Source organism: Durio zibethinus, chromosome 18, assembly GCF_047325235.1.
Source record: "Durio zibethinus cultivar Kanyao isolate XHJ-2024 chromosome 18, ASM4732523v1, whole genome shotgun sequence".
Taxonomy (NCBI): Eukaryota; Viridiplantae; Streptophyta; class Magnoliopsida; order Malvales; family Malvaceae; genus Durio; species Durio zibethinus.
In genome coordinates, this window is record NC_143179.1 from 928,723 (window position 1) to 1,000,811 (window position 72,089).

At 28.6% G+C, this 72,089-nt stretch overlaps 4 protein-coding genes across 14 annotated transcripts; 1 reads left to right on the forward strand and 3 right to left on the reverse strand.

Moving 5' to 3' along the window:
- Nucleotides 1-3,164: 3,164 nt before the first annotated feature.
- On the reverse strand, nucleotides 3,165-9,983 carry LOC111298882 (E3 ubiquitin-protein ligase DA2L-like). 8 transcript variants are annotated; one of them, XM_022893617.2, is made up of 11 exons: nucleotides 9,890-9,983; nucleotides 9,645-9,706; nucleotides 9,007-9,500; nucleotides 8,722-8,773; nucleotides 8,595-8,640; nucleotides 8,416-8,497; nucleotides 8,161-8,305; nucleotides 7,962-8,052; nucleotides 7,604-7,738; nucleotides 6,766-6,832; nucleotides 3,165-3,970 (listed from the first exon to the last, which is right to left on the reverse strand). In XM_022893617.2, exons 3-11 carry the CDS (start codon nucleotides 9,196-9,198, stop codon nucleotides 3,374-3,376), a joined length of 1,407 nt encoding a protein of 468 aa, XP_022749352.2. In that variant the 5' UTR covers nucleotides 9,199-9,500; nucleotides 9,645-9,706; nucleotides 9,890-9,983; the 3' UTR covers nucleotides 3,165-3,373. The 8 variants fall into 8 exon arrangements, with proteins under 8 accessions (XP_022749352.2, XP_022749349.2, XP_089603044.1 ...); XM_022893614.2 differs by having other exon boundaries at nucleotides 8,595-8,649; XM_089746918.1 differs by lacking the exon at nucleotides 7,604-7,738.
- Nucleotides 9,984-12,754: 2,771 nt separating this feature from the next.
- On the reverse strand, nucleotides 12,755-19,031 carry LOC111298884 (polyadenylate-binding protein-interacting protein 9-like). Of its 3 annotated transcripts, none has more exons than XR_016329564.1 (10): nucleotides 18,451-19,017; nucleotides 17,723-17,833; nucleotides 17,582-17,626; nucleotides 17,052-17,124; nucleotides 16,846-16,958; nucleotides 16,645-16,704; nucleotides 16,445-16,492; nucleotides 14,051-16,337; nucleotides 13,133-13,194; nucleotides 12,755-13,049 (listed from the first exon to the last, which is right to left on the reverse strand). XR_016329564.1 is itself a non-coding variant. In XM_022893620.2 (10 exons), the coding sequence occupies exons 1-10, from the start codon at nucleotides 18,649-18,651 to the stop codon at nucleotides 12,992-12,994; spliced, it is 840 nt and encodes a 279-aa protein (XP_022749355.2). In that variant the 5' UTR covers nucleotides 18,652-19,031; the 3' UTR covers nucleotides 12,755-12,991. The 3 variants fall into 3 exon arrangements, 2 of the variants coding, with proteins under 2 accessions (XP_022749355.2, XP_022749356.2); XM_022893620.2 differs by having other exon boundaries at nucleotides 16,269-16,337; nucleotides 18,451-19,031; XM_022893621.2 differs by lacking the exons at nucleotides 17,582-17,626; nucleotides 17,723-17,833 and having other exon boundaries at nucleotides 16,269-16,337; nucleotides 18,451-18,704.
- Nucleotides 19,032-24,399: 5,368 nt separating this feature from the next.
- On the reverse strand, nucleotides 24,400-30,628 carry LOC111298885 (ethylene receptor). 2 transcript variants are annotated; one of them, XM_022893623.2, is made up of 7 exons: nucleotides 30,485-30,628; nucleotides 28,221-28,891; nucleotides 26,955-27,323; nucleotides 26,598-26,864; nucleotides 26,364-26,491; nucleotides 26,026-26,226; nucleotides 24,400-25,093 (listed from the first exon to the last, which is right to left on the reverse strand). In XM_022893623.2, exons 2-7 carry the CDS (start codon nucleotides 28,863-28,865, stop codon nucleotides 24,736-24,738), a joined length of 1,968 nt encoding a protein of 655 aa, XP_022749358.2. In that variant the 5' UTR covers nucleotides 28,866-28,891; nucleotides 30,485-30,628; the 3' UTR covers nucleotides 24,400-24,735. The 2 variants fall into 2 exon arrangements, with proteins under 2 accessions (XP_022749358.2, XP_022749357.2); XM_022893622.2 differs by having other exon boundaries at nucleotides 28,221-29,164.
- A 38,415-nt stretch (nucleotides 30,629-69,043) lies between these two features.
- On the forward strand, nucleotides 69,044-71,937 carry LOC111300218 (9-cis-epoxycarotenoid dioxygenase NCED2, chloroplastic-like). The gene has a single exon (XM_022895858.2). It carries the CDS (start codon nucleotides 69,581-69,583, stop codon nucleotides 71,423-71,425), a length of 1,845 nt encoding a protein of 614 aa, XP_022751593.1. The 5' UTR covers nucleotides 69,044-69,580; the 3' UTR covers nucleotides 71,426-71,937.
- Nucleotides 71,938-72,089: the final 152 nt, after the last annotated feature.

Sequence of the window (72,089 nt, forward strand, 5' to 3'; positions counted from 1 at the left end):
ATTGAGTCAAATGCGAATCCTCTTTACCTAAAACGCTATCATTTTTGTCTTTTTTTTCAGCATTATAAAAGGTCAAAATTTTTTTATCTCATTTTTCCTACTGTCTTCTCTCTCTATTCTCTCTCTCCCTCTTAGATACTCTCTCACCCCTTAAAAAAATCTAGTTTTCAATTGTTGGTCGTTATACGCTGCTGTTGAAAGTGTCAAAAAAATTTTTAAAAATTACCAAATACTCATTTCGCCTCCCTAAACCCAAATATGGCTTTTATTTTTCAAAAAAAAAAAAATCCTAATCGATGTAGATCAAGCCTCAAACTTTCAGTCAAAAATGACCCCATTTTTGTGTCATTTTGTTTTTGGCACTGAGATCCCTACTACTAGGTATTTTTTTTGTGTTTGTGTTGTTTGGTTTTTCGTTGTTTTTTTTTTTGGAAGATTTTTTTTTCTTTTCTTTTCTGGTAGAGTTTTTTTGTTTTTTTACAATCTTTCTTCTTTGCTTTTTTGGTTTTTTTTTAGCAAGGTTTTTTTTTTGGCTTTTTTAGTGGTTTTTTGTAAGTTTTTTTTTTTTGTTTTCTTTTTTTTCTAGATTGTTTGGCAAAGTCTTTTTTTATCTTTTTTTTTTGTGTTTTATGAAGCTCCATTTATAAGGCTTAAACGTAAGATAAGCTCTCACGTTTCTGGCCACAATCCTTATTGCCAAGGACGATGGTGGCAATTAGAAGGTTAGCAGGGTATGTTCGATGAGCAAGGGGTTAGAGTGTGGGTAGGTGACTCAGGGGAATGGTGTCATGCACGACATTCACTGACAAACCCTAATTTTTACCCTTTTTTATTAATTAACTATTATTATATTATTTAATAAATAAAAATTAAAATAGGCCAAATAAAAAAGGCCTTCACATGGGTCGTGTCTCGAGCCTAGGATAAAAAAATCAAAATCGGGTCTCAACCCAAGAATTTGATAAAACTCTATAAATTTAAAATTACAGTCCAATTCGATCTACTCGAACAAATTTAAAATTTACAATTATTATTTTGTACTCTATCATTTATATTCAATAAAAATAAAAATTTAAATAAAATTATATTTGTAAATTGATGTCAATGTAAGTTTATAGCTATTTAAAATTTTAACAAAAATAAAAATCAAGAGTTCTAGTTCTTACCCCAATGATGTCACGTCTCCTTCCTTTACCAAACAATATGGCAACAATTAATTAAGAGAAAGTAATATTTTGATGGTTTAACCCACTATACTTTGCAAATAGCCAATAATATATTTCAAGTAACCTATGACTATTACTCTCCTACTCACCAATGCTTTACAAGGAATCTGTGCCCCTGATTAAATATAGCCTCGTACTTAGAACAATTATAGTATTTTCTTTTTTTTTAATGCTAAGAGATTTTTAGATTTTGTTGAATACTTTTTTTTATTAATTTAAATAGAGTTATTTATGTCAAATTTAATAAATTTATAAAAAAAAAAATTTACATCTCTTAGTAAATTCAAACTTGAGGACGCCAAGAATGTAACAAAATAAGCACAATATTTGCTTCCCTTGAATGGTTTATATTTTGAAAAATTATTAAATATATTAATAATAAATTTTTAATTTTATGAAAGAAATTAAAAGGATAACATATATTCTTTAGTGTATATTTTAAAAAAATAATTTTAAAAAATAAAACATGCCTCACTTTATTAACCTGATTTATAAAATTAAAAAATTTTATTAACAATATATCAAATAATTTCTTTTAAAAATTTTATACAAAAAAGAAAAAGTAAAGGTTATGGTTGACAATTCCGAGAGTTAATGTAATTCTAGAGATCACGCTAATTTCGAAAAATTAGACTCAATAATAAATGCATGTATTATCTTATTTAAAAAGTTGAATTTGAATCGTTTTTCGGCTCATACCACCAAAAAAAAAAAAAAAAAACAGCTCATTGACAGAGCTCGCTATGTGCATCAGGCGGCTCCATATGTGTTCATCCAAATGTTAAGAGAAAATATGGACTGCGGAAGCAGGAGGCATCTCAAATCTTATTTATGGTCCCAAAAAACAAAAAAACCCAGAGAGAGTCAACACTTTGAAAACATATTTCGATAAGGCCCAATTTTGCCTGGGGATATAATGTGCCAGATTTTTGGGCCTCCCTACCAAACAGGTCCTGCGTCTCAATAACGTGCTTGGCAAGAGTGAGAAAAGAAAAAAAACGGACAGCATTTCAAATCGGCTAAGCAAAAGAGGAGCTAGTTTATCTTGAGCATTAGAATTAGAAATCGATCTCTTCTTACCAACTTTTTATCCTTCCAACTAGACCTACTAATTTGTGTATCTATATTATATTCATACCATGTTAAACACATAAAATATAAAAAATAATTATACCTAATTTGTATCGACACACAATCACAGAACAAACATATTTTTATTGCTTTTGTTAAATTCATATATAATTTGACCTAAAATTTTATACAATGCCTCTTTCATGTTTCTTTTTATATTATTTTCATATCGTGCTTAAAGTTGTCTGAATCTACTTCCGACCACGACAAGCATAACCTTAAACTTTGCATGCAACTCAAACCTTGCACAAGCTTCCTAGAAGAGGACATGAACAACATCCTCAAAGCACAAGTCCCTCTTTAGCGTAGAGGGAATAAAGAAGGTGGGGGGTTTATCCCTCTTTCGCGCACTCGGCAATAGGGGCAAGAAAACAAAGCTCAAATTTGGCACTCAATCAAAATATAGATTAATCTATAAATATTGGTATCTAGTTTCGCTCATGGTCCAAAGATTGTGATGCCAGGTCAGATAAGACTGCAAAAAAAACATTTACCGACTCGGTAAATTTGCCTTCAATAGGTTGTGCTTAAACAGTTCCAGCAACCAATGGCGAGAATGATTGCTTACATCATATACCAAAGGTAATACAGCAATTAGAATAATACATAATCTGCAGAAGAGTCTTTGAACAATTTTTTTTTTCACCGACTGACAACTTCATTTTTACAAAGGCTTCTTTTCATTTGACACATGCAAGCTAAATAATACTCTACTAAAGAAAGCATCATAATATGGTTCTGTTTTTAAGATATGAACATGCTAACCAATGAAAACAATCTAGCAAAAGGGTTCCAAAACATTATGAATAGGATAAATAAACAAACTTTAATTTCAAAGAATAATCTGTTTACTTTTTTAACATCAATATATGGAGTGATAATAGTATGAGGAAGAGAAAGGATTATCCCTACCTGACCTTTAAACTAGTTGCATGGAGCTACTTGTGCACATTGTCCCAGTTCGAGAATCAGCTAGCTAACAAACGTGGTCAGCATCATCAGTTCGAGAAAGACAATTACTGGTAGCGTGGCCATAAAACTCCAGGGCCATTTGTCATACCGCTAGCTTCAGCCAGAGATACAGCCATAGCCAGCATCATCTGCTCCTCATAACTTTCTGGAACAATGGATCCAGGGACATTATGAAAGCTGCCCCTTACTTCATCTTGTTGTGGTATTGTAGAGATCCCACCAGCATCTTCTGTCACGTCAGAGCTTGCAAAGCTAGTCACTGCTTCAGCCAACTCTGATCCATGATCTATGCCCCATTCCCCTTCATCTCTTGCTGGTGTCATCCCACCATTAGCTGGCATGTCAACTGGACTCTTTGCAGGAGGATAGTTCTCAGCAACTCGATCCAGTGAATCATAAAACCTGCTACAGCCGGGAAGCATATTGAATGCTAGCATATTTCCATTATGGTTGAGAGAAGATTCTCCACCCATCTGCTGACGCTCAGCAAGGGCAGCTATTGCACAAGCAAGACTGCCAGAAGGAGATGATGATGAACCAGCCACTGTGCCCATGTCTGGTGAGATATAGCAATCTCCTGAAACATATTGTACTGAAGAAGCAGCATCTCCATAGTTAAAATTTCTCTGTCTGCTGTTCTCCTGTATCAGTCCAATTCAAAGAATCCATGGTCAGATGGACCAAATTTATGAACATGAAATTAATTAAAGTCTGTATGTAATATAGTCAGGTTAAATGGAGATTCTATAGAAATAAAATTTTATAATTACAACAATTTACAAGCTTTCCTCAATTTTTTTGCTTTTCCTATTAACTGAATTCACATGAAATTCTTGCCATCCATGGCATGCTACAGCAATAGACACTTGAATGCCATAAGAAAAACAAAGTTTTCTGTCCATCATCTCAAACTGAAAAAAGTGTCTAACCTAATAACTACAGGCAATACAACATGGATGAGAGAGACAAGCAACTTATTTACGTCTGCAAACAAGAACATGTAAAACAAACATAGCCAGATAGAACTGAAATCACAAAGAAGGCATACAAAATCTAAGAGCAAATACCAGATGGGAACTCTAAGAGCATGTTACAGCAGATAGTACCTCAAATTCAGAATTCAAAAGATGGACCTCTCCAAAAACAAAACAAACAAATTGGAAATTTAAAATTATTAGCCAGACCACAAATGGAGCCATCAAATTAAGGAACAGCCAGGATTTCCTCCCACAATTAAGTAATCCATCTAGAACATCATTCACAAACTCCATATATGAGAAAAGAACGTTTATTCTACCCGCAAAGTACTTTTCAAATTGTGCTAAATATTATCCATTGGGCGAACAGAATTTTGAATGAAAATTTACTCCCAAAAAGACTCTGCTACTAGTTTATATCTTAACAAAAAAAAAAATTCTAATCAGATCCTTGATCTTTACATAGAAAACAAAACTTCTCTAAACCAACAATCAGCTAACGCCATTGCCACACTACTTTAATTCCTCTGTTATGATAGGTATAAACAATCAAGATGTTTTTTGCTTTTATGCATCTAACTTAACCACAAAGTAAGTATCAATGACGGCGAACTTGTAAACAACACAAACCAAATGCCAAAAATGCCTTCTCAATGTGTTTGCAACATTTAACTTTACCAACTTATATTTCAATCATCTTTATATGCCTAATATATGCCCTAGATCAAGAAACAAGATTAAGCAAAGAAAAGAGCCAAAATAAGCCAGTAAATATAATTAGTTGCTGAAGATGAAGGCTTTGGATGGCAAAATTAATGAATGATTTATTCTTGGCAAAGTAATCTTGGGTAAGCAATGCCAATCAGAGACTATATTTGTTTCTAAGGCTATGATGAGGCAAAATCAGAAAGAAACTTGTCAACTACTCAGTGAAAACAACTAATAATGTACTAACAGCAAGGGCATATGCTAAGCTAGTCTAGAAATCAGTCTTCGAAGGAAACAAAATGAGAATACAAGGATAGAAAATTGTCAGCTACTTATTCGCATGCTAATTGACAAAAATATAGCAGTATTTCTAGGTCAAAATAAAAACAAATCCTAGAACATAATATTGTACAGGTCCAACTATATCATGCAAAAAGAATCATGAATATAAATTTCTACCAAAAGGGCTGCTGGGTAATGGAACCAACAACAGAGATAAACGAAGTAAGGGATGCTAGAAGAGTTTTACAACCATTTCTTCCCTTCAACTGCCATCTTGAAATAGAATGCTAGTAATTGAAGCTTCACTGGATTCTTATGGAACATTGGTATTATAGATTTTAGTAAATGCAATCCCAACTGCCTTGCACAACACATACATATAGACATCTTCCTCCTATGTACATAGAATTATTACCTTGCTCATCAAAATAGCACACATTCCTTATTCTACTACTAATAACATTGTAACTTAAAAAGAAAAAATGAAAAAAAAAAAAAAGTTGAATCATAATAATTTATGAGTTATAATTTGATAATCAAGCAAACTTAAACAGATAAACTAGTCTGCTAAGCCAAGGTCCATTAACAACCAAATAAAAACTACTCATCAACTAAATTTTTATTACTAACTCAAATTCATAATAGTGATTTGGCATATAGTTTGAAAAATAATTAAGATCAACTGCAAGAATCCTTACCACTGATATGCCAAACTACAGCACATAGAAGGGTTATATGAGTCACTTAAAATGGTACCCCCTGCAGTATTTCTGATTCAACATCGAGTAGGCCCACAAATAAGATAGGTCTTCAGGAGTTACTTTAACCTTCTAAGTAAAACAATTTTATGAGATTTCAAACATGAATAGAGCAGAATTCCATAAGCTCATGTTCTTACAGGGACTCACAAAAGAGAAGAAACAAATTTCGAAAAGAACTTCCATCAAGAACCTTCCTTTCATACACTTAGTAATAGTTATTCCAAATGAGATGGTATAATATAAGATTATTTCCCACATCATCCTATAATCCAATGAGGAAAATGATATATATAAACACACCTATGGGATACTATTTGCTTAGCCAAGATAACTACGTTCGATCTAGTTTGTCCTCATAAAAGTACATGAAGATATTGAAGTTCCAATAAAAGAAACCGGATTTGTAAGGCTTCGGTCAACATGGATGCATATAGATTATTCACCATTATCAGTTACTTAATAGGGCTAATAAATTACACCTTCACACAACACAATTATGTAAAAACAATCAAAAGATCAAACATATTAATATGTGAAAAAGAGCCTCTTTCTTTAACAACTAAAAAAAAAAAAAAACCTTTCAAGGAAAGAATACCAATATTAAAAAGTACATTTGAACTGACAAGTTTTCTTACAGCAGCTCAATGCTTAAACTCCGAAATTAGTTTCATACATAAATCTCATCAAATTTAAACAAAAAAAAAAAACCTGAATTGACTGCCAAATTGCTTCCATGACCATTATTTCCTCAAGATCTATGTCAAACTCATCATCCCTGCAATTTAAGCATTTCATACAAGATAGAGAAAGAATATTCAATCAGATTCTTTCTGGAACATAAACTAAAAAATGTAAAACGTTGTTTAGGCCTAAGAAAGAGATTAGTACTTGTGCACTAGTAAACAAAATATTGTCTCATTTTTTTCATGACAAAGCAAATAAGAAAGTTCACCACAATGAAATGTACCCAACTTGATATCTTTCTTTTTGCCATAACTCTTTCATAGAAAACAGGATTTTAATTAACAAACTTTGAATGGTTGGCATCATACTTTTAAATCAACAGAAGCATTTGGTGCATCTGCTGACCTCGACTGCTAATGTACTATAATTATTTTTATAGATAAAGGAACTTTCAGTAAACAACAAAGAAGGATTTACATCACTCTTTGCACCTAGTCAAGAAAGTTCATAGTAAGATTAAGGTCTTCTTTCATAGTTTTTGTCCATAGAAATACCTCTCATGGCGAGAGTATCTTCCATTAAATCTCATGTCCTCATGAAGGAATTTGTTGGTCTCCTATTTACATGTCAAAACCACATTTCATCGGTTTCTGCCATTCTGTCCCGACAGGTGTAACCCTCATTCCTTTAAACGCTCATCCATAATCCCATCTTTCCTTCTATGCCACACATGTAATGCAATAATTTGATCTCAAAAGCACTTATGAATGGTGAAATATTTGCCATTTGTCCTCAACCATGTGTTAAACAAGAGACAGCATCAGTGTTGAGCCAGTAACTACTAACAATCATTGCAACATACCTTTCAACTATGAAATTCACCTCCAAATCCACTTTCAGATTACCTCCTTTAGCCCTTCTTTTACCATGCCATTTCAACTCCCCAGCAAATATCACAGTCACAGCTGTGATGGAGTACCATTTGCATGAAACTTTTCTGAACAAATCTAGCATAAACATACTTTTTACTCTTACCTCACTACAACTTGAAATGAAGACACTAAGACCAATCTTACAACAGGAGTTCTGAGATTTGAATACAAATTAGAAAAATTAACGGCGATACAAACTAGCAACTATTCTCTATGCTCTTTTTTATTCTTAAGTTTTAAACTGTAAATTCCATCCAAGGAAGAAGAGCTACCAAAAACTGTGCCTACCTGTTTGCCCTCGAATGTGGGGGTTGTCGAATGATTGAGGAAGCCTGCAAATCTTGAGAAGAAACTATTTCCGCCTCACCAGAGGAACAAGCTGCAAATAACAAGAGAAATATGAGGGAAAAAAGTTCAAGATAGAACACTTTCAAAGAAAATGAAGAATCAATATATAAGGAAAAACAGAATCACAATAAACTGATACCTGCAACTGAACTGTATCGAGCTTCCCCTGGTGCAACACCAGTACTTGAAAAACTCAAATCTTGTCTTTTCTGCATTCTCTCTTCTTCATCCTGAAGTTCCTGCTGCCTCATTCTAATTTGTGCTTCTATAACTCGTTGTTCTTCCTGCCAAATTTAAATAGAAAAAACAAATATTAAATTCATTTTTTATCTAGTGGAAATCATAGGATTTACACCCTTTTTTTGTTTGTTTCAGAAAGAGGGGATGGTCTTACAATTTGCTCTATCCCTTTTTCCTCCTTTGTTTTCACACCTCGATACTCCACAGCATAGCTTGAAGTTTTGCAGAAAGGACACCTCAAAATGTCAAGGAATGCAAGCATTGGAATAAAGTAAATTGACAACTAATCAAATTGAAATGCTGTACAGTTAATTTCATTATTGTGAAGGATACTGGGTAGGACGGGTTGAATTAGGATTCCTCATCTGCAGAAAACACTCTGGTGCAACTAAATGTGTCAAAATTTTATGCAATTAGCAATATTACTAAGTATCAGTCAGAAAATTCACGGATAGTTTACCTGTGCAAATACTTTTCATGCAACATCTTGATCTGTTGAGGCTAGGATAATACTAAAATACAATTGAAAAAAAAAATCATATTGAGGTAATAAGAAGGCTTTACATTCAACCACGACAAATTTTAAAAGATAATTACATATGAACATTCAACAAATAGCCAGTAAACAAGTGCACAGGGTAGGCTTCCAAATATGCAGTGCTGATAAGGCAAAAGGACAAAAGAGTATGAAATCTACAGTTGGACGGTAAAACATAACAAGAAAGCCAATGAAGTAAATACAAACCAAAAAGCAAATTGGGCATTCTTCAAGATCACAACAGCAATCTTCATCACCGGGATAACATGGAGCAAGCTTAGACTCAAGTATCAGCTTTCTTAGCTTCTTAATATCCACATCTTTATGAACATACGACCCCTGTGGGCGCGTATACCTCTCGTCCACAACTTGCCTTCTCCTTCCCAACTTATTACCCATAAAAAAATCTTGAATCTGTGTTCCGAAAATCGTTCTCTTTCCTTCTTCTTAATTCTTTTTCTCCTTCAACTTGCTATTTGATTATTCTTCAAATTCTCCAAATTCAAAACCAACCAAAACAACTACACATTTGGTTTTGATTATTTGGTTTACTAAAAATAGCAGACATTATAAACAAATAATCGCGTAGCATCTAAAACACTAATTCGTAGTTTTACAACATAATCAAAGTCACACCGGCAAAACTGAATTCTAATTCAACTTGAAAATAGTTTAGTTTACAAACTTATGCCCCAAGAGTCCTGCAAATGCAACAAAAAAAATGCTCAAAATTAAACATAGAAATTAAAAGTAATAGTTAAAAAAGTGCTTCCGAAATGTGAATTCACAAACCAAAATTTCATTCAAAAACCCTAACTTTTGGATTCCTGAAAGAAATTATTTACCAAGTCTAATTTTCACAGCTGAATTGGTCACAGTGTATTCCTTTTAAGAGACATTGCCATACCTATAATTGAAGCAAAAAAAAATTAAGACTGAAAAGCCAACCATAGCCATTTGGAAAAACAGATTATTTCTATAAGAAAAAACACAAAGCTGAAAAAAATAAAAGCCTTCGAACATTAAAAAATAAAAATCGAAAAGAACTTTACTAAATTAAAGGTAATTTGAGAGATGTGAAGAGACTGACCTTGAAATCCTGAAAGGGAATTGAGAAGTGAAATTAGAAAAGAGAAAGAAAGGGAATACAGAGAATGACAGATTTTTGCTATGCCAACGAGAACAGAAACACAATCAGAACTCTCTCTCAGAAAAAGAGAGAAATTTTTCTTTTTTCTTTTTTTTTTCTAATTTATTTAAACTATTTGCTTTTTTTTTTTTAAAACAAATTTTGGACGGAAACATTTGGTTAGATAGTAAGACAAAGAAAATGAGAATATGGAAAATACTTTTTTATTAGATTATTTTTTAATAAAAACTTTATAAATAATCAGATAATTTTACAGTAGAATCGTTCAATATTTTTTTAATATTAATGTTTATTGTCATATGTAATTAACATGAAATTTTTTTATTAATTTATAAATAAGCATATAATTGTATATTTTGTAAATAATTCAAACGAATAAATTACATATTTTTATATAAAATTTTCCCACTTGTAAAATACATTAATTAATATAGATTTATTATTTTTAATATTGACTTAAAATTAGAATTTTTTAAGTTTAAAATTCAATATAAATTTTATTTTTTATTATAAAAAACTTTTAAGTACTTTAAAATTTTATTATTGTTTTTAAAATAATAAAAATAAACATAATAATTCATATATTTATTTTATATTAAATAAATATAAAACACAAAATTTATTATATTACAATTCATGTTAATATTTCAAATATAAAACATAATTTTTAAGTTTATCGAATAAATAAATATTTTTTGTTAAATCATATTACTTTTATTTTTTTAATTATTTTCATAATGTATTATTATATCATTATATCTAAATAAAATAATAATATTATAGATTTTGATTTGTATTTTAAAAAAAGGTGCGAGGATGAAAGGGATTCTAAATAAAGAAAAGTTATTAAATATATTAATAATAAAATATTTTAATTATACAAATGAAATTAACATAACAATACATATCTTTTAATATATATTTTTAAAATAATTTAAAAAATAAAAATATATATCAATTTATTATCCCCCCTTGTTAAATTTGAAAACATCATTAATTATTTCTTATTAAGAAAAGGTTAGAGTAATAGATCAGAAAAGAATCAATCATCACCTCCCCAACAATGAGATTTACATCCACAAGCAAATCAACAAATAAAATCTGCCGAAAGCAAGAAGGATGGCCCATAAAAAATAAAATTAAAAATGAAAATGGATGATTTTGTTGAGATTTGCCAGAGGCCGGTGGACCATAGTTGGTTCCACCAAAATCTCTTGCTCGTGTCGTAGGTTAGCTTCTACGTACAAAATTCAAAGCTTTATCCACTTATGCATTCTTCAGAGATTCAATACAATTATACAAATAAAAAAAAAATTGTTGATTAATTAGGATTGGCATGTGGTTCACCCAATTGGTTATGGATGGTGGAACCATCACTCTCATGGCTCATTTCTTTGCCTAATGTAATCTAATCTTATTAACCTTTCATAGAAAATAACCCTTTCATATATTTTCTTTCTCGGGAATAACCGTTTCAAACCATTTCTTGTTGTTTAATATCCCTCCATTAATTAGGCTGCATAAATTACTCACATAAAAAAGAACTAATATTCATACACATAATCAATAAAAAAATAATCCTCGTGAAAGTAAATGCATTGGATTAATGTAAAAACAAAAGTTCTAAAACTTTGAGATTTTAAATTAAAATTTTATTATGTATATGTATACTTGATTAATTTGATATTGAATTGTCTTCAACTACTTGATTTAATAGTCAAGACAATCTTAAAGAAGACATCAAGGTTGAAGTTCAAACCTCAACCTTCTTCCTCTCCCTTAATGTAAAGCTTTGTCCCTTTGAATGATCAAAAAAAATTTTTAATATTGAATTTGTTTAATTAGATTTTAATTTATTAATTATTTTATTTATTTAATTATTTAAAAAATTCTTATATATGGGTAAAATATTTTAGTATAATGTATGAAAAGACGCTAATTTGAAACATCATTTCCCAAACTATTCATGTTTTTAAACTTATTTTCAAATTGAGTAAATTCCACAAACATAACTACCTTATTGTTAAAGACTTAAAGCCAAATTAAACTTGGCCTATGATGTTTCAAAACTAATATGTAACTATCCTGGTCGTTTTATGCTAATACCACTAGCTTTTTGCTCTTTTCCAAATAATTTTTTAAAATTTTTTCTCTTTCGCTTGTTTTCCTTTTGTTCTATTTCCGTCTTCAATATTCGGATCACTTATCTTGTATTAAGCATCTATCTCCATTCAAAAACATCCAAGATGTTTGTAAATCTTTAAACCAAAAATCACAAAACCCACATCCATATCAATTTTCAAACTAATATTTGAAAATCTCAAAAAAAAAAAAAAAAAAAAAAAAACTTGAATTTGAAAAAGGTTTGAAAAGGCTGCTACAATCTCATTAATGGTTTTCAAGGTATCCCTATTGATTTTGGTATCTCCATTGGTGGCCCCTTGGTTATCTAGTGGGATGAAGCAAAAGAAGTAAATAAGAAAGAGGAAAAAGGGAGAGGGAGACGAGTGTTTTGCATTGGGTAATTTGGGAATTGAACAAGGAAAAAAAATGTTTTGAAGAATAACGGAAAAGTTAGCGGTGTTAGCATAAAAAATAATAAAACAAATTTCAGAATAGTTAAGTGTAAATTTTGAAGGAGATTGATCTGGTGTCCTTCCTAAAGGCATTAGACTTACACCAGATTTCTAGCTATTATAACTTGGAAAATGAGAAAAACCTGATGGGAATGGGATGGTACTAAATTTTGGTTCCTCACTCAGCATGTGCATGCTTATAACCACCATTTGAAATATATATGGAAACTAGCAGAAAAGACACTCAAGATGACATTATTGTCAAAACAAAGGGATAGAATAAGGTAAAAAATTCTCAACGTCAAGCTTCAATCCGAAGCATGGCCATGATGTCTTCAGTCGAAGATAAAAAGCAACTGTTGCGACAGAAAAGATGGAAATAATGAAATAAAAGAAAGTTTCACCATCCCTTCATTGGGAAGTCACCTAATTCCATCCATGGATTTTAAAAGGCTTGGTTGATCAGTTAATGCAATGTTGGACGGGTAACTCGCGGTCTCACAGGTGTCTTTGAAGGACTTACCCTGAAAGTTAAGAATTTAAATATAGCAGCATTAGTTTATTAGATGACAAGCATGAAATTTAGAGCAAGAATTTGGGGACACACCTGATGGGCTGGGTTCCTAGCACCATCCCACTGCAATTCAGTGCAATTATGGCACATTCCGCCTGTCAACAATGGGGGAAACTATCAATCAGAGTCAAGGCACAAAACATTCCGCAGGAAAAACTATTACTTTGGAAACTAGTAAAAGTATTAGGCTATATGTTTCATTAACTCATCAACTGTCATTAAATCTTTTTGGAGATCATATATGTAAAAATGCATGCACAAAGGTGTCATGCTTTTGAATGATGATGATTGATTTGGTGTGTGCACATGCATGTACAGCTGATTTAATGCAAAAGTGGATGGATGGTTACTTATCATAGCAAAAACAAGCTGTAATGTGGCAAAAGAATTCCATGGTAAACAAGCAATCAAACAAACAGACAGTGATCATACAACCTGTTCCACTAACATCTATGAAAATGATCTGCAATATTTTAATGAATGAAGAAATAAGTCATTCAACTTGCATGATCATACGTCCTTTACAAGCAAAAGGAAAGAAAATACTTGTTGGGATATATATATATACATATATATACATATATATATGTATATATATATATATATATATACACATATATATGATTTTTTGGGATACATATATATATATATATATATATATATATATCCAAGGTGTATAGTTTTGTTCATAACTGCTTAGTAAATACTATCGACAATTTCTAAGATTTCAAAAAACGACAAAGGAATATAAAATCAAAGGAAAATCAAGGAAGATAGAAATTTTTCTTCCATTTAGCTGGTCTGGAAAAAGTAAAACAGGTCTAAGAAAAGCATTAATTGAGCAAACCTACTATCAGATGTCTCACAATTACATACTAAAGAAGTGGGATGGAGATTACACATGGAAAAGCTAAATTATAAAGAATGTAACCTCAGTTTAGACCCATTTACCATTATGGCTGCAGACTTGCTTACAAGAAAATTGGCTTTCACATGCAAGCAAACCAAGAGAAGAGAAAAAAATTGTAAATAAATAGGAAGGTATAGACTAAAATAAGTTAATTCCAGAATTAAGTCAAACACCTTTTATTGATATAAGAGAATACATCTAGAAATATTCGAATCACTAACCTAAATTCATTTGAACAAGAGACTCAAAGCAAAAAAGTTTTGAAATAAAAAACTTCTGTGTTGAGCTCAAAGCTGCTAAATTTGGCATTTAGGGTATAAAAATAACCCATGTTTCCTTACTTGTGTGAATCATGCCTATAGTTTACATTATGTGATCAATTCGAACTCTCTAATGCAAAATGCAGATATACTTTCATGGGCAATGCACAATAATTTCATAAATGACTTATTAAATTTAGCCACTTGAATCTTCACCTTTGATTTAGATCCTACAACGAGCATATGGCTATCATGATCATCACACATGTTAGGCTCAAAGCTGTGGTAGCAAAGATCTTTAAGGCCAAACGAGGGTCCAAAGTATATAGGTTAATATATTAATCAATCCAATAATACCTATTGTCCCATTCTAAATGCAAATTGCTAAAAATAAATCCTCAGGAAAATAAAGAAGCATCGGTAATGGATATTGGCTAATGGAGAAGTAAACATCATTCTCAAACAATTATGGTAAATCAATAACAAAGATTATTTGATTTATTTTTGGTTCCCTATTACATTAAAATGGCTTCTCCTCCGATTTCGCTTGCTGCTTGTAACATGACTAAGCAATCCCAAAACCATAAGTGCACCAAAAATAATAACATATCATATCCTATATCTTATACCACTCCAATCAGTCAATAGTGGTTCAACGCATGACATCAGTTGCCAAAATCTACAAAAAGATCCCTGAAATGCTTTTACATAAGAGAGTGAAGACCCAATTTCCAGTTTACATACAATAATGGCAAACACTCAAGAGGTGTTGTTAGTCGAAAACAGTCACATGACCATCCAACAAAGCAAAATATAGAAACCACAGAACCTCTTGACGTAAAAAGTAATACAACTATTACTACTGCAATATTTTTTTGGTACTGAGACCTAAGCATCTAATCTTCTTGATATCATTACTAATTCTCAGTGCCTACTGCCAACAGACAAAAGGATTAAGTCCCCAGTCACATTTTCCCAAAAAAAAATAATAATAATAAATAGATCATAAATTGATAGACTACTAGGTTACTCTTTATCTTTCACAGCATAGGCTAAGAAGGTTAGCAGTGAAGTCAGGTCCACGTGAAACAAGGCTTGAAGCAAATGTTACTGCAGAGTGTGCTCAATCTCAGGATTTTGTAAAATAAACTCTAATTTATTAATTAGAAAGCTGCAGTCAAGATTATTGTTTCTCAAAGCCACAGTCTAAATACTATCATCACACCATGAACTCGAAGGCTAAAAATGTGAAGTAAACCCTGTTTATCTGCATGCAAAAGATTGCCATCTCTTTTCCCCAACTAGTGTATTACAGCCAATATATAAGACCATAAAAGAAGTAACTTGAAAAAGAATCCTATCCTGCACAATGAGAGGAAAAAAAGATCCTTTGAAAGGACCAGGTAAGGTCAAATGGTCAAGACAAGCCTTAACACATTTTATTGGTATAAATTTTTGTAATTTGCTAATACTATTACTAAACATGCTTTCATATGATCGACGGCAGCAACAAGACATTATCTAAGAAGAACTCGTGTTTTAGTAGACTTCATTTAATCTACTAATCATCTATATATTTAATGTAAATTTGTTGAAGATATAAGGTGAAGTTTTCACTCAAAGAAGCTCACTGATAGCAGGAACATTTGCCAAGAATTTGCAGAATGGGCAGAAACTGTTTTGAGAGAGAGAGAAAGAAAAAACTACGAAAGAATTACAAATATGTTCAAAAACTAGGAAGAAATTACGAATGAAGGCTGATTTTAGTCAAACATATCACGTAATTTAAAGTATACAAGGAAAATTTGCAGTGGCTACATTTGCACAAATAGTTTTCAAAAAGATGCTGATGGCATATTATAAATAATTTAACAACATGAAAAATATACTGATTAGAATCAGAGTTAGAAACATAGTGTCCAAAGCATCATAAATGTAATCTCAAAATAATTTTGAATCCAAAGCCTTTTCAACATCAATTCCAAAAATACGAACTTACCATGGCAAATTCAACAAAAGCAATACGGGTTGAATGTACACGATCCCCTAAGAGCCTCAACCGAGTGACCTGAGAATTAAAAGAAAAAGATGTCAACTTTCATAAAGACTCCACCTTTAATCTTATTGTCAAAAACAATTAGAAAAGGGCGTTCATAGTATTGATACCATACTAACCTCACCACAGGCTGATTCAAAGAAACTCCTCACTTCAGCTTGAGAAACCTTCAATCAAAGTGAAAATGCTTGTGAGAATTTGATCAACTAAGTTACATTAATAATGTACAAACTAGTGGAAGAGATGATGACCAATTATTGCAGTCAAAAAAAGTCTAGAAGAATACTCAAACATTCATGTGAACAAAGACAAGGGTTACCTTCTTGTCAATATTTGTACAATAAACTGTCCTGGTGCACAGTTCCCTTTCATCTTCTGACTGTAATTTAGTTATTATAATTATCAACAGTGAGGCCAGAAAGAAAAATATACAGCAAAACTCCAAAAGTTATTTAGTACTGGTGAAACCGCATAGGATAAAGTGAAGACAAATAAGAGCCAGAAAGTTATTCATCCATACTCTAGGGAGAAATGTAGGGTTCACAGGAAGAATGGCAGTTTTTGAAGGCAAGACCCTAACTGGATAAAACCCTAGCATTGTCCCACCAAGGTTCAAAGCAGCTCTTGCACCTTCTGTGAAAGCAAAGTTCATATATGTAATATGTGAATAAATGTACATCAATTTATACAAGAAAAATTAAAGTTTAGTCCACAGCAGCTGCTTACCTTCATCTGCGAATTCCACAAATGCAAAGCGAAGAATTGAATGCGGGTCACCACAAACTCGGCAATCAACAACCTTCAAAAATAATAATTCCCAAACCACCTCAGAAATGTCATATATACAGTAATCTGTCACATAAGCTATCAAGTAGAAATCAATCCTGTCAAGTAGTATCAACCAAAGCCACAACATCCTTTTTTTCTCAAGGAGAAAGGAGGTACTAAACCCTCAAAATCAAATTTGAAAGTTCTTTTAGCATTTTAAGGGAGCTCTAAATGAAGAACCAAAAAATGAAATAAAGAACCCTGCTTTAATAAGATAAAAAAATGGAAAACTCAGAGTCTTTTGCACATATCATAGAGAGAGAGAGAGAGAGAAGAAGCTCTAAAGACAGAAATGATAAAACTAGAACATTGTCATAAATTATTCTACACATCTTATGCAAGAAGGAAAGAAATTGTGCAAGACGCAGCATTAGCCAGGAGCAAGCAAAATTGCAACAAAAGCTTTAAAGCCAGCTTTTTTGACTTACTTGTCCATAGCTACTAAATAAGGCAGCAAGTTGCTCTTCAGTAATCTAAAACAAAGAAAGAAACAATTTTCACAAGTGACTTCTCCAAATTAGAATGAAACAAAAATAAAAATCACTAAATGGTGCCGTCGTTAAACTTACAGTAAGATCAATATCTGAAACATATACTGTTCGCCTAATACTATCATCTCTTTGAGCTTGAAAAGCTCTACCATTAAGCCTTCTTCTACCCTGGTTGTAGTTATTTCTTCTCTGAAAAAAACAACTATAACCATTTACCAAATGTAACCAAAGGGAATAAAAGGATCAAATACAAGACCCTCACGTGTCAAAATTCAGCATAACCTTATACCATATATGACAAGCAGAGGAAGAAAAGCCGACTCCAATTGCATCAACGTTCCAACAAGCAATCAAATTAATAATAAGGCAATAATTAGGCCGACTAAAGCCCATAAAATCATAAATGCCAGCAAAACATAACACTTTTATCAATCCAAAGAGGAAAAATCGGAAACCAGTTCAAAAGGCAGAATTCAATAATCAACGACACAGGAATCAAATTGCCACTTTGAACCCATTAGGATTATAAAACAAAGCACACCCTAAAACCCCAATTTATCTATGTAATCAAAACCATAGCCATCAATAACCCCCTAAAACCTCACAAAAAAAAAAAAAAGAACCGTTTTCCCACAAGACAAAAACAACCCAAAAAAAAAAAAAAACTAAAAGAAAAAAATAGCAAACACCCATAAATCAAAACATTAAGGTAAACAAAAATGCAATTAAAAAATGTAAATGATCAGAAAAAAAACCCTTCTGTTGGGGTAATTCTCATTCCCAACTGATTTCTTATTAATAGGCACCTGATTAAAATTATTATTATTGGTCTGATAAGATGATGGGAAAAATTCTTTGGCCAAAGGATTCAACTTTGTTAACATATCAACCAGCTTCTGCACATTGAATTCCTTTGATTCTGATTTAGCTGTTTCCACCACCAAATTGCTGTTGTCATTAGCAGCAGCAGCAACTGCCTCACCTGCCTTGTCAACAAGCGCAGCCATAGAATCAAAACCCCAAACCCCCCCCCCCCCAAACAGAAGAAAAAAATGATCAGAAGAAAAGAGAACTTGCTTTTGTAAATTTATTCTCTGTATTTCTTCTTTCTTACTACAGAGCAAGAAAGTTAAGAGTTTAGAGAAATCGTTTTTTTTTTTTTACTATTGATGCCTAATGATAGATACCCATTTGGGAAAAAAAATTTTCTAGAAATGGAAATAAAGTGAAAATGCAGATTGGGTTTCCCTTCTTTCTTTAGGGTTTTGGAGGAACTTATATAAATAATCAAAGAAAGAGGGGAAAAAAAAGGGTGAGAAATGGAGGAAGGAACAACATCATTTTTTTTTTTTTTGGGTTTTTTATTTTCTTTCTCATTAGAAAAAGTGAGGGACGTTAAAAATAGGGAAGGGAAGGACCGCTATAACGTAAGGATGACTTAAGACTTTTTTTTTTTAATGCCCAAATGAATCGGGAAATTTTTACTTAAATAATTGCAAAGAAACCGTGAATTTTTTATTGTACAAATTAAGATTATGAATTTTTATTATATTATAATTATATTTATTAAATATTAAAATTGAATGAATAATATTCAATTAATAGAATTTTAAAATATTTATCATTTCATTCATCAAATGGATTTAAATAATTATTTTTTATAAATTAAATTATCTAATATAATAATTTCAATAAAAAATTAAATATTTTATGTCAAATTTTAATTATAATAAAATAAAAATTTATAACTTTAATTTCATTGAATAAAAACTTGAATTGCGTAAAACTTTAGAGTTTATTTATTTATATATATTTTTTCATTTTTTTTTTATAAATACAATGGGAGGATGGATGTGGCGTATCATCATCCATACCATGTAACCGCTATTTTTTGAGTTTGTTGGGATTGCAAATCCCTATAATTTCATTATTTTTCTCATTTTTCCTTTTTTTATAATTTTATTTCTCAATTTTTACTATTTCTTAACTTTTTTATTTTTTTATTGTATTTAATCAAACCATCTTAATTTCTTATTAATTATATGAATTATTATTATAATAAATAGGATAAATTACATCACTCTATAATTAAGAACAGACAAATTTGTCTTTATGGCTTAATAAAAGAAAATTTATTTGATATGGACTCAATAAAATTTTAGTGAAGTTTTTAACTTCATGAACGAAATTAAAAATTTAATATATTTAATTTTTGAATTTTTTCGTTAATTTGAAAGCTAATTTTGTTTATATTTTTTCTTTATTTATTATTTTTTTAAGACTCTTTCAATGCTATATATCATTTTTATGTTGACTAAAAAATTATTAACAAAAAAAAATTTACAAGATGATAAAGTGTTAATATTTAAATCTCAAAAAGTAAATTTATTTGAATTTTTTTTATAATTTACCCTTATAAATATTGATAATGACATTTAAAAATGGACGAAAGATGTTTTTAATTATTTGAAATAATTGCAATATAACAACACCTTTTAAAAAAAAAATTCTAATCAACAATATTAACATATTTATTTAGTTGTGCCAAATATTGTTTATGTTTTATAAATAGTTGTTGTGCCAAAATTCCTAAATTCATCTCAAGTAAACTATTGCAACATTTAAATTTTTTAGGTGTATGTTATCCATCAAAGAAATTACATGCTAGGATAATTTAATATTTAATACTCGATCATGTTGATTAATTTGATTAATTATAGTATTTAAAATGTTTTTAAAGTGTTATGTATTTATAATAATTTTTATGTTATAATAAATTTAATAATTTTAAAATCTTTTTTAATTGTTTTTCTTGTATTTTAGTGCTTGGTGCCATGATGAGAAGAATAATTAAAATAGTTTAAAAAACCAAAATGTTGATGTGTTTGTCTTATTAGAATATCTCAATACATAAAAAAGAACATTGAGCAATAAGAATACAATAAAATAAAATAAATCACTATTAATTTAAAATAGAATGAGAGGATTCGTACGTAAATGATAAATATTATGTTTGTTTGGATAGATTAAAAGAGATTTAAATAGTTTATATAAATATGGTTCATATATGTATATATTTGTTTAGATTGAAAATATCTTATAAAAATTAGAAGAAAATGAGAGAATACATGAGTTTTAATTGTTGAGTAGTTGATTAAAATTATATGTTTGTAACTCTCTACGATTAGTAGATTTTTTTTTTCATTTATGGACATTGGTCGGTTAGATTGAATTATGCTAAATTGCTATTTTTTGTATAATTAATTGATTGTTTTATTATACTTCTACTTGCTTGATTGTTTTCTTATACTTTTGCTTGCTTGATTATTTAATTAATTTTTGGCCTTCAACCAAAATAAAAATTATCGTGATTCTAACAATTAATATTAGAGCTATGTTTTAAGGCTTGTGAATGGTATTCCTATCAACCGGTATCTGGGTTATGTTCCAAGTAGTTATGGATAGAATACCTAACAATTAGCATCAGAGAGAAAGTTCAAAGTGTGAGAAGAGATAAACCTAAAGAAACTCGATTTAAAAGAAGAGTTTGAGTTCATATTATGAGAGATCGATTTGCGAGAAGCGTAAAAATATACAAAAAGATTGTTACGAAACTTTTATTGCGTATAAAGCCAAGCATGTTAGCATGGAATGATGATTTAATGGAATCTGAGTCAAAGAGAATACTGTTGAGAATAATGACTTTTATTTCATAAAAAATTTGTTTAACATTTTTTTATAGTAGAAAAATATTATTTAATGAAAAAAAAAACTTGCAAGAGAAAAATTCTAGCATGGAATGATGATTTAATAAAATTTGAGTTAATGAGAAAATTGTTAAAAATAGTAACTCAAATTTCATAAGAGATTTGTTTGATTTTTTTTTTAATTGGCTAGATTTTACTTGATTGATAAAAAAAAATTACAAGAGAAAAATTTTAGGAAGAAATGAATTCTTGATGGATAAGTGAGTAGACTTATAAATAGTGAAAGCCTTTATAGGTTAAGTACGAGAGAAAAATATAAAAAAGTTGTATAATTTTTTTTTATAAATACACTACAAAATTAGAAAAGTTTGAAAAAGTCTTTATGGGTATCTATTGAAGGTTTACAGTAGACACGAAGAGAATGAAATAATTCACATACGCATAATAAATGTTATTTTTATTTGGATGGACTATAAAAAATTGATATAATTCCCATAGGCATGGGTGTGCATAAATGTATATTTGTTTAAATTAAAAATATTTTATAAAATTATAAGATAATAAGAAGATCTATGTGTATTGGTTATTGAATGATTAATTGAGATTGTATGTTTATAAATTTTTAAAACTAGTGAATCTTTTTTTTTTATTTGTTGATTTAAATTAATTAAGTTAAATCATATTAAATTATTATCTCTCGTATAATTAATTAATTATTTAATTATATTTTAGTGATTGAATTATTTAATTGATTTAAAATTTTTTGACTTAACAACTAGAATCAAAACTATCGTGATTTTAACAATTTATATCAAAATTATATTTGAAATTTGTTAATAATATTCATTCAACTCACATGGTGAGACTTAAATTTAAGACTATAAAAGTTTTAAAAACTTACTCTTACTCATTAACATAAAATTTCTATTATTATAATTTAAAAAAATTATTATTTAATGACATGCATACATGCATTCCACGTGATTTGATACTAATTTATTGATTTAATATGATAAAACTTTTGGTAGTTAGAGGGCTAGAATTGGGACTTTGATGGGGCGCCAAACATAATGAAAGAATTGCTGACATTAAGAATCATCTGTCTTTTTCCTTAGGCTCGCTTTTCATTCGCAACGTTTTTTTTTTTAATTACTACTACTTTATATATTGCTTTAGGTTTGTTTTTTTTTTTTTTTAGGATGTAAAAGAGGGGTAATGTCCTTAAAATGAGAAGATGACGGGATCAAGCCTATATAATTTTCAACTCATCTCTTAATAATTAAGTTAAAAAAAAAATTCTTTAAGTATAATGTTAAAATCTACTGTATAATTTTTATTATATTTTGCACAGCCCAAGGGCGTTAGTTAGAAATTTATTATATATATTTTCTATAGGATTACCACTATTTATTTAGGCTTGGCTTAACTGTCGATTGTAGCCGAGGTTCAGATCTTTCTTCCTTTTCATTGGACTTTCATATTTTTATATATTTTAAAATTTGCCAAGTTTAATTTCATTTTTAAACTTTTTTGTGCATATATGCTTATGTCAAGTGCATTTTTAATTTTATTTTAGAGTTTTTTTTACAAAGATCAAACTTTTATCTTTAACAATTTGATTAACTCGTATAGATTCATCCTATATATATTTTTATAGTTTCAAGTTTTATTATTTTTGAATTTTGTTTAATTTTATACTAAATTTGTTTAGTTAAAATTTAATTTTTTTGATTAATTAATTAATTTGATTATTTAATGATGTAATATTTAATTATAATTATAATTTTTTTACATATAATTTAAAAATATAAATAAAAATTTTAAAAAAGTATTATTCGCTCCAAAAAGAAAAAAAATCCAATTTGGTTAGAATTTCTCGCAAGTCAATTTTGAACCTAACTTACTTCCCTGCCATTGTATATGTGGATAGAGTTTGGACCCAAAAACTAATTTCAGTTCATAAATTAAGGATGTATATGATATATAAAATTATAATAAGATAAAATAAAATTATATTATAAATAAAATTATATTAAATAATTTTATTTATTTTATGTTTGACATATATAAATATTAAAATAAGGTAATTTATTTATTAGTCAATTATTTTTTTTTACAGTTTATATAATTTAAATTATTGATATAATTTTTAAAGATATAATAAAATATATAAATTTAATTTCATAAATTAAAAACAATTTTTTGTACTAAAAAGATTAAATTATCTTGTATCAAGAGGATAATTAATTCTCTTTATAACTTTATTTTTTAAAATAAAAATAAAATATAATATAAAACAATTATCATCTTATCTTATTAATTATCTTATATACCAAATATGAACTAAAATTATTGTTCTCACCATTTTTACTCAACAATTATAGTTAAGCTATTACGTCGTAATCATTTCTTAAATTTAGATAGAGACGTGATGCACATTTTCAACGAAGATGGTAAGTTGAAACATGAATATATATATATATATATATATATATATTATATGTGTGGAATCACTTACATAAATATAATTTTTATATTTTTTATATTATTAAATTAAAATTAAATTTATAAATTATTTTTAAAAAACATTTTATAATTTTATAATTTTGATCTAAAGATTTTAAAAAATATAAAAATTATATTAGTGTAAATGAATCATTTCTCTTTATATATTGAGTACAATATATTTTTTTTACATAGAAAATTGTAATTTAACAATAAAAAATTATAGATATTAAAATTTAAAATTTAAATTATTAGATATTAATTTTTAAAAATAATTATATAAATTAATTAAATTTAAATTTAAATTTTAATACATGAGCATTTTACTTTAATTTTTTTAAGGAAAATTGAAGCATGAATATATTCATTTTGTTTAATTTCTTCATTCGTTGCAATAAAAGGTCGTAGAAATGACACTGAAAATGTATTCTTTTAGCATTTGCTTTCGTTTACAATTTTCAATTCTTTTTTTTTTTTCTTTTTTTGCCTCCATTATTGCGTCCGAAATCATTTGAGAATTTTTTTTTTTTTTAAATGAAAGAATTTTTATGTATAAAAACATAGATAAAAGGGCCAATAAATACAAGAAGGAAATGTAAAATCAGCTGCAGATCCGAACTGCAGGTACAACAAGCGTAGCTGTTGACAACTACTTGCAGAACTTTCTATAAATCTGTCGTTTGTTGCACAAAGAAAACACAAAAATTCTTTTGGCACACCTTGTTATTTGCCTTGCAGCAACTGCTCCATTTTTTTCCTTGTAGTTCTCTGATTTTGCAAGGTATGTGCGCAGACTACACCATCCAGAGAATTTCTTTCGTCTCCTTCGTTTTATTCATTTTCCCCATCACATGGTCAGTCACCCAACAATCTTCGTGTTTATATTGCCTCGAAAAGAACTTGGTGCTCCAGAAGATCGGATAAAACACTTCTCATTTTATCAAGTGAAACAGGCTTCAACACAATACCATCCATACCAACCTTCATGCAGTTCTCATTAATCACCTTGTCTGTATTCCCAGTGAGTGCCACTATTAACGGCCTTTCATGGTGTTTTGTAAATTTCTCATGTATGCGCATGGCAGTTTCATAACCATCTATACCGGGAACACAAACATCAATAAGAACAACCTTGTGCTCATGAGAAACCACGCGCAAACACTCATCACTCGAGCTTACCATTGTAACATCACACCCTAGATGCACCAGAAGTCCCTTAGTCACCATCCTGCTAACCCTGCATTACCCCATAAAATTCAATCCTCATTCACATGGCATGCAGGAAAAAATTAACCGAAAATAGGATAAAAGAAAATCCAGAAAAAGCTTTACTTACCAATTACCAAAACTACATTATGTAAAGTGTTCATAAAATTGGATTGAAGCATACCACAAAAAAAACTGACTCTAAATCATTAATAGATACAGACAAAACTCCAATTACAAGGTTCATTCTACTTCTCCATCATACATATAAGCCGATCATCATATAAGTTTTATACAACGAATGGTCTCATGAAAATGTTAATAGAGTCTACACGTGCAGCCAAACAGTTATACCACAATGTGGTTAGCAGAAAAATGAGCATGAGAGTTCAACCTCAACTGTTAACAAAAGTTTTGTGACACGGAATTGCATACCAATATTCCCATGTTGCTCTATATTAGGCATATAGTCATATCTTAGGACATCTTCTATCTTGAGGACCGTACAAAACTTGGATTTAAAGTGTAGAGCAAAAGGCATCCCTCACTCATGAGATTCAATATTCTTAGAATTATTCTACCTCATTCTAAAATATTCGTAATCACTGACTACTCATTCTAAAACATGCCATCCGATTTACAGTAACAATTTTATCAGATTGCTGATATAAACTTTTTCATCATTATAAATCTACTTGTTAGTTAGTTTTAAATATTTTCATGCTTGTTCTCACATGAAGACCATAGAGCATCATATGCAATCATAACAATACAATGCAGAACTACAGATATTCAATATTGTGAATCTACAATTCATGCATAGAATAAGCATACAGGAAAAGAATTTGTAACTAAACAAGTAAGAAGCAAGAGTACCAGATAGAACTTATTATCTGTAACTAGAAATATGGTTTGGAAACATATTGATTAAATTAGGATTAAAATGAACGCAATTGAACTGACCCATTCTCATCCATAACCAGAACTTTTAGCCCCGGAAAAGCTATCTGGCTGTGAATAGTTGTTGACATTCTAGGCATGATGGGAAGTTTAGATTCATTCAAGCAACCGGGGATACCGAGTTTTACAATGAAGATAGCAGTACATCCCTTACCAAGACCTTCACTCTCAATCCAAATATGTCCCTCCATTAGATTTACAAACCTGATCACATAATAAAAATGGTAAAACTTAGGACAGCTAAAAATTCAAAACACCAGTAGAGAAGTTGGTCCAAAGCAGCCTCTGAAGCCAACTCACTACAACCATAGATAAGATGGTAAGTACACAGAAAAAAGTACCTCTTACAAATTGCAAGGCCTAGTCCACTGCCACCAGAATTCCGTGTTGCAGTTGATTGAGTTTGTGCAAATTTGGTAAATAACTTGTGAATATCTTGGGGGCTAATCCCTGATCCTGAATCTTTCACCTACACCAAAAGCACAGAAGGATACACATTACCAACCTCTAACATAAGGTGATAGGCTGATAGCAGACTAAGGCCGAAAAATACAACTGGCAAGAATGGAGCCAACCTGTACACGCAAATAAAAGTGATTATCACTTGGCACAGGGTAAAATTCAGGGGCTCGAGAATCTCTCAGTGATTCTGATTTTGCAACAAAAGCAGTGATTGAAATGCTGCCCTCCATTGAAAATTTCACAGCATTACTGACAACATTTAAAATTGTTTGCATCAGGCGCTTCTCATCACCAATGGCATATTCTGGCAAGTCTGGAGCCAAATTTAATGAAACATGAAGCCTTTTAACAGATGCAACAGGCTCGATCAAGTTAAGGACCTACAACACAATAAATGGACGTCACTAAAATAACAAACCACCAGCAGCACTTTAGAAATTTCCAAAAGTCACAGGAAAATGGAATTCTACCTCTCTGAATACAGCATAAAGGTTAAAAGTTTCAAGTTCCAGTTGAAGGCTGCCATCTTCCAAACTTGAAAGATCCAATACATCATTTATTAGAGTAGCGAGAAGGTTACTACTCTTAAGAATCGTTTCAACCATCAGACGCTGTTCAGGTGTCAACTCTGTTTCCTGCAGCAAAGAAGATAGAGCAATAATCACATGCATTGGGGTTCTCATCTCATGATTCATTACAGCCAAGAAATCATTTCGAGCACGGATTGCTGTCTCTGCTTCTCTTCTAGCTAGATCAAGTGCAACATTCTGCTCCATAAGAAGTTCCCTAGCCCTCATTGACTCTTCTAAAATTGCAGCATGTGAGAGAGCAACAGCCACCTGAGTTCATTACGCAAATATACAAATAATTGCTTTTAGCAAAATAGATATCTGGAACATAAGCAGCAATCTGAGAGGGACGAACTTATCTACAGCAAGTGTCTATAAGAAAAAGAAAAACAGAATGCAGCAACAATAGGTAGGATATAATGGAAAGAGACAGAGCAGAGCGTTAGGAAGAAAATATAGATGAAGAATAGAGTGTAGAAAGAATCTCTGATTTTAAATTCCAAAATTAAATCTAACATCTGATAATCACAATAACAAGTATTTATGGTTGCAGACTAAATCCAAAACAGAAAAGCACACCCATAACAAAACTTCAAAATATCTCTCCTACAATAAATGCATGTAAATCTTTTGACAGAGGCTCTTCATTGCTGCACAGCATTTTCTTATTTGATATTGTCTTTCCTCCCTTTACAGTAAACCAATCAATTTGAAGTCATTTTGAGACACTGTACAAATAACTAAAACCCTGAAAAAAATTTACAGTAACAAATTTCAACCCAGCTCTCCAAATTCCATAAATGACTAGTGCAACAACAGTGTCAAAGGATATGCACAATTGATAGCAATATTCCCCTGAGTCAGTAGAAAACCTAGACTTCTGGCAAACCGGAAACAAAATTACAGAAGAAAAGGGAAAGCTTTATCAACTATAAAAAAATTCTCGAGACTAATCAATGTAGTTATTATTTATTACCTCAAGTCAATTACAGTAGGTCATCAGAAAGATTATAATCGAACTCAGAATACTATTAATGAACATGCACAAACAACTTAAGTCAGTTTAATGTTTACCAGACAAAAAAGTATTTAAAAGCACAAAAAATTGGGAAGGGTGCTAACAAATTATTTAACACATGGTTAAGAAGCAAAGAGAGCAATTTTTACCTGATCAGCAACCACTTCAACAAGCTCCAACTCGTAGACATGCCATTGCCTGGCACTATCTGCAGGGAGCATCAAAACCGTCAAAGCATATCTTTTTGTTGAAAGTTCAGGCCAATCATTGATTTGGAAATTAGAGAGATGCAGGAGTGGGACACGAACAGCAACCACCTCTCCAGGCACATACTTCCCTGCAGGCCGTAGTCTTGCCACTGGACAATTTGGGGATATTTTTACTGCATGACTGCTACTAAATACTTGATTGATCACAGGAAGATGGATTGGTACAGTATACCCAACTGGATTCTGTTGATGAAGAGTGTAGGAAAGTTGCAGCTCTAATCCAGTACGTGTTGGCATCCACAAGGCACACTCTTCTAATGCCAAAGTTCGACCCAATTCAACAAGAGTGGTTTGTAGTATTGTATGTCTATCCAACGTGCTTCTGATCTCATGAGTAAGCATCCTAACATGTCGACCTGTTTCTTCTTGTGTACGAATCAAACCCATTTCTCTATCAAGCTCTGCAGCCTTATTCTTCAAAAACAATTCTCTAGTTTGTACGCTCAATAGATCAGGAATAATATGTACAAGCATCAAGGCAGTTGCACATGATACCGCAGCAGTCAAAACCTTTGCAGTGGTCATTACTATTGCCACAGTTCTTGAATGCACTGTAAAAGTCCACAAGTTAATAAGATGTGTTGCTCCACAAAGTACTATAAAGGCACCGAACTGCACAAGGACCCATCTATATGGAAACACAGCAGATTTCTTAACGAAGTATATAAGCTCTAAAGGGATTGAGAAATAAGCAAGTGCAATGAAGAAATCAGAAATATATTGATATTTCATCAACAGTTCATCTGCAGGCCATTGTGGCTCAATGCAGTAGCAAGACTCCATTCTGAGTGAACCACCTAAGCTCTTACTTCTTCTTCATATACCTGAAGGAAAAAGGTAGATTATAAACATTTGACAAACCCGTTTGGTTTACAACATAAGAGAGAGGATAGAATAAAACAAAAAATGTTTGGTATTTACTTGGAGGGGAATGCAAGATGTGAAATTGGATGACTCGCCCTCTTAGTATAGGATGACTCAATCCTATTGTACATTTGATACGCTTATTTTTACGTATTTAACCCTAAAAAGTTACATTTTTTAAAGTTTTCATTTTGATTTTATATTGATTAATTTAGACCGGTGACATAAAAATCAACATATCTTAGATTTAATCCTATTTACGCCAAATGCAACATAGGATAAAAATTACTACAATATCCTATTGTTAAACTAGGTTATATCAAACATAAGATATGATAAGATCACCTAATCGTACCCACTTTCAAATCTTATTCTATCCTCCCTACCGTCTTGCTTACCAAACAGGCACTTAAGCATAAACAACAAAGAAATCAAAATTAAGCAAAACGGTTAAGTAAAGCCTAAGCCGCACAACAAAGACACTAGACTACTTGGATTCAGCAAGAGCTAATAAAACATACACTAAATTATCAGTTAAACAATTAAAGATGCAAAAAATTTGAGACAAAGGAAAACCATTTCTCATCATCTAATTTTATGATAACAAATATCGAGAAAACTATTTCTCATTATCTAAATTTTATGATAACAAATATCGAAAAATAAAAAAGAAAAAAGGTGGCATCCAACAAACAATGTGAGAGGTAAAAACAAGCAGAAGATAATAGAATTATGCAATCTACAAAAATCCCTAATAACAGTTAATCCTAAAAAGACATATCCAAGTTCCAGGACCTGCAAGAACAATGTAAAATGAAAACTATATCCTGAAAATGATAAAGCAACCTCTAGTCAAGTTACATAAATACCTTCTATAGGAAATCAAACAATCAAAACAAATTCCACTCCTATTATCCAATCCCCAAATCATTCAGAATAATAAAAATAATATCTTTGATTCAACTTTGGAAGAAAAGAGCCTTGACCTGAGAAATCAGAGAGAGGAAATGCTGGGTTTGGAAGAGAAGAAGGTACTTTGGGTTTGGAAAACAGTTCAATTTAATTAAAGAAGAAAAACCCAAAATTTCAAAAACAGAAACTTATCCAAAAACCCAATCAAACTAGTCAAACTTCTAGCTGCAACATCAAAATAAATCTCCCCAACAAGCTGCCACGGCACAAATATTAGATGTCCAAATTGAAAAAGATACCGGAAGCAGTTAGAAAAATCAAGTAACATGAACATAAACAAATTAAACAAGAAAGCAAGAACGAATTACCTTGTTCATTTTTTTGTTTTGGAAACTTAATTGCAAATTCTTTCCATTAAGACGACCTTTGACGATATGCCCTTGTGGGTTTGTCTTAGTTTTTCCTTCAAGAGAGGGAGTAGAAAGTAGACACCAGAAACATAAAGGCGGCTTATGATGTTGTTACCAATCTGTGAGCTTTTGTTTCAGTAACAGACGGTCTAAATTAATTCCGTTTTGGGTTTCAAGTTACATATTGAAGTGGGGCCCACTGATATCATGATTTGTGGCGGAGATTATGCTGACCATTAACTCTGTCAGTCTACCCTACAGTAATCTCCCTAAAAGGCAGAAAGTATTTTTTTTTTATTTGCTTGTGATAAATGTGATGTAAGATTAATTTTATTTATTAAAATGTGTGGATAGATATATAAATTAAGAGGAGAGATTAATTTATATTAATATAAAATTAAAAAAATTTATATTTTTAATCAATTATTTTGATCGATTTAAAAGATAGAAAGATAAGTGAAAAAAAGTTTAATCTTATTTTTTAAATTTATTGAAATCAGTAATTAAAAAGATATTAAAAAGTATAAAATATTTTGGGTGTAATTTAATCCTTTTTCATAAATTAATATCATTTAATTTACATGTTTAAATTAAATATAAAATTCATGTAATATAATAAAGATATCAAATCATAATAAAATTAAATTTTTTTTATTTAAAAATAAGATAAAATTCTAAACATAAGATAAAAAATATTTGAGAAAGAATAAAATATAAGAACAACACATGCAATAATTTTCATTCAAAATAAAAATATTTAAATAGTATTTGATATGAGATAATCATATTAAAAAAAATCATGATGATTTACATATAGTAATTATATTATCGTACTTGATAAGTACTGAATGATTTTACTTGATGATGATTTTCGATCATTAAAAGAATAAAAAATTTTTATCATTAAAGTGAAACGATATATAAAATTGATAATAGTTAATATTATCTTTTAATATGTGGATTAAAAAATTATTTTTTAAAAAATTATAATTATTTTATATTTTCAAGCTAATATTCATTATAATAAATTCAAAAATAATTGTGTGCTTTTTAATTTTTTAAATGTTTTATACATAACCTATGTTTTTTTTTTTTGTTTTACTTTTGTTATGATTTTAACTGATTAATTTTATTTTTTAATTGAAATATTTTTACATAATTTATTTAACTATTAATAAATATATTTATTAATTTAATAATTTAATTATTGATAACTCAATGAAATAAAGTTATTTAGATTTGTTTTTAGTGCTTAAATGGACTAATTCTGCTTAGTTCTTAGATAAATAAAGATTTTTTTTGCGTTTAATTTGCCATTTATAAAAAATCTTGAAGAAGAAATTGAATTTTTGTGAATCTTGAAGAGTCATAGAAGTTTTTCATCAATTTTAGATAATTCTTCATACATTTGAATGAATCTTGGATGATTCTTAATGTGTTCTTGTTGATTCTTGAAGTCCTTGAAAATTCTTAGAGTGAAAGTGTAAGAATTTATTTAAGATTTGGATTTAAGACTTTAGTTTGGTTGAATCTTAATGAAAAATTAAAAAATTCATGCAAGAATTATGAAAGGGATATTTAGCCATTATAGAAGATAAAATAGTAAATCCAAATTAAATGCAAGTCTATGGTATTTTATAGAGGCATGAATGCATGGTATTATTATGGATGACATTGTAAAAAGTCCACTGTCATTGGCCAAGGGAGATGACTTGAAAGATTATGTGGCATGTTGATTTAAAAATTTTGTCCATACATGAAAAAGTCCAAATAGCCCTAGGATTTCCCACTTTAACTCGAAATTTCTATCTTAACAAGAAAGATGATAACTCTATAAAATAGAATTATTTAGACTTGTTTTAGTGCTTAAATGAATGAATTTTGCTAAGTTCTTGGTTAAATAAGATACTACTCTTAATGTGCTTAATTTGATGATGTATAAGTATTTTTAAAGAAAAGAAAAAATCTTGTTAAATCTTAGAGAATTCTTAACAAATTCTACTTTAATTTGGAAAAGATCAACTCGTAATTAGTTTTCCTACTTGAAAAAGGTTTTCCCATTTTTACTTAAGTTCTTAGTTTGACTAGGATATCCTACTTTAACTTAAAATTTTTACCTTTACTAGGAGATCTACTTAGGGGTTTTCCTAGGTTGACTAGGGAATCCTAAGTTGACTTGGCTTTCCTACCTCTATTTGAATTTCATTTATTCCTACTTTAAGGTAAAACTTGCATGAGATTTAAAAAGACTCCAAAAAATATGGTGAAATACACTTTGGATTTAAATTTTGAATTAATTTTCTTTCTTCAAGAGGGGTCATACTTGAAGACAAATTCTAAGAAGTCTCCAAGAAGTATAAAACCTAATCCAAGTTGAAGACTTGTTTCTAAAAGGCTGCTTAAGGTTTAAATTAATTCAAAAACTTTTCTTTTCTCTTGAAAAAGCCCTAGCCGCACACCATTCATCAATTTTAAAAGATTTAAAGTTCAAGAAAAAAAATTTAAGATTGTAGGTAGTTGAAAACTTTAAGACTTTAAGCTGTTAAAATATTTAAGCCATACTAAGATTCTTGCCAAAAAAAAAAGGGTTTGTGGTGCCAACCCAACTTGGAGTAGTTAGCTTATTTAACTTTTCTTGTTCATTATATTCATGTTTTAGGCTTTTTTTTTTTATGTTATTTTAAGTTTATGTAAAGTTCAAGTTTAGTTTTATTTTAAATTCAAGTTTTGTTTTGTTTTTAATTCAATTTAAGTTTTCTGAAATTTATGTCCTTTCCTTTAATTTAATTCAATTTGTGTTTTCTCTTTTTGAGTGCTTTTAATTCATACAATTCATGTTTTTTAAGTTCTATTCTTAATTTAATTTGAGGTTTGAAGTTTAATTCATTAAATTTAAGTTGTTTGCATTCAATTAAGTTTAATTCAGATTATGTTTAGTAGTTTTTGCATGTTTAAGATTGTTAGATTTAGGTTTAATAGTTCTTGCATGTTTTAGAATCTTGCATGTTAGTTTATGCTTAATTTACATGTTTCTAAGTTTAATTAGTGAAGTTGCAATAGGTTTCAATTTAATTTAAGTTGTTTAAGTTCTGTTCGAGTTTCAGCTTAGTCCTTGTATGTTTATTTGATCAGTTAAGTAGTTAAATTTAGTTTTTGCATATTAATTTTTGATCTTCTGGATATAATTAAAGGTGAATAATTTCAATACTTAGTTCTCTTCCATATATTTCAATCTTTATGGGAACGATACTTTATATTACTTGTTTCGATTTTGTACACTTGCAGATTCTTAATTAAGTTCTTAGCATTATTGTCAGGGATTGAAAAAGAAAAATTACTATTGATATTAACATAACTTTTTTATAATTCAGAATTTATTTTCTATTAATCTATTTCTTTTATGTCAAGGTTCTATTCATATGAGACCGGGAATTATAAAGATTATACTACCCCCTTTTTAAAGAATTCCTAGGCTCAATGGTCATTTAATTACTTAGAGTCTAGGCGACCTACTAGGGAATGAAACTTAGATGACCTTAATGCATATCTTCATAGGTAGCTATTCTAGCTAATAAAACTGATTCTATTAGTTCTAACTATGATCCTAATGCTTTCCATTCATTCGAAAACCAATATAATGTTTATTGTGGAGATTTCAATAGTCATAGGTACTTTTATAATCAATAATCAAACTCTTTTTTCAAACACCTATAATCAAAGTTGGGGGATCATTTTAATTACTTGTGGGACAATAGTTTGGAATAGTCCATTTGTTTAACACCTATATATAACCCAACTTATCTTACTAAGCCTCATAACTTCCACTACCACAGTATTCTTATTTTACATAGTATCACCTATCATCATTCTAATATAAAAAAAAACTTCTTTTGAAGAAGTTCTAAACCAAATCTTTCAAAATCAAATTACTTTCATTTTTCAAAACTAAGCCTCCCTTAAGAACATTAAGGTTCAGGTTGAACAGCTAGTAAATGCCCTTAGCATAACTCTCAAGGAACTTTACCTCTAAATATCGAATCTAACACTTTTTGGGAAGATGAAAACTACTATAGAGAGTAACTGACAAAGAAAGATGAAGAGAGAAGTAGCAATCATAATGAAGATGATATTGATCCTATGTGTAGTGTAGAGCTGTGTAGTAATTTTGGGTAGTCTGAGTTTATTGAAACTTTAGAGGATGATGGATCAATTAAGGGACTCGAATTTTAAAAAAAGGTTAACTTTAATCTTAGTCAAAAAGTTTTTGAGCCTTATAGTCCACCCTTGCAATTGCCCAGCCTTGTTAAGATCAAATACATGAATTGAAATTGAATGAGGTAGATAAGCATGTTGATGAGGGTTGTCAACTTGAAAACTTGCTTGAACCTCTAGAAACACCCTTTGAAAATGATTATGACACCTTATTTATTACATTATCTCTGACTATGCCACTTATGGAGGAGTACTTAGCTTTAGAGCCTAAACCTATACTTTTCATAGTAATACGTTTTTCACTAGTACTGAAGTCAGTGTCAACTTATCTTAGCCCATGTAGGGATATACTTAGAACATTTATAGAAGTGAAAAATAAATTAATTAATGTAAAGCACCGGCACCACTTAATTTTTACTAATGTGATTGAGATAAAGAGAAAAGAGTCAAGTGCATAGATACTGGTATCAAGTGTGGGGTAATCACTAGTGAGAAATAGTCTAGCTATAAACTATAACTAAATCACTGCTTGGGAGACAACCTAAATTCTACTTTTAAATTGATGATAAGCTTTAATTTTGGTTTTTCTTTCTTTAAGAATATGTATGTTTCAATTTGATTTGTTTTGTTTTTGTATAAAGGAAAAGGAATTTAAAAGTGCTTGGGAAAAGGAAGCTAAATTGTAAGTTGTTAGCTTAAAGAGATGTATGGCAAAATGATGTTTCTATAAAGTTTAGATTCAATCTTAGTGAATTAAGAAAAAATGACTATAATGAAAGTATGAGCTGAGTTTTTGAATTTGTTTATTTTTAATTGTGATATTTTTATATTTTTGAACACTTGGTCTTGATCATAGAGATGATGTATGTTTAGTAAAAGCTAGTGTGAATATGGAATTGCATTAGTCTTTAAAATTTTGTTCTTATTTTAGAATTTATTTAATCATCTTTTAAGGTAAAATCATAGAATGCACTTAATTAAGGAGATTATTTAGATCATCTTTAAATCGTTTGAGCCTTTTAAGCTTTCTTTCATTATATGTATCCTTAGTCAACCCGTTTTAGCCTTTTACATATCATTTTTTTATTTTGCACTTTCATAAATTAGCCATCGTTTTATTATTATTATTTTCTTTATCTTTTTACTTTACTATATGTGCATATGGATCAATCAAATTACTATGCCAACTATGTTTAATTAGGAAAGAAGGGTAGAGTTTAAAAAGAAAAAAGATAAGAAAGTAATATGAAAATTTTATTTAAGCAAAAGAAAAGTTGAAAATAGCTTTCAATTAAAAAAGAACATAATTCAACAAAGTGAAAAAAAATTATGTTTGAAAGTTTGCTGCAACTTTATTTAAAAGTGAATAAAAAAAAAAGATTAGAAGGTGAAAAATATGAAGTTACAAAGAAAGAAAAATCTAAGTTTAAAGGTGTACAATTCTCTTAAAAGCTCTTTCATAAGAAAACAATTTCGAGTGATGCATGAGTAAGGGTTATAAGCCTAAATTTTTTTTTTATCATACTCTAACCCTAACTTGGCATTACAAGCTTAATAAAGAGCTATTAACCTTTGGTTAAGTGTGGTTACATTAGTGAATAAAGATGTGAAAAGCAGACTTATGAAATTTGTGCGTGTTTTTAGGTGATGTGTTAATTTCATGTATGCATAACTTTAAATGAATGTCTTGCATTGATATGAGATAGATTATTTACACATACACACACAAAAAAATTTGTAATTAAAAGGTAACTTGTTCATGAATGATTCTTATTTTTAATCCATGCTTATGATTTCTCTAAGTTATATTTACATGCAATTTTTGATAAACTTATGAGAATCTAATATTTGAAGAATCTATTGTGATCTCTAGCATGATTTAGCTAAGTTTTTTTTTGCTTGAGGAAAAATAAAAGTTTAAGTTTAGAGGATTGATAACTCTATGAATAGAGTTATTTAGACTTGTTTTTAGTGCTTAAATGAGTTAATTTTTCTTAGATCTTAGATAAATAAAGATTTTTTTACTCCTAATTTGCTTAAGTTGTTGATTTATAGGAAATCTTTAAAAAGAATTGAATCTGGTGAATCTTGAAGAACCTTGAAAGTTCTTGATCAATTTTGGATAATTCTTGATACATTTGAATGAATCTAGAATAGTTTTTTATGTGTTCCTGTTAATTCTTGGAGTTTTAGGAAAATCTTAGAATGAAAATGTAAGAATTTATTCAAGATTTGAATGCTACACCTTAAGACTTAAGATTGGTTGAATGTTGATGAAAAATTCAAAAAATTCATACAAGAATTCTAAAAAGGATGTTTAGTCATTATAAGAGATAAAAGAATAAATTCAAGTTAAATGCAAGTCCATAATGTTGTATGTAGGCACGTATACATGGAATTACTATGGATGACATGATAACAAGTCCAATCTTATTGGCTAAAAGAGATGACTTGAAAGCTTGTATGGCATATTGACTTGGCTATCCCTACTTAAAAAAGTCCAAACAACCCTTATATTTCCCACTTTGATTAGAATATTCTATTTTGACTTGGAATTCCTACCTTGACTAGAAATATGATAACTCTATAAAATAAAGTTATTTGGACTTGCTTTTAGTGGTTAAATGAATGAAATTTGCTTAATTCTTGGTAAAATAAGATACTTTTTAATCTTAATGTGCTTAATTTCATGATGTGTAGGTAAACTCTTAGAAATCTCTAAGAAGCACAACCTATTCCAAGTTGAAATTTTGTTTGTATAAGGTTGCTTAGGGTTCAAATTAAATAAAAAACTTTTCTTTTCTCTTGAAAAAGCCTTGACCGTACACCATTCTTCAATTTTAAGAGATTTAAAGTTTAAAAAGAGAATTTAAGATTGTAAGCAGTTGAAAACTTCAAGACTTTAAGTTGTTAAAAGATTTAAGCCATACCAAGACTCTTGCCAAAAGAAGTAAGGTTTGGGATGATAGCCCAACTTAAAGTATTTAGCTTCTTTAAGTTGTCTTGTTCTTTATTTTCATGTTTTAAGCTTTCATTATGTTATTTTAAGTTTATGCAAAGTTCAATTTTATTTTTCTTTTAAATTCAAGTTCTATTTTGTTTTCAATTCAATTTAAGCTTTCTTAAATTTTTATCCTTACTTTCAATTCAATTTGTGTTTTCAACGTGCTTTTAATTCATGCAATTCATGCTATTTAAGTTCTGTTATTAGTTTAATTTAAGGTTTGAAGTTTTATTCATTAAATTTAAGTTGATTGCATTCAATTAAGTTTAATTCAGATTTTGTTTACTATAGTTTTTGCATGTTTAAGGTTGTTAGATTTAGGTTTAATAGTTCTTGCATGTTTTAGGATCTTTCATGTTTTGTTTAAATTTAATTTACTTGTTTCTAAGTTTAAGTTTGAAGTTGCAATCAATTTTAATTTAATCTATGTTGTTTAAGTTCTATTTGAGTTTCATGTTAGTCCTTGGTTGTCTATTTGATTAGCTAAGTAGTTTAATTTAGTTCTTACAAATTAATTTTCGATATTTGGGATATGATTAAGAGTAAATAATTTTAATACATAGTTCTTTCCATATATTTCAATCTTTGTGAGAATGATACTCAATTAATTATATTTTATTATGAAGTAAATAAAATATTACTAAATAATATATTATATTTAAACAATATTAAAATCATTAAATTGTGTAACTATTACAATATATATGGTTACTTATGTATTTTTAAACAAAATAATATTTAATTTTTAGTAATACCAAACATAGTAATCTTTAATTCCTAATAATTAATGATTGTTAATCAAATAAAGTAATTCCAAATCATGAATGATAAAATCATCTTGGTAATAAAATCACCTCGATGATAAAATATCATAATAATGTTGAAAATGATACCAAACACTACCTTATAGAATTTGTAAAAGTTAGAAAACAAGAAATTCTTTATTTAATACCCTAAGAAATACTATACAAAGGTGTTTTATTTATATACAAAAGACTCCCTCTAGATAGGAAAAAAATCTCATATGATATTGTAATTGTATCATAATTCTATATATTATTCCAATTACAATATCATAATCCGTAATATTATGTTTGACTACATAATTATATTATATCATAAAATATTGCATGTTTAAATTATACTAAAGTCCTTATGCTTTATAAAAATTTAAAATTTAATTCATGTTTTGTAATTCATATAAAATTAATCCTGATACTATTTTAATTTGATAATCTTAGTTCAATCACTAATGCTAATTTTTTCATGTTAAAAATACTAGCATGGCCAATGACTTGATGACGTGGATATTGATCTTATTTAGGTGGCGTTAACTTTATTGACATGACAATTTTAATGGATAAAATTAATTGTTAAATTATGTAAATGGTCTTCGTATTCATACGAAATTTAAAATTTAATCCTTCTAGTATAGTTTCAGAAAAATTTTGTTTTCATACAAGTTGAATTTAATAAATGTTGGTCTAATTACTAATAAAAATAATCATTTTTTACTTTTATTTAAAATTAGATTTTAATTTAAAATTTAAAATTTTTTATATTTTAATTTTTTTAAAAATCATATTTTTCAAAATTTTTTAAAATCATATTTTTTTTTCAAAAAAATTTAATATTTTGAAATTTTTAGAAATTTCTAGATTTTTAAAAAAAAATATTAAACTTACTTTTTTAAATAATTTAATTTTTAAAATAAAATTAATTTTTTGAAAATTTAAATTTAATCAAAATATGTAATATTTAATATTTAATATTTAATATTTTATTTTTAATTTTAATTTTTTGGATTTTTGATAAAATTTTTTATACTTTTTGAATTTTTTGTTTTTGTAAATAAAAGTGCATAAAAATCTAAGGTAAAATAAAATAATATCGAAGTACAAACAGCTTTTGATTTAGATTTATTCTTCACTAAATAACATAAAAATATGTAGAAAACTTTTTAAAATTTATAAACTCTTCCTAAAAACATAAAATATGTTAAGAGAATTTAGAAAAACATAAAAATTAAACAAATATGGAATTTTGGTAAAAATTACAAAAATTTAAAAATAATAAAATTGAATATTTTGTTTCAATAAAATGTTAAAATTTGAAAAAAAAATAAAAAAATTAAAAAAATGAAATTTAAACAAAATTTAAATATTAAAAATTTTAAATTTAATATTTTCTAAGAATCTAAAAGATTTCTAAAAAATTCAAAATATTGTTTTTTGAGAAAATAAAATTAGATTTTATAAAAATAAAACTATGATTTTAAAAATTAAATTTTATATTTTAAAATTATCAAAAAATTCTAAAAAATTGAAAATACTGATTATCTGTTGTGAATTTGAAACTAGTTTCAACTATGTTATAGCTTTATAGATTAGGAAACTATGAAAATAAATTTGAACAAAAACAATGCTGATTTGATACAGTTATGATATGAAAATCGTAGCTATGTCAAGGAAGGCAAATTCAAGAACATTTGAACATCAATGAGAAATTAAGTAAAATGAGTTGAAAAATCAATTAAAATGTAAATTTTATTGAAAAAGTTTTAAAGATCATTGAAAAACACATAAGAAAATGTAAATTTGCAGTTAAATTCAATAAAAAATACCGAAAAAATATATGTTTGACAACTAAGAAAATGTAAGAATAGAAATGTAAATGTAAAAAAAAAAAAAAAAAAAAATCTAAAACATAAAACTAACTCTCCTCGGTCAGCCCTCTCTCCTATAAACTGTTTATAGGTAGAGGGAAAGAGCGTTAGATTCAAACAATAATGCTTCTTTAACAAAGTCAAATTAATGAACAATCATAGCCTCCCATAATGCCAACTCAGCTTATCTCTTTGGTACACTCCAACCCAGCTGATTATGCCTTACAATTACATTCTCACCCATGCATGTCCATGCATCCACGTTTCTTCATTCATCATTTTTTTTTCTGCATAAATTTCAAACATTTTATGAATTTATTTATCCTACATTCATCTAAAAAATCTATGAAAATAATACAAAAAAATTATATAAGAAAAGTCAAGAAAACTCCATTTATGTCAATGTTACCTATTGACACTAATTTAAGTTATTTGTACAAATTATACCAAAAATTCTTTTAAATTATATTTAAAAAAATTCAAAATTTCTCAATTTCATTATTTATATCTATACATGAGATTAATGTATATTTAAGAGTAATTTTGCCAACAATGCCAAGGAACAAACCAAATATTAGTCTAATTGAACTAAAATAAACATGAAAAAACTAAAATTCAAGTGCAATCAGTATCATTTGAAACAGTCACAATATCATTCAAGTGCTAGTAAAGAAGAAATATGGATATTGACGATTATGTATGGATTATAGACAGCTTAATAAGCTGACAATCAAGGACAAGTTTCCCATTCGTCTTGTGAAGGAATTATTAGATGAACTCACTGGAGCGTGCTGGTTTTATAAACTTGATCTTCGATTAGGATATCATCAGATAAGAATGGATGAGTCTAACATATACAAAACTCCTTTAGAACCCACCAAGGCCTCTATGAATTCTCGATCATGCCTTTTGGCCTCACGAACACCCCATCGACCTTTCAAAGTCTTATGAATGGCCTTTTTCAACCTTATCTAAGACGGTATGTGCTTGTGTTTTTCAATGACATGTTAGTCTATTCTGCAAGCTGGACAGATCATTTATGCTACTTATAGCTGGTTTGAGCTTTTGAAAAAGAATTAACTATTTGGCAAGAGGTCCAAATGTGATTTTGAGGCAACTAAGGTGAAGTATTTAGACCACATTATCGGTAGAAATACAGTGGTTATGGATGGCAACAAGGTGGCTTGTGTGGTGGACTAGCCAATTCCCCAAAACATCAAGGAATTAAAGGAATTTTTGGGGTTAACAAGATACTATAAGAGGTTTATCAAAAGGTATGGCTCCATCGCTCAACCTTTAACAGCATTATTGAAGAACAATGGATTTGTTTGGATTGATGCAGCTACGGAATTGGTGCTGTTCTAAGTTAGAATGGTAGGCCACTTGCTTACTTCAGCAAAGCCTTAAGTCAACAAAGTACAAAAGATTAAGGTCAAGGAAAAAGAACATGAATTACAAAGAGTACTTAGTAAGCTTAAGGATAATGGATTTAAAACGTTATATTTAAACCTTTTTTTTACCTTATACATAAGGTGTGAGATAATGACATAATTAAAGTAGGTGATAGTTGATGAAAATTTTATGTAAAACTCGAAAAAAATTCACATGAGTAAGGGTAGATTGCATTTAATAATCTCAAATATATTAAAACAAATTAGAGACAAATTAAATTTGTAGGATGATACGTTGATGTAATATTAGTAAAAGTATTTGCACGAATTGTCTCCGGGAACAAAGAAGTCCAATAAGTGAGCAACTTAGGAGCAAGCCAATATGGTGGCAAGGAGCTTGGGCGTTTATCCCCATAGCAATGATGTGATAATTGAGCGTGTGCTAATTTGACAAGTGTAGAGTTTGCTCTTGTTATCTAAACAATTAGGCATAACACTAATACTTTCAAGTGTAGGAACATATTTATAGTCGAAAATCATAATTAAATTTCTTGCTAGCCAAAGCTTTTAATTAATTTCGTTCTCAAAGGAATATTATAATATTAAATTACATTTTAAAATTTTAATTAAAGATGTGGAAATATGAAAATAAAAAAATTAAAATTTAGTAGAAATCCTCACTATTATCTATCTTGATAAGCATATCCATGCTAATTTTTTTAGCAAATATCCATGCTAATGTTAAATTGAGTTTTAGAAATTCTTTTATGAGTAGTTATATTTTGATTAAATTGTTGTATTGTCGTATTTTAAGAAAAAAGTTTAAAGAATCTAAATTTTTTTTATATTTAAAATTATCAAAAATTAAATTTTAATTAAAATAATTAATAATTTATATTTTATCAACAAATCATTTTATTATTTGAACAAACAAAAATACATACATTCAAAGAATCGAGCCTCAACTTAGTGTCAATCCTAATAATTCAAAAGCAAATTATTAAAATTTTATCTGTAAGATTATATTATTTACATACAACATCATTATTTTTATTTTTATACTTTCGAATTCAAATTATTTAAGTCATCGTCCCATGCTCCAACAATATAAATGTTCCATAAATCTACCAAGTAGTAATTGAAGTAAGGAAGAACCAAAAAAAGGTTGTCCCACAGGAGCAAGATAAAAAGCAAGTCTGTTAAGTTTGTCTAGAGAAAGGGGCAAGTGTTCCAGGCAGATTTTGTCATGTGTCCTCATGTTTTTCTGATTAGATTGGCATTGACAGGATATTCTTGGAGCCTCAACGAAGAAGGATGTTCACAATGTTTCTTTTCCTCCGGTAATGAATGCATGATTGCATTAAAAAAAAAAAAAAACTGCCATAACGAAAAGAAAAGAAAGAAATTATTGACTTGATTTAATCCTTAATTTAAGGCAGAATAACTTTGATATAAGGAATTAAAATTTTGATGAATTTTTTATATAAAAGAATTTATAATTCAAAAATAAGAAAGGAGATACAAAAATAATGATTTGAATTAAAATTGATTCTAGCTAATAGATTGACACAAGTAGTTAAAATTTAAAGTTTAAATCTTCAAAAATTTTTATTGATAAATAATTTATATATTTAAAATTTTTTTAAAAATTTATAAAATTTTTTATGAGTTGACGATTTATTTTAATTTTAAAAATTAGATAACCTTTCATACTTTTAAAATTTTTTTCGACTAAAACAAATTAAAATTGATAGTATGTCATATTTTAAAATAATTATATAAGATAATTGAATTCAAAATTTTAATGAATTTCAGTACACAATTATTTTCCTTTCAATTTCAAAGCTATCCATACAAAAGCTGCTCCCACTTTGTTTAGTTGTTATGTAATCACATTAAATTTTTTGTATATAGCTTGTGCAAACATTCTCTTATTTTAAAGTGGTTCTTTTAATAGATAGATATTTAAATTGTTTTAAACATCAAAATTTATGTGTATTTGTCTTTTGAGAAAAGACACTAAATGTCATTACATTCTCCTTAAATCCTTATGATACAAATACAACTTACATTTTATATAAGAATGTTAATATAAAGATTTTTGAACTATTCCGAATTACCATTTATTTTGAAATTAAATACTAATGATTTTAGGTTTTAAGAAATGACAACTTATTTGAAAATGAAAAATCATTATTTATGTCAAATTTTAATTTTGATTATTAAAAATGTGAGTTTTTTAATTTCATTCAAAATTTGAAACTTCTGTATCATTAAAAAAATTTAAGATATAAATATTACTATATTTTTTATATCCAAATATTAAAATGATAAAAAAAATTATGAAATCAATTAAATGAAAAAGAAAAAAATAATTACTCTTTATCATTGCAATTGATGATTGATTTTCGATGAAATTGTTTTTTGAACAAATTAATTTTATTTATTTGTGGTAATCAAAGTTGAAGATCATAATAGAATTTATATTTAACATTGTGTTTTATAAGAAAAAAAATTTATCCATTAAATTATATAACAAACAATTTTATTTTATATATCTAAATTATTAAATTAAAACATTTTATTTCTTTCATTTTTTTTTATGAAATAGAGTTTAAAAATGAATGTCCCTAATAGAGGTTTTCAAGAAATTAATTTTTTTCTGCCAATTAATTCATGCACTACATTTTACACGTGGCATTATCCAGTCATGATTTTTTATGAATAAGTTTGTAATATCTCAGATAATTGGTCATTCGGAGTAGGATCCACAATCTCTTAAGAGTTCAGACATTATAATAACGACATGTTTGGGAAGAGGTGGAGGTGGACCAGTGATTTGAGTATGTCCTGCTTGCTATCCATACAGGGCCTCACCAGTGTCTCAATTGATTTGACACATCGAAGCATGTCTCAAAAGTGTTAGCCACTTGTAACCTCTCTGGCTATTTCCTTCCCCACAACAATTGGCAGGACACGGCTTCCCATCCAAACAGTGCGGGTCAAAAATTTGTGGTGGCTCCCAGAGAGAATTTTAACGAGAAAATTGGACCCACTTTTTCAAAGCCCATTTGCTACATGTCAATAGGATTTTTAAATGCACATATATTAAAGTTTAGAGCTATACAAATCAAAACCGATCAGGACTGTTCTATTATCTTTATTTTTATTTTTTAATAAAAAATTAAATTAAAAAAATCAAATAAATATTAAAAAAAAAAGTAGAGATTGGTGGAAGACGGCGGTGCCACGTGAATTCCTTCCATTGCACCAATATCTACAAAATTAATAATATAGATATATAATTATTAAATAAGAATTTTTAATTGCATCGAATCATTATCATTAAAATATTTTTATTTTTGATGTTAATAAAAATTTATCCAATTTGTAAATAAGAATTTTAATACATTTAATGAGTTTAATTAAACAATACTTCCTAATTATAATAGTATTGAATCATTTCTAGATTAAATATTAAAAATTTTAATTATTAATACTTTAAACTTTACACTAGAGATGTTCATGGACTAGATCGGGTCTATATTGATATTAATAACATATATATTTATTTAGATTCAATTTTGTTCAAAATTTTAGACTTCAAAATTTTTTAAAATTTGATCTAAATTTAAAGAAATCTCAAACTTATCTATCAAACTTAATTTATATAATAAAAAATAAAAAATAATTAAATTAAGTTTAATAAGATTATATTTAATTCATATATATAAATAAAAATTATATAAAAATAAAAATTAAATTTAATAAAATATATAATTTTTATTTTTATTATATATATGTGAATTGATAAATATATATTTTACATATTGTCATAACGTCTAGATCCGAAGATCTATCGTCAAACATTGATTTAAGGAGTCGTCACAAATTTTTTTTGTTTATTTGTGATTGGTCACCTAAAAGAATCTATCATTCTAAGGAATACCTAAGCTTGATTAAGAGTTCCTAAAAGAGTAGGTTTGGTCTATTAACCAGAACGGGGTTCGAAAGTTCGATTACAAGTGAGGAAGATTATATCACCCTCATAATATCCATCGAAAGATGATACTAGCTTAATTTCGTATTATCCAATAAGCCTTAAAAATTTACCAAGTAATTAATTATTGAAAATTATTCTTAATTAACTCTAATACTTTTGACAAAAAATTTAAAAAAATTCTCTCACCTCAAGAGTATACAAAAAAATTATTGTTTCATTTGTAAATGCTCCATCGTCGGATTATTTAACATTAAAAATTTTTCAACAAAAAATAAGAAAAAAAATAAAATAAAATAAAATAAAAGGAATAATGATTCAACTTTTGAAATAAATAATTTTCTTTTCATTTAAAAAAAAACTCATTGCTCTTGTATAAGAAAAATTGATACTTTCAATTTTTTTGTAAAATATTTTTTTTTAATAATTTTTGTTTTTGAGGAAAATTGGTATTTCCAAACTTTTTCTCAAAATATTTTTTTTCTGAAATTTTAATTTCAAGAAAAATTGATACTTTCAACTTTTTTTCAAAATACTTTTCTTGATAATTTTTATTTTAAGAAAAATTGATACTTTCAACTTTTTCTTAAAAAATATTTTTTAAAAAAATTTTATTTTAAGAAAAATTGATACTTTCAACTTTTTCTCAAAAATATATTTTTAAAAATTTTATTTTTCAAGAAAAATATATTTTTTTCAATTTGATTTTCAAGAAAAATTGATACTTTCAACTTTTCCTCAAAAATATATATTTATTATTTTTTTATTTTAGGAAAAAAATCATTAAAAAAATTAAAGAATGATTATTTAAATAAATAGAGAATTTCAATTTAATTAATAAATAACTAAACAGAAATAATAATAATAAATAAATAGAAAAAAATAAATAGAAAAAAAATTTACGCGACTCAGCTCAACCGAAATTGGCTCGATTTAAGGCACGAAAACGATTTGTAAGCGTGGCTCGACTGGTGCGGCTCGGCTCGGCTCAGCAGCAAGGCTTGGGGAACGGGTTGAAATGCGGGTCAGCGCTCGGGTTGGGTTGTTCGAATGAAAACGCGCGGATCCTGAGAAGCACTTAACGTCAAAACGATGTCGTTTCAGGGCCCTATAAAAGGTTAAAGTTTTCTTTTTTGCTTTAGATCCCTTTTTTCCCTCTCTCTCTAGAAACCGAAGAACTTTGGTTGAATCTTCATCGAATTCTGGAAAAAGTCACTGGAATCTGGGTTGGCTTACTGAAAGTTTGCCAGAAAATTCAATCGACGTTGGAATCTATGCTGAATTCTGGGTAACACACCAGAAAGTTCAACTGGTGCCAGAAAATTCACCGAAAAATTCAATTGGCATCGAAAAATTTCATCGAAGTCTAGAAATTTTTCAAAAAATTTTAAAAAAAAATTATTTTTTTTCAAAAAAATTCCAAAAATTTTTTTTCTCTACTTGCTGTGTTTTTTTATTTCTTCTATGATTGGCTTCTGTTTTTTATTTTCCCTCTCTGTGTTTCCCCCTCGTCTGTGCTATTGTGATCCCATATTTATAATGAAAATCTAGAAGAATTTCCACTTATCCGTGATTTCCCCTTCAACCTTTATCTTGTAGAGATTAAGTCCTTCCACCATTCTGCCATTCCAACCACGACCAAATTTATTATCTCCTAAAAAAAACTACTGATAAATTCAATAAATAAGTAGATAAATCATTAAAAAAATTAAAGATAAATAAGAAACCAAAAAATGAAAAAATAAAAATGAAAAAAAAAAACAAGAAAAAAAAAAGAAAAAAATGGCCAATTAGGCCTAATACCCTGGGCTCTATTGAGCTAGGCCCAATTAGTTTGGACTTAGCTCAGACCTTGTTGAACCAGATCCAATGGGCTTAAGCTCAGACTAATTAGAGTGTTTATAGCTGTCCCTTTTTACGTATTTTTGTGCATCAAAAATTGTGCAAAGACGTAGACACCCCATATATAATTATCTTAACACGTTTATATATATATTTTAATAAAAAGGACACTCGAAACACCCATAAGCAGAGGTTCACAACTTTTGAAGAATAAACAAAACTCCTCTAAACAAAGACTCAACAATTTTTTGAAAAATAAACAAAGCTCCGCCAATCAGAGGCTCAACAACTTTGAAAAAATAAACAAAGCTTCTCTAATAAGAGGCTCAACGACTTTGAAAAAATAAACAAAGCTTCTATAATCAGAGGCTTAATGACTTTGGAAAAGTAAATTGCTCCTTGAAAATTATGTCCAGATGAGTCATAGATCATGTCTGATGAAAACTCAAAGATTCATAATTTGAGTTTGAAATTTAAAGGTTTAGATTTGCCAAAACCTTTCAACTTCGTCAGAATTCACTAAAATTTTATTATCAAAATTTTCGATTTGCCAAATCTTAAGATTTGCATTACAAATTACAAGACTCGCATCCAATATTTAAAGGTTCCCATTCGAATCTTGGAGATTCTCATCCAGAAGTTTAAAGCTTCTTATTAAAGTTCAAATGTTCACATTCAAAAAATCTTAAATTTTCACATCAAGTTCAAAGGTACTCATTTAAAAATTTAGAGATTCGCATCCAAAAGTTGAGTTCAAAGCTTTTCGCTTGAATTTTGGAGATTCACATCCAAAAACTTTTCATTTTAGTTCAAAGATTTCAATCCGATAAACTTTAGAATTTTATATCTCAAAGATTCTCATTTGAAAATGTCTTAAAGGTTCTCATTCGAAACTTAAAGATTTCCATTTGAAAATGTCTTAAAGATTCTTATTTAAGACTCAAAGATTCTCATTTAAAAAATTATCTTAAAGATTCTCATTTAAGACTTAAAGATTCTTATTTGAAAACATCTTAAAGATTTTTATTTAAGACTCAAAGATTCTCATTTGAAGATTTCTTAAAGATTCTCATTTAAGACTTAAAGATTCTTATTTGAAATCATCTTAAAGATTCTCATTTAAAACTCAAAGATTTTCATTTAAGACTCCAAGGTTTTCATTCGAAAACATCTTAAAGGTTCTCATTTAAGATTCTCATTTGAAAATTTAGGACTTTATCAAAATATTCAAAGTTTCTTTTCTAAATGGGCTTCAAATTTTTACCAAAAGTTAAAATTTTATATGTACTTAATGACATGATCAATGATGCAAATATTTTTTTAATGATGTAAATACAACAGTCTAGATTCTCACAATGCCTTATTTTAAGTCATAATTCAAATGCTTGCTGACCGATACATGTCCAAACAAAGTTTTAATCCATCAAATTATGTGCATGTACTGTTCAATCAACAATGCTAACATAATGCATGGAATGCAGATGTTAATAATATCATGAAATCTTAAATAATTATGGTGATATGGTTATCAAAACTCCACCATTTTATATTTTTCCATTTGAGCTTCTCAGCACTTTAGAACGAGTTTCATCAACTGATCCTCATCATTTTCATCACTTGATCATCATTCATAGGTTTTTCAGCATTAGCAATTTCAAAACAAGTTTTTATCTTTCATCGTTGGGTCACCACTTACAGGTTTCTTAGCACTAAACATTTCATCAACTGATCCACATTCTTTTCCATCATTTAACTCATAGGCTCATTAGCACTAGCCACTCCAGAATGAATTTCGTCCACTGATCGTAATCATTTGATTAGGTTATGTAGACCAATCTATCACCATATTCATCTATTGATCATATAATCTTTTTAGATATTATTGAGCAATCCATCACCATGCTCAACATTTGGCCATCTCATGTGTCATTTTTTAAGTTTCTACCATCTCTTCATCATTTTTGCCTCCGATCATTTTGGATTTCTTTTCAAATGAATGCAAGAACCTTTTAAGCACATATTCATTCATTCATTATCATTTCAATTCTTGACAAACACAATGCAATAATATATTTCTTCAATTCATTCTAGTGATGTGAGAATAAAAGAGCACAAGGTGCACTAAGAGAAAAGTAATCAATGAGGAGTGAGTTTTGGTACAAAGATAAATGGGGAAAAGAAACAAGTTGGATATATGTCATTGGAACAAATGAATATTTAGACAATTTTGAATATTAATTCAAGATTCTTTTTCGAAAACTCATTCCATTGACTATCGAAATCATTTTGAGCTCATCAAACTTTATCCCAGCTTTGGAGGATCTTTAGATACCTTGATCTTCCTTATATTTGAATTATTCATCTAATTTTCAACTCAGATATTTGTTTACCCAAATGGCTCTTTTGGATTTTCAATTTGAGTCTTCTTTTTTCTTTTCATCTTGTTTTCATTTTTTCTCTTATTTTTTTCATCCATTTTCATTTTTTTTCTCTTTCCCTTTTTCATCTTTTTTCATTCATTATTGATATCTCTCTTATACATTAATCTTTAGAGCAACATATCGTAATTCCATTATTCTATCATGAGCATGTCTTCGCCCAACTTATGATAATTCAATTTGAGCATTCACACTTGATCTAAATAGACTTTTTAAGGTTGTAATGTAGGCCATGGTGAGGGATCATAAAAAAAGATAAAATAGGCTCAAAACATGTGTTTAAAGGTTTCAAAACCAAATGATCATTTATTATTTGATGCAACTTGGCATTTTGCTCCATTCCACATTATTTCAATACTTTTTCTTTTTTTCATCGATCTCATTCTTCACAAAATGATTCTCCTTATTTTACCCCAAATCATGTGTGGCATTCGTTTCTTTTTTTTTTTTTCTTTTTTTTGTTTTGCTTTTCTTTCTTTCTTTAAGACATTTTACGATTTTTTTTACCTTTTTTTTAAATGCCCCCCAGTGTAGAGGGTAATCTTTGGTCAGGGCTCTTTAGAAAAAAAATCATAATAGGCTCAAAAGGGTAGCAATGAATGGTTTTTCGAATGGTAAAAGAAAGATGGCCATTTTTCATCTCAAATGTGAATGCTTTTTTTGAAGATCAACTATTGAACAAAACACATTCATGAATCTTAAAAGATTGCATCTTCAAGATATATCCATATCATAATTATCAACAACTTATTTTTTTGCTCAAATAATCTTCTTAAATCAATGTGAATGAGTTTTCAAAATTAAATCTTAAAATTATTGTTGGCATCATTGTCTAAACATTCATGATTAAGAATATAAATGAAAAGTTATGAAAGGTGACAAAGAATGAACTAGTGATTGAATGAAAGAAAAAATGTAACTAAATGCATTATCTTTGTCTTTTATTAAAATGATAACAAATGAAATCCTATTACATAAAAGAAATCCTAACATTACTTTAAAAGAAATCTAGGATGATAAGTAGCTTCTAACCAGCCTTAACATCTTTCTCTAAAGTCATGCTCCTGTGCAATCAGATGAAGGATTTTTTTGACATCTTACCCCATTGATTCATCAAAACTCACTAAGCCTTTTTGGATCAAACTTTGCACTTTATATTTGAAAGTAGGACAAGTTTCAATAAAATAACTCATATTCCCATTATGATAATTGCACGTTGCGTTAGTATCATATCACTTTGGATAAGGTGGCTTCAATGGTTCTAGCATAACTGGAGATACTAAATTGCTCTTGCTCAATTCTGAGAATAACTCAGTGTAAGTCATGTGAATGGGGTCAATATGTGCCGTTTCTTGATTATCCTGAGATTTCTTTGAACCACTTGTTTGGTTGTTAGGCTTTGAAACTCTTGTAGTGATATGACTATAATCATATGCAGGTACTTGAAAGGCTGATTGATAAATTGGTAAGTAAGCTAGTTGTGGATATGGTTGGTAAGGGTAAGGTGAAATATTATTCATAGCAGGATAGTATGGGACGTAACTTTGTGGATAAGGCTGATATCTCCTAAACTGTCTATTAAAGCTCACGGCTTGAACTTCAGTCTCTTTATTCTCTGACAGCTTTTTAGTTTCCGCTTCTTTCAACTTGTCATTTTTAATGGCATTCTCAATGATTTCATTTGAGATTACTATATTGGTAAAATTTTTCGTGACATTTCCTATCATCTTTTCATAATATGAAGATTTTAAAGTGCTGACGAATAATACAGTGGTCTCTTTCTCAGTTAACGGAGGCTGTACTTGAGAGGCTATGTCCTTCAATCTCTCGGTATATTCTTTGAATGGTTCAGTTACTTTTTTTTCTATATTCTGTAAAGAAAAGCGATCAGGGGCAGAGTTTATAATATGTCAGTACTGATAAATGAAGGCGTGGGCCATATCGCTCCAAGAACGAATGCGAATCTTGTCTAACTAGATATACCACCTAGCAGCAGAGCCCATGAGGCTATCTTGAAACACATGTATTAATAGCTTCTCATTATTAGCCTGGGTAACCATTTTTTGATAGTACATGGTAAAGTGGGTCTTCGAACATTTTATACTATCATATTTCTCAAACTTCGATACTTTGAACTTTGAAGGAATAACAACATTCAGGATTAAACAAAGCCTAGTTGCATCCATTGAATTATAAAAACCAACTCCTTCCACTGCTCGAAGCCTTTCCTCTAATAGGTTCATTTTTTATTCAGCTTTTGAAGCTTCTAAAGTCTCATTCTTTTTAGGTTTCAAATTTTTTTTATCCTCTGGATCATCTAAATTAGGGACTGGTATTGGTTCTATTACCTTCTTAATAAAAACAAAATTTACATAACTCTGATACTACCTCGAATTTAAAGTTGATGGTATTCTAAGATATGTGTACCCTATAGGATAGGTAAACTGCTATGGTGGTGGACCTTGTGCGGGTTGGGCTTGATGTGGCCTAAAATCGAAAGGATATAGAGGGTTAGTCACTTCTTATGATGGAGGGTCTTGTTGGCTAGTACTTTTTTCTATACCCTTCCTTTTTTCAACTTGTTCAAGGCCTCCAAAATTTTTCTCAACTCTTCTTCTAGCTTCTCTTGAGCTTTCTCTATCCTCTCAAGACGATTAGAATATTCTTGTTCCATTTGTCTAGCTTGAGCTTTTGTATTATATTGGTGAGTGAGGTTGCTTGGTGGAGCTATCCTTGAATCTTGAGCACTATAATTTTGATAAAAAATGCAATGATATGTCGATGCATGAATGAAATGTACATTTTTATGGATGAAATCTAATATGAAAATGATGTAGATGCACAGTGTTACATATGACAATAAAAATGATGCATGACATGATAATGCAAATGCACAAAGTCAAACAATCAAAACAGTTAGATATACATAACTTGTTCCTTCTTGTGTCTTAGTTTCAGGCTATATCTATCATTGGGTAGGAAGGACTCTATCTTAGGGTTGACCCCTTAAGTGTACACTATATATTGGGTTAGACGATTTTGACCACTAAAAATTCTCAAATTGTTTCTTATATCATTGTTCATTACAAACTAGTAAAGCACCTCAATCCTTACCTATTATAGGTTGTAAGCGAAAAATGTTCAATTTGAGTGAGAGTATTTTGCTAGCTATTGCGGAGACATTAAAACCTCACGAAAGCATAGGTACTTTACTCTCTCTTAGAGGAACGAAGCTCGAGTATAGAATCATGTTATGCATATGCATATAAATGATAGAGTTAACAAAGTAAATAAATAAAATGAATGAATAAAAAATCTATACAAAAAAGTTTAATTTTATTAGGCTTTTGGATAACATAAATTTATTTGCTGGCCTAACTCTTGGCAGTCCCCAGTGGAGTCACCAAATTATTATAACGTCTAAATCCGGAGATCTATCGCCAGACATTGACTTAAGGACTCGTCACAAATCTTTTTTATTTAGGTGCGATTGACCACATAAGGAATCTATCATTTCAAGGAATACCTAAGCTTGACTAAGGGTCCCTAAAAGAATAGGTTCGAGTCTATTAACTAGAACAGGGTTTGAGAGTTTGGTTACTAGTGAGAAAGGTTATAGCACCCTCACAACGCACATCGAAAGATGGTACCAACTTAATTTCATGTTATCCAATAAACCTTAAAAATTTACCAAGTAATTAATTATTAAAAATTATTCTTAATTAACTCCAATACTTTTGGCAAAAAATTAAGAAAAATCCCTTCACCTCAAGAGTATACAAAAAAACTACTGTTTCACTTGCAGAGGCTCCATTGTCGAATTATTTAACATTAAAAATTTTTTAAGAAAAGAAAAGAAATAAAAGAAATAAAATAAAATAAAGCAAAAAAGAATAATGATTTAACTTTTGATATAAATTCTTTTCTTTTCATTTAAAAAAAAAAAACTCATTGCTCTTGTAGAAGAAAAATTGATACTTTCAACTTTTTCTTAAAATATTTTTTTTATAATTTTTATTTTTGAGAAAAATTGGTACTTCCAACTTTTCCTCAAAATATTTTTTTTTCTGAAATTTTAATTTCAAGAAAAATTGATACTTTCAACGTTTCCTGAAAAAACTTTTCTTGATAATTTTTATTTTTAAGGAAAATTGATACTTCCAACTTTTTCTTAAAAATATTTTTTTTAAAAAAATTTATTTTAGAAATTTTATTTTAAGAAAAATTGATACTTTCAATTTTTTCTCAAAAATATATTTTTAAAAATTTTATTTTTTAAGAAATTTTTTTTTCAATTTGATTTTCAAAGAAATTTGATACTTTCAACTTTTTCTCAAAAAAAATATTTTTTATTTTTTTATTTTAGGAAAAAAATCATTAAAAAAATTAAAGAATGATTATTTAAATAAATAGATAATTTCAATTTAATTAATGAATAACTAAATAGAAATAATAATAATAAAATAAATAGAAAAAAAAAATTTACACGACTCGGTTTAGCTAGAATTGGCTCAGTTTGAGGCACGAAAACGACTTGTAAGCTCAACAGCAAGGCTTGGAGAACGGGTTGAAATGCAGGTCAACGCTTGGGTCAGGTCGTCTGAATGAAAACGCTTGGATCCTGTGAAGCATTTAATGCCAAAATGACCTCGTTTCAGGGCTTTATAAAAGGCCAAATTTTTTTTTTCTGTTTTAGATCCCCTTTTCCCCCTCTCTTTTCCTTTTTTTTTTCTCTCCCTCTCTCTCTAGAAGCCAAAGAACTCCAGTTGAATCTTTACCAGATTATGAGAAAACTCATCTGAATCTAGGTTGGTTCACGAAAAGTTCGTCGAAAAATTCAACCGACGTTGGAATCTATGCTGGATTCTGGGTAACACATCGAAAAGTTCAATTGGCGCCGAAAAACTCACCGAAAAATTTCACCGGAGTTTGAAAATTTTCTAGAAAAAAATTTATTTATTTTTTCAAAAAAGCTCTAAAATTTTTTTCTTTGCTTGTTGTGTTTTTGTATTTCTTCTGTGATTGGCTTCTATTTTTTATTTTTCCTCTCTGTGTTTCCCCTCGTTTGTGCTGTTGTGATCCCATTTTTATAATGAAAATCCAGAAGAATTTTCAGTTATCCGTGATTTCCCCTTCAACCTTTATCTTGTAGAGATTGAGTCCTTCCGCCTTTCTGCCACTCCAACCATGACCAAATTTATTATCTCCTAAAAAAAACTACTAATAAATTAAATAAATAAGCATATAAATCAACAAAAAATTTAAAGATAAATAAGAAACCAAAAAATAATAAAATAAAATAAAAATGAAAAAAAAAAAAAAAGAAAGAAAAAAAATGGCCAATTGGGCCTAATACCCTAAGCCCTATTGAGCTAGGCCCAATTAGTTTAGAATTAGGACTGGGCCTTGTTGGACCAAACCCAACGAGCTTAAGTTCGGATTAATTAAAGTGTCTGTACACACATACACACATATATATATATACATAAATAAAATATTTATATATGTATGAATTCGAGTTGAACTCGAATTTTAAATTTTTGTTCAGAATTTGATCTGAAATTTAAAAGTATTTAAAAATTATCTCCAAACTCATAGCCTTTAATTTTTTATCCAAATCCTTTTGAAGTTAAAACTTGGATTAATTTTTAAATTTAAACAAATAATCTGACTCTGGAACAAATATCCTCTACACTTCGTGAAAAGCTATTGAATATTACCGACTCTTGAATGAATCTACTTGACACTTCATGGAAAGCTATTGAATGTTATATATAATTATTATTTTAAATAAATAAAACAAACAGGCATTCATGTGCAACGCACATGATGAAGCGTGAATATTAAAAAACAAAATTTTGAATTAATACATAAATTTTTTTTCATTTTATATCTAAATTTTTACCATTTAAAACAATTTGAAACTAATTTTTGTTCTTTTCAACTGCTGATGAAAATTGATGCCAAATTAAATTATAAAATAAGTCATAGCTAGTTTGATACAAGAATGTAAAAACATTAACTTTATTTTGATAAAAATTTATTTTAATATAACCATTATTTTTTTCTTATTAGTAAATTTTGTCCACCTTTTGACAAAGAAATGGAACAGTTTATCAAAGTTAAGTCACAATAGAATTTAAAGCTATTTTAATGTAATCCTTTCATCAATTCTATGTGTTTTAGATATTGGTGTCGTTATCTAACAAAAGCTCCATTTATCTCACAAAATTTTAATCATTTTTTAGACTTATTAATTAATATTTATTTTTTAACATTCCAATTTTATTCAATTTTATTTGTATTAATTCAAATTTAATATGTTTTACTTTTTCTTATAATTCTTTATTTTATATTTATTAATAAATTATAATTTTACTATTTATTATGCATAACAAAGGTATATCTAAAAACTCAAATATTAATTCTTAATTGTTATTTTAAATAATGCTAGTTGATTAATAGAAATTAAATTTATCTAATGTATGGATGACTTTTATTTTATTTTATTAATTCACTTTCATTAGAAAAAGATTTACTTGATTTGAAAATTGGTTTTAAGTTTAATGATGGCTTCATTTATTTTAAATTTGTTTTAAATTTAATGCTGATCTTAAATTTTAAGAAAGCATAACTATCAATCAGACAACAATCCTTCTGGTCCAAAAAATTCTAAAACATTTTATTCTTGTTTTTTACAAGGGTTTTCTTGTTGGTTTTTTTTCCAATTTTATATCATTATCATCCAAACCAAAAATCAGAAAAAAAAAAAAATGCTTGATACCTGCCCGATTCCTTTGGATGAATGTAGACCGTAATTCTTGCTACCCTAATTCCACTTGTAAGAAACTAAATTTTTGTTGCATGAATATTGAAAAATGCATGTCAAAGAGCTCGAAAATGTACATACAATTGGTGTGGTACAAAAGAAAGCGTATAATGCTTATTTGTCTAATGAATGAGATGGGGCATCTAGAATGCACCGAGTCAAGGTCACCATGCAAATTGTCGAAAATTGTAGACAAGCTGTCCCAAGTCACCAAAGTCCACTTGGATTACACTGAACTTTCCCACCTCTCCCACTTGTAGAAATGCGTTTGTGTTTAAAGTCCTACGTGTTCTCTCCCTTTGTTTCTCATGGTGCAAAGTGTCCTAAGCAAATGGCATTTTTCATGTTTCTAGATCTAAAACAAAGAAAGAAAGAAAGAAAGAAAATGTTCCAATTAGAAATGTCCTTTTGCTTTGCTTCTCACTTGTTTTTTCCTTTATTAGTTGTCACATGGTGTTTGTTAGTCTAAGCCAAAATGTTGTCATTCCCATAGAATTGGGGGCTGAAGGAAGGATGAGATTTTAGAGAAAAATATGCATTTAGAATAAAAATGGATTATTTTTTTTATTTATCAATAACTGGTTTTAGTCTTTACCTAATTTTTTTTTTCAAGTTAGTTTAACTAAGTTTATTTATATTAAATTTCGTAAATTTATGAAACTTTTTTTATAGTTTTTTAATAAATTCAAACCCGAATAATAATAATAATAATAATACAAAATCTCTGAACTCATTATAACTCGCAAGTATGGTTGAAGTATAGGCAGCAAAAAAAGCTGTGGAAATGGCAACTTATGTGAGGTTGGCAAACTTAATATTGGAAGGTGATGCTTTGAATATAATTCTCAGTATCCGATCAGAAAAGGAAAACCTATCGGCCATGGGGAACATTCTTGCAAATATTAGACAAAAACGGATGTCATTTTGTTCATTTAGAGTGAGACATGATAGGAGGGGGGCAAAATAGTTGCTTACAGATTAGCTAAATTAGCTCTGTAATACAGTTGTGATGAGATGTGGATAGGGGAATGCCCCACAAGCATCTTGGAAATTATTGACACTAATTCCGAGTTATTTTAGTAATCTATGCTTGTTTTCTTCAAAAAAATAATTATGAATACAAAGACTTTTGAGAATTTATCCCTTTTGGCAATAAACTCGTTAGGTCTACGTACCATTTCACTTCACAAAGATGATTCACAATTATCTCTAAATTAAAAACATATAATCATTCATTTTGGACAGGTAATCACATGTAACTTAGAGACAATCCCATAATAATATAAAAAAATCTCAAATAATAGTAATAATAATTTTCTTATGTCAATTTATATATGTGATTACTCTAAGTAAGATACTAATCTAAATATATTTCTATGGATCACTAAAAGTTAAAACTTAGAATGCCTATATCAATTTAAACACTTTTCTTTTAAAAAAGTTCAAGCCATGTTCCATAATAATGACATCGATAAACAAAAACACTTAGCATGTCATACAACCAAGTGAATTGTCTAAAAAATTAATAATACTTTTATTAGGACATCTTAATTTTTCAAATATGATTATAAGAAAATTTCAAAATTAAAATATAATTTGCCACAAAGAACATCTACCAATGTGGATACTTAATACTTAAATGAAATTCAACAAATTCCTTAATTTTCATACCATAAATCTCAACATAATAGCATATGATGAATCTTAATAACACATTTTTCTAGACAATTATATACACATAATAATTATGGTATAAACTAATCTTATGTTCATGATAATATTCCTGTGAAGAATATAATATTTTTTAATACACCAAACATAAGTCGTGACATGAACATTAAGATAAGTTAATCTAGTACGCCTTAAACCCTAAATACATTTCAGTTAAAATCTTTAATATATTGAAATTTCCAAAACTAATTTTTACTTACTCCTATAAATTGAAATTTTGACTCATATCAATTTTACTAGCATAACTTTTTTTATTACCCAAGATTTTGATGTAATATTTATCAAGTTTAGTGATACCAAATACATATTTCAAATACTTACTAAAAACTGAAATTTTATGTGCTGCTCTCTTAAAATATTATAATACCATAATTATAAAACAATATATACCTTATGAAAGCATAATTTATTTGTAAGTATTTTGTAAAAGAAAAATATTTTAAAAGCTAATCTAACCATTTATGTGAAGCAAATTCATTATGCAACTATTTAACACATGTTATTTATCATGAATAATTGCACCGCTTTAATTGCAAAACTCTCCCACTAATTTCAATAAACTAGCATAAAATTTACATGCCTTTCATAAATCATTATAGGCATTATGCTATAGCCAAAAGTATTGTTTCATATATGTCCATAAAGAACAAGAATTTCTAAAATATATATATCATATTACTTTAAAATATAATTGTCTGATATATAATTAATAACATTATAAGCATGCTAAACATATTTATGCCACATAAAAGATGCTCTCAAAATAATTAAATAGAATTTCATATGTTACATTTTGTATAAGTATGATCATTAATAAAATCAGTTTATCAAACAATGATATATTGAAACAAAGTAAAATAACAAACTTTCTAATCATGCATATGACAATTATTTTTCATGGATTCATATGACTAGACAATATTTAAAATATTCACAAAATTTTCTTGAATAAAAGACTTTTATCATGACAAGACACAACATTTTATCAATTGAATAATAATCAATGAAAATATTAAACACTTAATGGTTATATCCAAGAAAACACCTATGACTAAATTAAGCTTAAATCACTTTTATTTTTTTAAATTAGAGCTTAATCTTTTGAATATTTAATTACAATCAAAATCAGCTGTAATATTTAAGAAAAAAGAATGCAACATTCTCATATGAGCAACAATCCATACAAATAGCACCGATCCGTAATGTATTATTTATAATTAAACTTAAAATTTCAACTTCATCCTCACAAACTCCCTTTTGGGTAGAGAATGTGACATACTTGTGGGCACTTTTTACATAAAACTAATATAAGAGGATCCTAATTTTAGAAAAGAATATCTCTTTCGAATAGATAAACTGTCTAGACCAATTTACCCATTAATCGTGATGCTTTATATACACTCTAAATTACCAAATACATAACCCTTTTTAGACAAATGATTGTACAAGGTTATTTGAAAATATTCTAGTTCCTGCATATGAGAAAATCTTACAAGTTTTAATGAGTAAGCCATTTTGATAGCTAATCACCTATACTAATCGATTTTATTTTTCTCACACTGAGAAATTTAGATTGCCCATAATTATAGTTTGCATACTTAACTAGTGTTTGCATTTTGACCATTCCTCATGAGATATTTGACCATGATATCACTCTTTGGATCATTAAAGGTTAATCGTTTCCTGTGAGACACTAATAATTAATAAGTATTTCGATAAATTATTATAAACATGATCTCTCTTTATGAGACAATTAAACTGAATATGTCTTACTGGATCAACAAATAATTTATTGCATTTAAAATTAAGTGTCTTGAAACTTATGAATAATTTAATATTTCCATTTTGACTAGTGTTTGCATACTTAACTAGTGTTTGCATTTTGACCATTCCTCATGAGATATTTGACCATGATATCACTGGATCATTAAAGGTTAATCGTTTCCTGTGAGACACTAATAATTAATAAGTATTTCGATAATTATAGTTTGCATACTTAACTAGTGTTTGCATTTTGACCATTCCTCATGAGATATTTGACCATGATATCACTCTTTGGATCATTAAAGGTTAATCGTTTCCTATGAGACACTAATAATTAATAAGTATTTCGATAAATCATTATAAACATGATCTCTCTTTATGAGACAATTAAACTGAATATATCTTACTGGATCAACAAATAATTTATTGCATTTAAAATTAAGTGTCTTGAAACTTATGAATAATTTAATATTTTTATCCAATACTTTATTAGCATGTATCATGTACCAAAAAATAAAAATTTTACAAGCCAACAATGATATATAATGTCAACATAGTCATGGGAAAAAGTAAATAAAAGCAACAATTTTAAACTCCAATAATTTGAAATAGATAATTTTTTAACATTATCTAATCAAATGAAATTACCAAATAAAATTACTAATTTGATACTAGTTGTACCAAAATCTTGTGGAGTTCAAATTCAACTTGTCTTTAAAAAAGTATTGCATGTTTCATTATATTTAAATAAAAGCCTAAAAATTAATAAAATAAAATTTACTCTATCTATTCAATTTATGCACATAAATTTAGGCTAAAAAATATGTAAATTTTAGGTATCGTATAAGGAGAGAAAGTATCACCAACAGACTCTTAGCACACCAAAATATTTTATCATAAAGTAAAATAATATAATTCATGTGCATAAAATATAATTATTTAATGAATAAATATTATATAATAAATATTTTATGCTGTTTAAAAATTTCTTAAAAATAATAAATAAATGCAACATAAAATTTCAAACCTAACAAAACAAAAGACATTGATAACGGATGCCAAATGAGTTCAAATGGATTAATTTCTTGATTTTAGCACTATTCATTAACTTGATATTATTCTGACTCAAAACTATGAATTGAGTTAGTAATGTTCATGACTAAGCACAGTTCATCTTCTTCCTTTAGCCAAGTTAACCAAACCCAACTAGGTTAAATTTTATTCAATTTGGGTATATTTCAATTTTTATAGATTTTTTTTTATTGTTTATGCAAATAAATCCTTTAAACTTTAATTAACACATATATTTACAAAGCCTATGTGACAAATATGTATCACAAACACATAAAATCACCATAAATTTGAGAACAAAATTTTGAATTCATACTTATTCTTTGTTACTTGATTTTCTTTCTTCGATTTTTCATTTTTTTTCAGAGTCTTAATGCAATTTAATGCTCTAAACTTTAATTAACACATACATTTACAAATGTCATGTTTCAAATTGCATTAGAACAACATGCATCAACATCAATTTGAGTCAAAATTTTTGGATAAAACCCCATACATAACCTAATTCAATTTTATTCAAATTTGGTCATATAAGTTAAAATTTATGAAATTAAACATATTATTTCATCTTTATAACACACTGGTAACAATATTTAATTGTTAATTTGGATTAAAAGACATAACATATCAAGGTTTAATGAAATCTTGAATTTAGTTCAAATATTGAATCCAACACTTTAAACCTTGATTTCTCTCTCAACAAACGAATTACCATAAATTGTTGATATGGTTTTAATCCTTATTTTTACAGGATCAAAAGTCTTAACATTTAATATTAGCTTAAGTCTAAATAACAATTATAGAGAGTGGGAGAATTGGATTGTATCCAAATTCTTTCCCAAAATTGACTTTTAATAAATTTGAATGAGAAATTTAAAACAATAAAATCTTTGATGAAAAATTGATGATATTAACAATAATAAAGAAAATTAAAGCAAATATAAACAACAATGAAAATAAAAAATAATGATAAAGAAACCAAACACAAATATTTATAAAGGTTTGGCCATTCTCTAAAGGTTCCTACGTCATTTCTTTTAACTTTCCTAGCTAAGATCAATCTACTAATAGAAGAATCTCTTACAAAATAAAATCTCTATCTTTTAAGGTTAAGATAGCAATCTCTACCATATTTAAGATTTTATCCAATCTATCAATTTTACTCAAGATGATACCTTATCCCTTGACTCATAAATTCCTTTTGAATACAAAAGAATTTACAAACTATGAAATGCCTCTCAAAAGTTAAGTGTTTGCCTATTTTACGCACAAAGAATGATAAATGAAGAATAAATATAATTTGGATACAAGAATAGGAAGAATAAATTTCTAATATTTAGAATGCTTTTGAATTCTTGAGAGAATGAATGTAAGACTTGTTATTGCTTGCTCTTCAAGTGTGTTAGAATGCCCAATTTATAGAGAAAATGAGTTTATAGTCGTTGGAAATTGATTAGATGAAGAAATACCCATTGTTCTCTTGAAAAACTAGTCACTAGAAGCTGGCTGGGCCAAACTAATTGATCCATTTTTAGAGGAGATTGATTGGTTTTTGCTTTTCAAACCAAAACTTGTTCCTACAAAGGAAAAACTAATCGATCCATTTTGAAAACCGATTGATTCATTTTTAAAATGATCAATCCATTTTGAAAACTAATTGATTTATTTTTAAAGGGGATCGATCCATTTTGCCAGTTTTAAAATCTTGTAGCTTTCTGTATAAAAAACCAATCAATCCTTTTTCATATGGGATCGATCCATTTTAGTAGCCTTAAAACTAATCGATCCATTTTAAAAAGGGATCGATCCATTTTTGCAATTTTTAAATTTGAGACCATTTTGTATAAACAATCATGAATGGATCGATCCATTTTAGGTTTTAAGCAAAGCTTCTCATTTCTATGTGGAGAGATCGATCTTATCTATAAGAAGGTCAATCCCTCTTTTCTAATTTTGTATAAAACATGTTTTCAATGAGAAAAGAAATTTGCTTTTGGTCTTAAATAATTTTTCATTAGAAAATTATTGGAAAATTTTTCCTTTTTAGTTCAAAGCAATTTTCCAAGATATTCTCCAAATCAAATATCACTTTGAAAAACATATTATTTATTTAGTACAAAAAAAACTTTAAAACATATACTAAATAATTTTTTTTCAAAATTTTAATCAAACTTATTTAGTTTAATGTTTTGTCATTTCAAAATAAAATTCAATTCAAGGCTAACATTTATCTAGAAAGATTGTCCAAATATGGGATTTTGGTGAGCATAATATTCGACCCAAGTTAGCCCAAAACTTGATTTAATGCAAAATTAAAATTCATAAATCATAAATTTGGTCCTCATTTCACATATAAAAGCTCTGATACTACGTGTAAATATAATTTCAATATCTATATATGAATATTAGAACACCAAAGTCAAACAAATTGACTGGCATACTTGTTTGGGCAACAATAATTGATAAGAGAAAGTAACCACAGCTTTCTAGATAGATTATGTCTTTCACTTCACTTTTTTCTTTTTTACGAACCTCAGTAGGTAGATATCGTTAATTAAAGATGAAGAAAAGATCTTAGCCATATATTTTATTGAAATCTTAGAAGTCTTCTCATTAAAAGCTTACTAGGCTAAAAGCCTATATAACCACTAAACCACACTAACCTAATAAGATATGTAAAGCTCACACATAAGTGATTACTATTAAATTATTTGGGCTCTCAATTGGGACTAAACTTATTAGCCAATTTTAATAGATTATTAAAATTACCAATTAATACGAACCTATGTACTAAAAAATAACTATGACAACCTATTTCTTTACTATTATGGCAAAATCCTTATATCAAAAGATCTTAGACAGAATACAACTAATAATGCAAATATTATGGTGTAGTTATCATTATTATTCATCTAGTATGTTGGATGAGCTAAATACCATTAAGGGAAGGTAATTTCTCTCACTTTTTTCTTTTGATTCATACAAATTTTTTTTGCCAAACATCTAAAATTTTGATTTACGATCTTAAATAGAAAAAGGAAAGAAAAAGAAAAAAAAGATGATTATATAAAATTTAGTTATTTAATAACAAAACATATTTTTGTATATATATATAATTACTTAAGTGTTGCAAAAATATTTGCCAAAATCTAACATGCATGCATGTATACACAAAACACAAAAACTACAGCATATGCATTATATATATGTATATATATATATATATATATAATATTATAGTTTATTTTTTTAATTTCTACTTTTAAATTTTTTATCCAATTAATAACTTAGTTGAATAAGATATTACGTGTAAAAACTATCTCAAACTCATAACCTCCAAACGTCTACTCTAATGACATACTAAATTATCCAAGGGTCAATTAATATATATAGTTTATATTTTAAGCTTTATCAATGTATAGGTTCTATATAATGTCAATATGAAAAAAAATGATGTCAATTCATTAATAAGCAAACATAAATTTTTATAAATTTTAAAATAAAATACATAAAAACTTAATTTTTTTAAAAAATTTTCATTAATGATGTAATATCATATAATTTACTATAATGTATAGAATTTATTTATATATAAGGCATCAAATATTATATCAAATGCTAATTTCAGGTGATGAGAAAGCTAGATATGGTGGGTTGAATGACATGGTTTGAGGTGGTAATTAAAATTTCTTAGTTGTTTCTTTTTAATTAAGCAAGTAGTCGATTGGTTCCTAGTGTTCACATTGTATTAAATTAAATGAAAAACGAAGACTGGAGAAAGCCAATGTTTGAATATTGTACAAACAAAGTTGACGAACAAAGGAAATTAGAAGGTGCCCTAGCTAGGTAGTTAAAGTCGATCTTATTCTCATAAGATAACAAAAATAAAATTAGGTTTTTTCAATGTTTATAAAAAGTTTTAAGATCCCATCATCGCTATAATACACCGCTACTCGCAGAACGACACGTCGAAGGGTTTGAGAATGTTGTATTTTATTCTAAATTAAAGACGAGATTTGATCACGGAATTATAAAAAGATTGGTCTTGTTCAACCAAATCAACCGTTGGCTTAATTAATTTTATATTATAAAGTGAAAGAATATAATATTAAACTTTTTAGTGGTTTAGGGTCATCCACGACACATTAGGGTAAGAAATTAATCACCCACTCAAAAAATATATGTTTTTTTATAAATATATTTTTTGTTAGAACATGAATGGAGATATGGTTGTTAGCCCAAGATTGGAAGTTGAATGATAAAAAAATTGTTTACCTCTCTCATGTTTATGGTAGAAAATTTGTTAAAATATTAAAAGAGCTCATAAATTTTATAATTTTATTTAGATAAATCTCTATATTTTTATTGTATCAAAATAAACTTTATTTTTTTTAAATTGTATCCAAATATACACTTATTTTAAATAAAAAATTGATATACATTAAGACTTATTTTGATACAAATTAAAGGACAATGATTTATTTAAATATAAATTAAAGTTTAAGGGTTTATTTGTGTGTAAATTAAAAATTAAAAACCTATTTAAATGCAATAAAAATACAAAAGTTTATTTAAATAAAGTGATAAAATTCAGAAGTTCTTTTATTATTTTAACCAAACAAAATTAGAAAGGAATCTCTCTTACCAACAACTTATAAAAAATTGATGAATTAAATAATTTTTAAATGAAATCAATAATTAAAAAAAATTAATTATATGTGTTTCTGAAGAAGAAAATCTTTGGACAGAAGATGTGCAAATTAATTGACAATGAAAAATCACAATAAAAATTAAAAACAGAAGAACAATGCAGTAAAATAGGGTACCTACTTATCACCTGTCAGCTGTCTCCCCAATTTTTTATTGTCAATGGTTAGGAAAAAAAAATTGCGTAGTTTCGTGCTGGTTGATACATGCAACACAAAAATAAAAGGTTGCGGGAACTGGAGTTTTTTAAGAGGTAAACTTTTATAAAACCGAGATTCAATCTCCAGCGATTACAATTTTTTTTTCTTTTATCTCCCAAACTTCGACCATCATTTATATAAAAAAAAAATTCTGGATTTGGGGTATAAAAATATTTTTGTTGTCTTATGTTTTCTACTTATGATTATCACTTCCAATTATATTATGCTAATTAGAAAATTCGGTTTGTCAGATCCAAAGCCTTAGAACGAGTATCGGTTAAAATATGAAATTTTAATAAGGATATTTCGTGTTTGAATCTTAGAAAAAAAGAGTGAAATTTATAAAACAAAAAATAGTTTTCTTTTTGGAATTTAAGATAAAAAAACTTTTGATAAATCATTGTATAATTTTATATTACTTAATTGCGATTAGTACAACATAAGAAAAATCTAAAGTTATTACGAAAATGTGAAAATTCTAAAGTCCAAATATGATTTTGAAACATATGAACATTCTAAAGTTATTGTTAAGACCTTGTTTGACTCCTTTAAAGCTACTAGAAAAGGTTTTGTTGAAGGAGAGGCTTTCAACTATTACTATCAAATTACAATTATTTAAAAAACTAAAATGCATTTTGCCTATTTACAAATTTCATTGAAAATTTTTTATCAACTCTGTATTACAACTTGTTGCATAAAAATTTAATTTGGTGTTAAACTTTTAGTTCTTAAATAAAAGTTCATTTTTAGGTTTCTAAAATTGAAAAGTTTCAATTTTAATTCGTATTTGATCCAACTTTTTTTTATAGTATAGTGTTGTGTTTGGAAGCTTGAATTCCAAAGAAGAGACTTAAATTTCAAGTTTGCATGACTTATCATGGATTTTCATAAAACATGACTTTATTAATTTTTTAAATTCAGAAATTTGTTAAATCATTGTTCAATGACAGATTTAAAATGTTTGTTCTCACTAATTAAAAAAATCACATATAATATCATAATTTTAAATATTTTTCTAAATTCAGTATCGTAATCCTAATTATTTGAGTAATTTAAAGGGACAATACTTAACTAATTTTTTAAATTCATGTTTGCAATCATAGCATTAATTACGTGAGAAAAAACTGTTGATAGAGAAAAACACAAACATTTCAGTACACAAATAGTTTGTGTTGCAATTGTTTAATAGCTATCATTAATCATTGTAATGCAAGTTTAATTAATACTTGTAAATGTAACACATAACATTGTGGGGATAAACAATTCAAATTGAATCCTCCCTAATGTTTATGGAATTTGATATTTTTTTCACAAAACAAACAATACAACCATTTGGTAGAAAAATCATATGCATATGGACTAAGAGAAAGACAAACAAAAAGCAAAGGTTAAAATTCATAACAAATTTTGTTTAAAATAGTATGTTTTAGGATAAAAAATCTTTGAACAAAAATTCAATAATTATTCAAATTTTTATTATTTTATTATAATCAATTAAGCTCTCAAATATTCATTTTCAACAATTAAACCCTAATTAGATGAAAATTGGTTAACCATTAATATCAATTTTTGACTAATCAAAAGATCAATTGGGATAAAATAAATGTTTAAAAATTAAATTTGATAAAAATAGATATTTGAGGATTCAATTAAATTAAAATAAAAAATTTAGGGTTTAATTAATTATAATAAAATATTAAAAATTTAAATAATTAATAAATTTTTATTTCAGAACTTTTTTTATTCTTTAACTTATATTTTATCTTAGAATAAGAATAAATAAAAGGAGGATAACTTTTTAGTAAGGATGGGAAAGGACTATTACGTTTCACCAAACAATAATGAAAGAGTTTATAAGAATTAGTTCAGTATATTTTATTTTATTTTATTATTATACTTTTATATTAATATAAATTATAATATTTTATATAATATGAATATATTAATTATTAAATAAATGTCGTTATAAGAAGCCAACGTGTGTGTCAATTGATGTGACCCAGATTTCAGGGTGAAACGCAGCATACACATGGGAGATGCCACGTGTAGGCAGGGATGACGGTCGAAAGAGGAGGGAACGCGGAGCTCGGCGTGTCCAAAGAAACCAATAACATTGCACCCTACCACAACCCATTTTTATTCTCTCCGCAATGCTCCAGTAGCCAAATTACTCTATCCTTCTTTTATTTTCTTTTCATTTTAGAGTTAGATAAATTACTTTAGTCAGAGACGTAAATGTACAGTTTTGAATCATACTAAAGAGAAATAATCTATATATAAATTTGTTAATTTTTAAAATAACATAATAATATGATATAAAATAATATATTTTAATATTTTAATAAAAATTATATATAAATTTAATAAAAATAAAAACGTATATTTTATATTTACATATTAATATGAATCATAATATAAAAATATATAAATTATCATATATATATTCAAAATTATATCTTCTCATTGATTGCACAAACGAAACAAGCATTTGAATCAATTCACTTGCTTGCTTTCCCACTTTATGTGTTATTATTTTTTTATAATTAAAATGATCAAATCTTGCTAATTAAAGTTAAAATTTTATTAGTTTATTGATAAATCACATGTGATATTATCTATACATCATACTAAAGTTATATAAAAAAATTTTACAACTCAATTTTCAGTCAAATAAAATAAAAAATTAAATTGATTTAAGGGATAATTTTAATAATAATTATATTTATTAAGGTTAAATTTGATTTTTGATTCACAAGTTTTTTTTTTCTAAATTTAATGAACTTTTCGACACATGAAATAATGTATGACAATTATATATTAAAAATATAAAACCCAACTATAGAGGAGAGTGAAAACGGGAAGAAGAAACGGGGATGGTCGTGTCAAAGGACCAAGCAACTATGTCGAGCAAACACCTTTCCCCATCACATCCTTTAAATAAATGTCACTACTTACTCATCGCCTCTTTTTCTACTCAAATGCAACACGTGGGCTTCTCTTCCACGTCTTTGGTGGACCTTCGCTTCTCTCTTCTCTTCTATATATACCCTCTTCTCTCCCTTCCCCCCCTCTTCCCTCTTCAAAACGCACATAGTGCATCCCCTCTCTCTCTTTAAAGACTCATAAAGCAGGATCTTACATTCAAATTCACTCCAAAACAAAAACCATAACCACTATTAATTGGCCAAAATTGAGCACCTATGGCTTCATCTGCATCTGCATCTGCATCAGCATCAGCGACAGCAGCAGCAGCTGCTACTAGGACTTGTCTTAAGCCTAAATTCCCAGTTTCAACCTCTTCTTCATCTCCAGACTTGGGCTCTATTTCTTCCTCTAGACCTTTCAAAAGGCCTAGTAGAAAGCCCAACATTTCCTGCTCTCTCCAAACTTCTTCCATTCTTCATTTGCCTAAACAATCACCAACATATGTTCCATCACCTACTCTCACTAGAAAACACCCCGAAAACACTTCTTCTACTGAGAAAACTCAATCCCAAGAATGGAATCCCATTCAAAGAGCTGCAGCTATGGCCTTAGATGTGGTAGAAAATGCTTTGGTCTCTCATGAGCGTCAACAACCTCTTCCCAAAACAGCCGACCCCAGAGTTCAAATCTCCGGTAACTTTGCTCCTGTACCAGAGCAACGACTAAAGCATAGGCTTCCTGTCACTGGAATAATCCCAGAATGCATACAAGGAGTCTACGTTCGAAACGGAGCAAACCCACTTCACGAACCTGTTGCCGGACACCATTTCTTTGATGGCGATGGCATGGTTCATGCGGTTCAGTTCAAAAATGGCTCAGCTAGCTATGCATGTAGGTTCACAGAAACTAACCGTCTGGTTCAAGAACGAGCTTTAGGGCGTCCAGTTTTTCCCAAGGCCATAGGTGAACTCCATGGTCACTCTGGAATAGCTAGACTGTTACTTTTCAATGCTCGTGGCCTATTTGGGCTTGTTGATCCAAGCCATGGTACTGGAGTTGCTAACGCTGGACTTGTATTCTTTAACGGTCATCTCCTTGCTATGTCTGAAGATGATTTGCCTTACCATGTTCGTATCACTCCATCTGGGGACTTGAAAACCGTTGGCAGATACGATTTTGATGGTCAGTTAAAGTCTACAATGATTGCTCACCCCAAAGTTGATCCTGAAACGGGCGAATTCTTTGCTCTTAGCTATGATGTTATCCAAAAGCCATATCTTAAGTACTTTCGTTTTTCACCGGATGGTAAGAAATCACTTGATATTGAAGTTCCAGTAGATGGTCCAACAATGATGCACGATTTTGCAATCACAGAAAATTTTGTGGTGATTCCTGACCAGCAAATCGTGTTCAAATTGCCTGAAATGATCCATGGTGGCTCACCTGTTGTCTATGACAAGAACAAGATGTCAAGGTTTGGGATATTGGAAAAGAATGCCACTGATGCTTCTGGGATTAGATGGGTTGAGGCACCTGATTGTTTCTGCTTCCATCTTTGGAATGCTTGGGAGGAGCCAGAGACTGAGGAAGTTGTGGTAATTGGCTCCTGCATGACACCCCCAGATTCCATTTTCAATGAATGTGATGAGAGTCTCAAGAGTGTTTTATCTGAAATTAGATTGAATTTGAAGACTGGCAAGTCAACTCGCCGGCCCATCATTGCAGAATCTGAACAAGTGAACTTGGAGGCAGGGATGGTGAACAGGAATTTGCTGGGAAGAAAAACCCAGTTCGCGTATTTAGCTCTTGCCGAGCCTTGGCCTAGAGTATCAGGATTCGCCAAAGTCGACCTCTCAATTGGAGAGGTTAAGAAATATATCTATGGAGACCAGAGGTATGGCGGTGAACCTTTGTTCTTTCCTCGAAACCCCGACTCGGAGAACGAGGATGATGGTTATATTTTAGCTTTCGTTCACGATGAAAAGACCTGGAAATCAGAACTGCAGATTGTGAGCGCCATGAATTTACAGCTAGAAGCCACAGTGAAGCTTCCATCTCGAGTTCCATATGGTTTTCATGGAACATTCATATGCTCCAAGGACTTGGAGAAGCAGGCCTAATTCAACTTTGAATAGCCTTGTTGATTTATCATCAGGTTTCTTAGATTGTTTAGTATGTACCAGAGGGATGCTTGCATACATTGTCCCCGGAATCTTCCTCTGTTTCGCAGCTTGACGACCCTGTTTTTGGGTTAGTCCGAGGCTTTTACCTTTGGTTTATTTTAAAGTGAAAGGTTTTGATAGACCAGCTTGTAGCTTATGGGTGTAGGTGGTGTTGAAGCTCAGCTGGTTTCTGCTTTTTCTTTCACTTGTGTGCATGAAACAGTACATAAATTACAAGAAAATATCTAGTATGTATTTCTCTATTTGTCTCTGTTTCACAGCATATATGTATAATTATAAATACCAGTATCTTTCTTCCAAGTACTCTTTTTTTTTTCTAAAAGGGAGATCATAGCCTTGAAATAAGAGAAGGAACTGCATATGTTGAGATTCAAATTCAGATCTGCTGAATGCTGCCACCTCTGGATTCAAATTAGAAATTGAATTACTCAAATATTTGTATATACTCTGTTTATTACTATTGAACATCCACCTTGAGCAATTTGATGGGTGATCCAGTGAGGTATGATTGGCCAAAAAGATTTAATCCGGAGAGAACAATTAAAAGGAAGAAAACAAAATCTAACATTTTGAGAAGAAAAGTGCCTACATTATTTTTGCA

What these genes read in the sequence shown, in the direction of transcription:
- LOC111298882 (XM_022893614.2), bottom strand. Translation starts at nt 9,198, where the DNA reads ATGGGTAATAAGTTGGGAAGGAGAAGGCAAGTTGTGGACGAGAGGTAT. An exon ending in AATTCAACCCGTCCTACCCA is followed by an intron (nt 8,498 to 8,594) that starts GTATCCTTCACA and finishes TGACATTTTGAG; the next exon opens with GTGTCCTTTCTGCAAAACTT. An exon ending in CCACATTCGAGGGCAAACAG is followed by an intron (nt 7,739 to 7,961) that starts GTAGGCACAGTT and finishes AGATTTGTTCAG; the next exon opens with AAAAGTTTCATGCAAATGGT.
- LOC111298884 (XM_022893620.2), bottom strand. Translation starts at nt 18,651, where the DNA reads ATGGCTGCGCTTGTTGACAAGGCAGGTGAGGCAGTTGCTGCTGCTGCT. An exon ending in TTTCAGATATTGATCTTACT is followed by an intron (nt 17,627 to 17,722) that starts GTAAGTTTAACG and finishes TCTTTGTTTTAG; the next exon opens with ATTACTGAAGAGCAACTTGC. An exon ending in ACCCTACATTTCTCCCTAGA is followed by an intron (nt 16,705 to 16,845) that starts GTATGGATGAAT and finishes ACTAAATTACAG; the next exon opens with TCAGAAGATGAAAGGGAACT.
- LOC111298885 (XM_022893622.2), bottom strand. Translation starts at nt 29,123, where the DNA reads ATGGAGTCTTGCTACTGCATTGAGCCACAATGGCCTGCAGATGAACTG. An exon ending in TTGAAGTGGTTGCTGATCAG is followed by an intron (nt 27,324 to 28,220) that starts GTAAAAATTGCT and finishes TAATGAACTCAG; the next exon opens with GTGGCTGTTGCTCTCTCACA. An exon ending in CTGGTTATGGATGAGAATGG is followed by an intron (nt 25,094 to 26,025) that starts GTCAGTTCAATT and finishes GGGGTAATGCAG; the next exon opens with GGTTAGCAGGATGGTGACTA.
- LOC111300218 (XM_022895858.2), top strand. Translation starts at nt 69,581, where the DNA reads ATGGCTTCATCTGCATCTGCATCTGCATCAGCATCAGCGACAGCAGCA.